This window comes from Zingiber officinale, chromosome 9A (assembly GCF_018446385.1).
Source record: "Zingiber officinale cultivar Zhangliang chromosome 9A, Zo_v1.1, whole genome shotgun sequence".
Taxonomy (NCBI): Eukaryota; Viridiplantae; Streptophyta; class Magnoliopsida; order Zingiberales; family Zingiberaceae; genus Zingiber; species Zingiber officinale.
The window spans coordinates 42,979,079-43,051,167 of NC_056002.1; the positions used below are offsets into that span (position 1 = coordinate 42,979,079).

At 38.3% G+C, this 72,089-nt stretch overlaps 2 protein-coding genes across 4 annotated transcripts; one reads left to right on the top strand and one right to left on the bottom strand.

The window, feature by feature from the left end:
- Positions 1-42,098: 42,098 nt before the first annotated feature.
- Positions 42,099-45,551, top strand: LOC122020103 (E3 ubiquitin-protein ligase WAV3-like). 3 transcript variants are annotated; one of them, XM_042577866.1, is made up of 3 exons: positions 42,099-42,640; positions 42,712-43,205; positions 43,372-45,551. In XM_042577866.1, exons 2-3 carry the CDS (start codon positions 42,867-42,869, stop codon positions 45,343-45,345), a joined length of 2,313 nt encoding a protein of 770 aa, XP_042433800.1. In that variant the 5' UTR covers positions 42,099-42,640; positions 42,712-42,866; the 3' UTR covers positions 45,346-45,551. The 3 variants fall into 3 exon arrangements, with proteins under 3 accessions (XP_042433800.1, XP_042433799.1, XP_042433798.1); XM_042577865.1 differs by having other exon boundaries at positions 42,099-42,601; XM_042577864.1 differs by having other exon boundaries at positions 42,099-43,205.
- Positions 45,552-46,640: 1,089 nt separating this feature from the next.
- LOC122021594 (60S ribosomal protein L23A-like) lies at positions 46,641-49,203 on the bottom strand. The gene is made up of 4 exons (XM_042579718.1): positions 49,073-49,203; positions 48,546-48,602; positions 47,042-47,402; positions 46,641-46,963 (listed from the first exon to the last, which is right to left on the bottom strand). Exons 2-4 carry the CDS (start codon positions 48,556-48,558, stop codon positions 46,879-46,881), a joined length of 459 nt encoding a protein of 152 aa, XP_042435652.1. The 5' UTR covers positions 48,559-48,602; positions 49,073-49,203; the 3' UTR covers positions 46,641-46,878.
- Between the last annotated feature and the right edge of the window lie 22,886 nt (positions 49,204-72,089).

Below are 72,089 nucleotides of genomic sequence, written 5' to 3' on the forward strand. Positions count from 1 at the left end.
TTCAACAACTCCTATATTCATTTTCTAGCATATTTTTGAGCATCCATCGAGTGTAAGAGGCTTCTCCACCTTCTACGAATGAGACTTTTTAGTGCTTTTATTTGTCTTGGATTAACAACCACCTAGGTTGTAACTAAGTAATTTTTCGCCTCTTTTTATTTTATTAGTTGCTCATTTAATTTATTATAATTGTACTACTAATTTGAGTTAAAAAAATTGGGAAAAGATTAATTTTATTTTTATATTTTTATAGGTAATTCAGCTCCCTCTTGCTGGCCCCCACTGCACCAATAATGACATATGATGAGCATATAAAACATGACAATACTTGCAAAAAGGAAGTACCTAAATTTTCATCTAAGTCCTAATCTTAACTAATTGTTAAGCCAAAAATAAATCAAAGTTGTCCAAATAAACCAAAATCCCAACTTACCATTTCTTTAAGTTTTATCATATTTGTGTCAATTTGATTAAGCTCAAATCTTTAAATTTTATTAGCACATTCTTACTCTTTCAAGAGTAAAAAAAACAACTTTTCATTTTCAAGGTATAACAATACCTTGAAAATATCTCAAAGTGCCAACTTCACCATGGTTGAGTTAACTACCCTTCCAATTAAAGTTGACACACTCTAAATCCATATAGGATGTAGAGAACACACTCCTAGGAATCCAAAATCTATTGGTACCCCTTGGGTGTTTTAGGTATTCACTAGGGATAACTTCTTTTGATATCTTTTTGATGACTTTTCTAGACTTATTAGAAGTCTTAGTCACCTTATGGTTAACTCTAGGGATAACATCTCTTGTAACCTTCTTAATGATTTTCCTAGGCTTCTTAGAAGCCTTAGTCACATTAGTCTTCTCAAAGTCAACTTTAGGGATAGCCTTCCTTGTAATTTGACTTGACTCCTAGACCTAATGTTGGTTCCATAACTATATGAAACTCTATGGTAAGATGACACATTCTCTTTGACCTTTGGTTTGTATCCCAAACCTCTTTTTTCATTGCATGAATCTTGTCTATCTATCCCTAGGTTTTGCTTCATTGACCCTATGACTTCATTTGTCATTTTCTTAAGAGTTTTTTTAATTTATCGAGTCTTGACCGCAAAACTTGATTTCTATTCTTAAATTCTCAAATTTGGATTTTTCTTGATTGCCTTGGATATTCTTCTTTTTAGGCACATATCTAATTTTCTTAGATTTATTGGCTAAACCATTTTCTACCTTCCTACCCTTACGTATGGTAGTCTTAGCATAAAATGACTTGTAATTGTCCTTAGATTTTTCTTGATTTATATTTTAATGATAAATAGTATTAAAATAATAAACAATTATTTCTAGAATGTTTGTTATCATTATTTAAATAAGTACCATTAACTAATGGTACCTTAACTTTGTTCTTGGAAGCTCCCCCTTAACTTAAGCTTCCTCCTTTCATCTTGGTTGGATAACTAATGGTACCTTAACTTTGTTCTTGGAAGCTCCCCCTTGACTTAAGCTTCCTCCTTTCTTCTTGAACATTGGTTCTGATAATGTCCTTTTTGATTGCATAAGAAACACACAATGTGATTCTTCCGTTTCGTATTATGGGGTTGACTTCTATTTATTTTTCTTTGACCTTGGGTGCCATTTGACCAATATTCTTGGTCAACTTTGGACACTTGATCTTGTAGTGTCCATTTTTCTTAAACTCAACGCAAATGATATAATATTTATTTTTATAAATTAAAATTTTTATACCTTTGCTTGTAGGGGTCACACATGGTCCTTCTTCATTTGACCTAGAAATAGAAGCTTCTTCTGCTCTAATTTCAATGATTGATGCTCTCCTTAAATTCTCGAGGTGGATGCCTCTTCAACTTCATTCTCGGATGTTGAGCATCTCTCAACTTCCGAATTCTCTTTCTCTTGATCCAATGAGTCCCCCTCTTTGGATTTTGCTTCACTTTGCACCGAAGTTGGATCTTCATGAAATTTTGCCAATTTGCTCCATAGCTCCTTGACATATTAATACTTTCCAATATTACACAAGATGGTGCTTGGTAATAGATTAACCAATACTTTAGTTATTTTTTCATTGGCCTCACATCTTTTGATTTGCTTCTTGGTCCATTTCTTCTTCTTGAGGAGCTTCCCTTTTCCATCTGTTGAAGTTTGAAATCCCTCCATTAGAGCAAACCATTGCTCTATATCCATCATGAAGAAAATTTTAACCTTTGATTTCCAAAGGTCGAAACTCCCAATTCTGAATGGTGGAGGTACTCAAATATCATATCTGAATCCATCTCTAAACTCTATTTTTGAACTTGAGCTCCTTGAATGATAAATCCTTGACTTGTTAAAATTAGAGCTTCAACTTCTTCTTCTTCCTCTAGTTTATTGTTCTTTCGGCGATTAGTCCAATAAAGAGCGGCCTCATTTTGATACCACTTGTTAGAACACTTTGGGAGCTAGAAGGGAGGGGGGAGGGGTGTGATGAGCTCCAATCACTTCGTTGATGATTTGTTGCTATGGAAAACTCGAAGCAATCGCTAACACTTGGATTTACTTGGTATCCACCTCCTTAAGATGACTAATCCAAGGATCTACACAGTACACACACTCCACTATGAAAAACACTCCTTATTGGAAGCAATTCGGAGGTAGAGAAATCTTGTACAAGCTTAAATACAAGAAATATAAATAAGAAATACAAACAAGGTTACAAAGAAATCGAAAATGACTTTATAACATGAATCTTACTTTGCTTACTCTTTTCTCGCTTTAGACTGCCTCTTGGTGGTAGAAAATACAACAACAGTTCTTGTCACGCCCCGGAAGAGTCCCTGTCCGAAGAAATTTCAACAGCATCTCCCATGTACGGCGGACAATCTGAAACTTCTACATAACACATATACCTCAGCCACAGACGGCTGGAATCATAACAATAAATAAAAGCAAACACCACGCAGTTAATATAATTTAATCAGCCTCTGGTTGTCACAACCATGCAGTTAATAATAGTAAACAAAAAAACAATAGTACTCTGACTCAAATCCACCCTACTCCACTACACTCGTAATGCTCAAATCCGACGAACTCACCTCTTCTGCCGTGTAAAATACCGGAAATAGGCGAATATTAATAAGGGAATTTTTCGGAATTTTGGAAATTTTTCGGAACTCGTACGGACGAGTTGACGGAGATAAAAACGGGGACCGGAAAAGCCTGTTTAGGCTACCCTATTTTAATGAGGAAAAGTTTTATTTCCTTTCCCTTTTTCTTTTCTTTTCTTTTCTTTTTCTTTTTCTCTTATTTTTTTTCTCGTGCTCGACGCCTTCTCCAAGCGCGCCCGTTTCCTCGCCGCGACCTTCTTCTCCTCTGTGCCCTAACCGGCGCCGGGCTGGCGGTTCCTTCTTCCCCCTTCTCTTCATCTCATCGCCAAGGACCATGCCCTAAACCTCCCTCGCACCGACTTCCTCTCCCGATTCCTTCCTCTCCTTCTTCTCTTCCTCGAGCCGCACCAGGCGCCGCCACAACCGGAGGCCGAACCGAGCAGCGTTGATCCACTGCCGGCGCGCATGTGTCCTAGCACTCTTTGTCTCTCACGGCGATGACACCCTTTTGCCCTAGCACCATCGCCGGCTACCCCTCCGAGGAGTGCCCTAGCACCGGCGTTGAGCTCTTCTCAAACCAGCCGAGAGTTTCAAGGGAACACGCCGATCTTCTCTCTTCTTGCGTGATTCCGCCGAGGTTTTCTTCAACACCACTCTACCCTAGATCGCTGGGAACCGAGAGATGTCGTTGTACAGAGTCGCGCCGACCATCAGATCCGACTTGGCTGCCTTCCCTGTGCCCTAGTCCTCCGACCGCTGGAGTGAACGGGATAGTAGGGCTCTGAGGATTTTTGTCTTCCACCTTTCTTGTGGCTAGGTCACGGATTGAAGGTGTTGGAGATCAGTAAGGTTAGTAGATGGATTATGGAAGTAGGTTATATTTGAATGCCTTGTTGAATTAATAATCTCCATTATTGATCTTCGTATGTGATCTGTTCAGTGAAGAATTTTCCCTATTGTGGATTAAAAATCACGGCTGTGAGGTAGAGTTTCTAGCCAAGCATTGTGCGTTGTTGGGAAAACTTTAGCAAGGAGGTCTCGGCTGAAGAATTTGGAATCTGTTGAGGTGAGTTTGGGAAGATGAATTGGATGATTTTGATGGTCTGAGTTATTGGTATTACATTTGTTATGTAAGCATAGGGTTAAATATATTAAATCCTGTGTAGACCTTATATGGTGACTTCCTTTGCAGATCTTGTTGGAGAGAGAGCACTAACCGCTGTGATCTACCTTTTGTTTGATCCAAAGGTAAGGCTTAATGAATACAATCAAATATGTTGGTTGATTTTGATTGATGGTGTAATTAGGGTTGATGAAACTAACCCTAGATGGTCGATGGATTAGGAATTTATTTAGCTATTTGTTATACTTAGCTAAATTGTAGGATTTATCACAGGACCTTGACGCGAGACGAGTTTCTCGATGTCCGGATTTGGACTGATTGGACCTTTCTTATTGGAGGCGGGTACTTTTGACTTATTGTCTTTGATATGCTTAGTAATGAAATTAACATGTTGTATTAATTGTGTTTCTTATTTGTTCGGTTAATCACTGCCCAATACATGTTACCTGTTTGATTGGTTGTTTGTTTGCATCTCGTATTGATCTCGTACCTGATTTTTCATGCTCATGGGTAGTGATATAACCATGTTTCACATGTTCAGGACCTAGGTTTGATACCTTATTGATCAGTATATTTTGATATGATTTATTCACTATGGTGCCCATTGTTATATGTCCAGAGGTTGGTTTAGTATATTACCATGCTTAGTGACATGCACCATTTGCATGATCGCATGCTGTGCGATAGATTGCTCCATTATTGTTGAGCACATTGCCAGTTTCATCACTGTTCGGTGCTCCGTTGTGACGCTCATGGGTAGCGTGACACAGCGTGGTAGCACGTCAGTTTGGCTCTTCCGGTGCTCCGTTCGTCCGCTCATGGGTAGTGTGACGCAGCGTGTAGCACGTTAGAGATCCCTCCTCGTCATAGCGTACCGGGAGATGAGAGCATTGCGCTCCCCCATTTATGATTTGGGGTAGGAGTACGTGTGTACTCCGACAGCATCCCGTCCACTCGGCCACTCATCAGGGGTAGTGATGCAGAGTGCACGGTTGTCACAGCTCTACCCACTCGGCCCCACTTTTGTTATGAGTTGGCTGACTGGCGGCAGGGGTGACCATGACATTGGCATCATATGCATGATGCATTTATTGTTTGTGATTGTGTTTGCTGCATTTATATGTTGCATGTTGTTTGGATACCTATGTTTGACATGCATACAAGTCTTCTATACCTTTCGGACTGTTTGACCTTATACCGGGTCCTGGTTAGTACAGATTCTCTCCTGTCTACTTCGGTTAGCACTTTATCTTTATTACCTGTCTGGTTGTTGTAGGCATATTACATGTGATGGGTTAGCCACTGATCTTGGTTGACCCTAATAGAAATCAAGGATTATAGTCTCTGGTGATTTTTCATATCATACCATCAGTAGTTTTAGCTTCTGTTACTACTATTAGGAGATGGAGGCACATATCAGCCTCTGCTATTGTAAGCTGGGTAATGGATGATACCTATATATTCCTGTGGACTTAGCCAGTAGAGTTTTTATACTCATATCTTTTGGATATTAGGGTATCTGATACGATGAAAATTAGTCATTGGAGAGTTATCATATTTGATCATTGTTGAGAATGATCTGAGGTTGAGGAATATTGGGAGATCTGATATTGTGATGTGTTGATTTCTAATGATTTATGAGAGTAAATGTTATGTGGTTGTTTGATGATCTATTAGTGGATAACTATTTTGATGATCTATTATTTGGGTTGTTGTTGATAGTGACATTGTGAGTGTCATGTATGATATTTACAGGTTTGATGTTTATAGTTGGTGATCAGATTATAAATCGGGTGCTAGAGAGTTTATGGTTTAGAGTGCCTAAGAGATTTTAATAAATCTGGTTAGTTGTTGTTAGTTAACAGGATGATAAAATTGGTGTTTACTTCCTCTGATATTGGACTATGTTGATAAATAATGATTTGATGCTTTGAATGTTAACTTGCTCTCATGGGGAGTAGAGACTTATTCATCTGATATTGTGTGGGCTGATATTTTTGAGGATAAAAAAATGAGAGTGTCTTGATGTTCTTGAATTCTGACTTTGTCTTTTGGGTCGTACACAATTATACATATGATTATTGTGGGTTTTTAGTAGATTATACCCGAGTGGATAGGCATACATGTCTGATTGTTTATTGGAGGTATTTGTCAATTAAAAACTATGTTGTGGAATGTGCACATATGTTTGAGTGTTTCATTGGATGTATTTTATCAATTTAATCTGAGTTGTGATATGTGCAGATGCGTTCGGTGTAATATTTGAGGTATCTTGTTTATTATATTTGATTTGTGGATGCACTTGTGTCTATTAGGCTTTGTTGGAAGTATTACATTGATTATATTCTTGGCATAGGTGTATATATGCCAGGTGAGGTTGTTTGAGGGGTATTGTCGATTATACCTATGTTGATATATACACACGGGTTCGGTAGGTATTGTTGGAAGTATCACACTGATTTATACCTGTGCTATGAGTGTGTTTGGTATGTACTAATTGGATGATTATGTCGATCATACCTATGTTGTGTGTGCACGTATGCCAGGTGTCTTGTTGGTAGTATCATGATGATTCTACTTATGTTGAATGTAGAATGCTGAGTGTCTACATTATGTTATTGGTTGTATAACCCTGTCAACTAATTCTCCTATTAGTGGGTGACCAACCCACTAGGATGATGATAGAGTTGACTATGGATTTGATTTGTTTACTAGGTTGTTTATACCTTTGGCTGCCCACAGTGATATGTGGTTGAGTGGTCTCGTGCAGCCTCTAGTTGGATAGTTAGGTGCCTTGGACACTTATGGATCGTTTGTGGTGGAGCGGAGCTCCCACATATACATATTTCGGATTGCTTATAGCGGAGCATTGCTCCCATATCTATTGCAGATACATGTTATGGATTATTTGTAATGGAGTGTTATTCCTACATATTGAGGATTTCTTGGGGTAGAGCGTTGCTCCCACATTTGTGGTATTTTCTGTGATGGAGCGTTGCTCTCACACTGGAGGATCTGTTCTTTGGTGATTTATATCGTTGGTGATTAGATCTGTTTATTGTCGAGGATCTTATGGATTGGGAATGTCGGTGATACGGACATTATGTGTCTTGGTTTTACCATTAGGGCTTGCGGAGCCTTAGATGTTTTCATGGACTAGATGATTTGGGTATCCCTAGGATATTGGATCAGAATTCGTTATCGTTATTGACGACGTGGTGTTTTATTCCTGATCTGAGGTGTATCACGCACATTATCTTTGCATAGTTCTAGAGATGTTTCGATGGAAACGTCTAGATGTGAAGATCAGTAGTGCGTATTTTGATTGTCTTCTGTGAGATGTTTGAGACACACGGTCACCAATAGGAGTATACCGTGGTTTCACAGGAGATCGAGGTTGTTACCGTTGGAAGTAGACGGAGTCTATAGAAGAGGCTCGCAACTTCCTTTGTTTGGCTCGATATTTCCGGAGATACGTTGAGAGTTTCTCTCGGATAGTTATGTCACTGACACGCTTGACCTGAAAAGGCGTGAAGTTCACTTGGACTGAAGATGACAAGACTAGTTTTTAGGAGCTGAAGCAGAGACTAGTGTCGGCTCCGATTTTGAATTTTTGCCTTCTGGAGAGGACGAATATGTCCTCTGCACCGACGCATCTATTCAGGGTTTGAGCGTTGTTCTGATGCAGCACGATATGGTAGTCTCCTATGCTTCTCGTCGATTGAAGGAACATGAGAAGAACTACCCTGTACATGATCTGGAGCAAGTCGTCATTATTTTTGCCATGAAGATTTGGCGATATTATTTATATGGCGTTACATTTGAGATTCTCACTGACCATAAGAGTCTCAAATATCTGTTTACTTGGAAGGAACTTAATCTCCGACAGAGGAGATGGATGGAGTTCCTGAAGGATTTTTGATTGTACCATTAGCTATCACCCGGGGAAAGCTAATGTGGTTGCCGATGCGCTTAGCAGGAAGTCCGGAGGGACTTTAGCTTGCCACCGAGTTGTGGTCACAGACTTGATTTAAGGTTTCTCCGGTTTGGGCCTTGAGGGGTAAGGACAGACAGAGCAGGGTACTCTGGTTACCATGGTTGCTCAGTCGTCGATCAGGACGAGGATCCGAGAGCCCTAGGCTGCTGATCAGTATTTGCAGTTTATTTGCAGCCAGATAGCTTCCGACAACAGACTGAGTTCACACGAGACGAGGAGGGTGTTATACACTTCCGAGGCAGATTATGCGTACTTCAGTCTCGTCCGGTCTTACAGGAGCTACTTCAGGAGGCTCATCGCTCTCGATTTACGATCCATCCAGGCGGGACCCGTATGTATCGAGACTTGAGGTGTTCCTACTGGTGGAACGGCATGAAGAAAGACATCGCGGATTTCGTAGCTAGATGTCTTGTCTGTCAGCAGGTGAAGGCTGAACACCAGAGACCTGCAGGGTTACTTCAGCGGATTCCTATTCCTGAGTGGAAGTGGGATCACATTACCATGGACTTGTGGTAGGGTTGCTGAGGACACGACGAGGCCATGACGCGATTTGGGTAATCGTTGATTGATTAACCAAATTCGCGCACTTCTTAGCGATCCGGAGGACTGATTTCCTGGATTGATTGGTAGATCTGTTTTGCCGGGAGATCATCAGATCACGTGATGTTCCGTTGACTATTACTTCGGATAGAGACCCCCGGTTCACGTCTCGTTTCTGGCAGAGTCTGCAACAGGCCTTGGGCATGCAGCTCCGATTTAGTACAGCCTTCCATCCACAGACGGATGGACAGTCAGAGCGGACCATTCAAACTTTAGAGGACCTGCTGAGGTCATGTGTTATGGATTACGGAGGCAGTTGGGAGGACCATCTGCCGTTAGTAGAGTTTGCTTACAACAACAGCTTTCATTCGGCTATTCAGATGACACCGTTTGAGGCGTTGTATGGTAGACCTTGTCGGACACCCGTCCTCTGGGATGAGATTGGAGAGGCCCAGTTGTTGGGACCTCATAGAGTTCAGCAGGATGCAGAGTTGGTCCGTACTATCAGACGGAGGATGTCAGAGGCGCAGGATCGCCAGAAGAGTTATGCTGATCGGAGACGCAGACCACTAGAGTTCTCAGTTGGCGACCATGTATTTCTGCGAGTTTCACCCACGAAAGGGGTGAAGAGATTTGGCCTCAGAGGTAAGCTAGCTCCGCGGTATATTGGCCCTTTCGAGATCTTGGAGAGGATCGGAGCGGTAGCTTACCGACTAGCACTACCATCGTCCCTGTCAGGCGTCCACGATGTATTCCACGTATCTATGCTGCGGAGATACGTGCTTGACCCGATGCATGTGCTGGCAGATATATCAGTTTCCGTTCAGCCTGACGTCACTTATGAGGAGGTTCCGATACGAATTTTGGACTGGAAAGAGCATCAGTTGTGGAACAAGACTGTCCGGCTGGTTAAAGTCGGATGACAACATCATTCGGATGAGGAGGCTACTTGGGAGCTCGAGGATACTATCCGAGCTCGATATCCCCATCTTTTCCCTTGAGGTATGTGATTTAATTTATCGTTCAGCATTTATACGCTTTACCTGTTGTTAGTGTTTGCTGATGGTAGATAACGAAATTTGGGGACCAAATTTTTATTAGTGGGGAAGAATGTAAAATACCGGAAATAGGCGAATATTAATAAGGGAATTTTTCGGAATTTTGGAAATTTTTCGGAACTCGTACGGACGAGTTGACGGAGATAAAAACGGGGACCGGAAAAGCCTGTTTAGGCTACCCTATTTTAATGAGGAAAAGTTTTATTTCCTTTCCCTTTTTCTTTTCTTTTCTTTTCTTTTTCTTTTTCTCTTATTTTTTTTCTCGTGCTCGACGCCTTCTCCAAGCGCGCCCGTTTCCTCGCCGCGACCTTCTTCTCCTCTGTGCCCTAACCGGCGCCGGGCCGGCGGTTCCTTCTTCCCCCTTCTCTTCATCTCATCGCCAAGGACCATGCCCTAAACCTCCCTCGCACCGACTTCCTCTCCCGATTCCTTCCTCTCCTTCTTCTCTTCCTCGAGCCGCACCAAGCGCCGCCACAACCGGAGGCCGAACCGAGCAGCGTTGATCCACTGCCGGCGCGCATGTGTCCTAGCACTCTTTGTCTCTCACGGCGATGACACCCTTTTGCCCTAGCACCATCGCCGGCTACCCCTCCGAGGAGTGCCCTAGCACCGGCGTTGAGCTCTTCTCAAACCAGCCGAGAGTTTCAAGGGAACACGCCGATCTTCTCTCTTCTTGCGTGATTCCGCCGAGGTTTTCTTCAACACCACTCTACCCTAGATCGCTGGGAACCGAGAGATGTCATTGTACAGAGTCGCGCCAACCATCAGATCCGACTTGGCTGCCTTCCCTGTGCCCTAGTCCTCCGACCGCTGGAGTGAACGGGATAGTAGGGCTCTGAGGATTTTTGTCTTCCACCTTTCTTGTGGCTAGGTCACGGATTGAAGGTGTTGGAGATCAGTAAGGTTAGTAGATGGATTATGGAAGTAGGTTATATTTGAATGCCTTGTTGAATTAATAATCTCCATTATTGATCTTCATATGTGATCTGTTCAGTGAAGAATTTTCCCTATTGTGGATTAAAAATCACGGCTGTGAGGTAGAGTTTCTAGCCAAGCATTGTGCGTTGTGGGGAAAACTTTAGCAAGGAGGTCTCGGCTGAAGAATTTGGAATCTGTTGAGGTGAGTTTGGGAAGATGAATTGGATGATTTTGATGGTCTGAGTTATTGGTATTACATTTGTTATGTAAGCATAGGGTTAAATATATTAAATCCTGTGTAGACCTTATATGGTGACTTCCTTTGCAGATCTTGTTGGAGAGAGAGCACTAACCGCTGTGATCTACCTTTTGTTTGATCCAGAGGTAAGGCTTAATGAATACAATCAAATATGTTGGTTGATTTTGATTGATGGTGTAATTAGGGTTGATGAAACTAACCCTAGATGGTCGATGGATTAGGAATTTATTTAGCTATTTGTTATACTTAGCTAAATTGTAGGATTTATCACAGGACCTTGACGCGAGACGAGTTTCTCGACGTCCGGATTTGGACTGATTGGACCTTTCTTATTGGAGGCGGGTACTTTTGACTTATTGTCTTTGATATGCTTAGTAATGAAATTAACATGTTGCATTAATTGTGTTTCTTATTTGTTCGGTTAATCACTGCCCAATAAATGTTACATGTTTGATTGGTTGTTTGTTTGCATCTCGTATTGATCTCGTACCTGATTTTTCATGCTCATGGGTAGTGATATAACCATGTTTCACATGTTCAGGACCTAGGTTTGATACCTTATTGATCAGTATATTTTGATATGATTTATTCACTATGGTGCCCATTGTTATATGTCCAGAGGTTGGTTTAGTATATTACCATGCTTAGTGACATGCACCATTTACATGATCGCATGCTGTGCGATAGATTGCTCCATTATTGTTGAGCACATTGCCAGTTTCATCACTGTTCGGTGCTCCGTTGTGACGCTCATGGGTAGCGTGACACAGCGTGGTAGCACGTCAGTTTGGCTCTTCCGGTGCTCCGTTCGTCCGCTCATGGGTAGTGTGACGCAGCGTGTAGCACGTTAGAGATCCCTCCCCATCATAGCGTACCGGGAGATGAGAGCATTGCGCTCCCCCATTTATGATTTGGGGTAGGAGTACGTGTGTACTCCGACAGCATCCCGTCCACTCGGTCACTCATCAGGGGTAGTGATGCAGTGTGCACGGTTGTCACAGCTCTACCCACTCGGCCCCACTTTTGTTATGAGTTGGCTGACTGGCGGCAGGGGTGACCATGACATTGGCATCATATGCATGATGCATTTATTGTTTGTGATTGTGTTTGCTGCATTTATATGTTGCATGTTGTTTGGATACCTATGTTTGACATGCATACAAGTCTTCTATACCTTTCGGACTGTTTGACCTTATACCGGGTCCTGGTTAGTACAGATTCTCTCCTGTCTACTTCGGTTTGCATTTATCTTTATTTTTATCAGGAGACTGTACGCATGATTTGTGCTAGGTGTTATTTCTTTACTTTGCATATCAATTGTACCTGCTGAGTGTTGGACTCACCCCGCCTCCATTATTGATATTTTCAGGTTGATGCTGTCAGGAGAGAGTTCCAGTTGCTGGTCCCTACCGACCTCGAGGATATGATTGGTTTTCTTTTGGATTCTTTTCTGTTCTAGACTGTTTTGAACTTGTTATGTTTTGGATTATTTTACTTATGGACATTGTATGGATTTTATTATGTCGATGGATTTGGATTTGGATTTATTCTACTACATGCCTGCCTGGACGGCAGAAGAGGTGGGTTCATCGGATTTAAGCTTTACGAGTGTAGTGGAGTAGGGTTGATTTCGAGTCAGGGTATTATCTTTCTGTTTACTTGTTATATAAACTGCGTGGAATGTGTGGATGTATTTTTATTGTTTTTATTATTCCAGCCGCCTGTGGCTGAGGTATGTGAGGATGTAGAAAAGTTTCAGATTGTCCACCGTACAGGGGAGATGCTGCCGAAATTTTCTCGGACAGGGATTCCTCTGGGGCGTGACATGCAGTCTAGGCAGGCATGTAGTAGAATAAAATCAAATCATACCAAAACCATCAACGATAAGAATCCATACAAAATCCATAAGTAAAACCAACACAAGACTAAGTCCAAACATAGTCAAATAAGAAACAAAACAAAACCAAAAGACAACTACAGCTGGTGGTCTGCAGGGGACTAGCAACTGGAACTCTCTCCTGACAGCATCATCCTGAAATATAACAACAATGGAGGCGGGGTGAGTCCAACACTCAGCAGGTACAACTGATATACAAAGTAGGTTAATAACACCTAGCACTAATCATTCGTACAGTCTCCTGATAAGAAAGATAAAAATGCATCTGAAGTAAACAGGAGAGAAACTGTACTAACCAGGACCTGAGTATAAGGTCAAACAGTCCGAGGGATAGGGAAATCCTGTATGCATGTCAAACATAGGTATCCAAACAATATGAAGCATATAAATGCAGCAAACACAAACACAAGTAATAAATGCATCATGCATATGATGTCAATGATGCGTCCTGGTCACCCCTGACGCCAGTCGATCATCTCACACAATAGTGAGGCCGAGTGGGTAGGGCTGTGACAACCGTGCACTCTGTCGTCACTACTCCTGATGAGTGACCGAGTGGACGGGATGCTGTCAGAGTACACCTATCCTCCTACCCCAAATCATAAATGGGAGAGCGCAATGCTCTCAACTCCCGGTACACGATGACGGGGAGGAATCCCTACCGGATAACACGTTGTGTCACACTACCCATAAGCGGGCCAACGGTGTCTAACAGAGTCCCTGCTGCAACACACTCTGCCTGAATCGACCACTAACCCATGAGTGGTGGTGTGTGAAGATCCATGTAACTGGCGATGTGCTCAACAATAATGGAGCGGACTATCGCACAACATGCAATCATGCAAATGGTGCATGGCAATAACCATAAAAACATCCTGACCTAATCCATATATATAGAAAAGTGCACCCTAGGTCAACGAATCATATCGAATCAAAGGTACACAGAAGGTATAAAAACCTAGGTCCTGAACATGGTATATCACTACCCCCTATAAGCATGTATAAACAAATAAAGTATACATGGGATGCAAATCAAGTAATCAATCAATCATGTATCAGATATTGGGTAGTGACTAACCGAAACAAATAAAGGACATAATTAATGCAACTTGTTAAATTCACTACTATGTATATCAAATGACATAAGTCAAAAGTACCCGCCTTCAATAGAAATGTCCAAATCCGACATCGAGATACTCGTCTCGCATCAAAGTCCTGTATCCAACAGAATGTCTAGTTAATTCTATCATACAACAATTAGCCAAACTAAATTCTAATCCAATTAAATAATAAGTTCATCCTTAATTCCAATATCAACCCATAAACCTATTTCATATCCATCATCATAATAATCCAATTCCAACCTAATTCAATGTATTTACCAATCTAACAATCCTCTACATCATGCATCAAATCCCTACTCCTTACCTCAATTCGTATGTATCACTGTTGATCCAAAATCAAAGATGTTGGCTGCTGAAACAAGATCAGAGCCGCTGCTGGGGATCACAAAGTTATTGCCCAAACAACACATGTTATGCTAATACATTGCATCAACATCTCAAGATTGCAAGATGAATCAAATTGAAGCCCAACATTTCATACCTAAATCCCAAGCTTCTGTTGACACTCAACTGATCAGAAAAACCAAATTTAGCCGGCGGTGGAACAACACCTTGAGTAGGTGACCAAGGCTTCGTTGACGATGGCAGCAAACTTCCTGATGACTGGCTAGGTCAAGTGACGGCAGCACTGTGCAAAAGTGCGGCGGCAGATGCAAACCCAAAACTAGGGCACGACACAGTAAGGGAATAAGAGAAGATATGGCCGACGGTGGTCGGCGCTGAAAACTTAGAGCTCGGCGTGGAGAGGCCGGCTCTTACTCCTGTGGCCGGAGTGACTCGAGAGGGAGAGGTACGCAGCCCGGCCGGTGGTGGCTTGTGCTAGGGCACAGGCGATGGCGGCCGACGATCGAAGAATAAGAAGAAAAGGGAGGAAGGACCGGGAGGATGGCGATCAACGCCGTCTCTCAGCGAAGTGGCAGAGCTCGGGAAGAAGGAGAAGAAAATGCTTAGAACCCTCGGCACGGCTTAAATTGCGAGACAAGGAACCGTCGCCCCAAGAGGAGACGGCGGTTAGGGCAAGATCGGCACGAGGAGGAGGCGTCGGGCACAGGGAAGAGAAGGAGGGAAATCGGCGAGTGAGAAAACGAGAGAAATAAAATAAAAAGGAAAAGAAAAGATATAAATAAAGGAAAAGAAAATAAATTTTTCCTCGTTTAAATAGGGTAGCCCCAACAGGCTTTCCTAGGACCTAAATTTTATCCCCGTTAACTCGTCCATACGAGCCCCGAAAAATTTCCGAAAAATATCCAAAAATTCCGGAAAATTCTCTTATTAATATTCGCCTACTTTCGGTATTTTACACTTCTTCTCCAAACACCTAAGAACAAGCGGTCAAGATGTGTGAGAGTATTTTTCAAACCTTCATGAAAATCCTCTTATGGGGTTCACTCGATGCCTCCCAATCGATTCAGCTTTTCCCTAATCAATTACGACATCATCTAACCATTCGCGCACCCGCAGAATGGCTCTTTTTCGATCCCTAATGGATTGTTGAGCCATTCCAATGATTCAGAAAGCTTTAATCGATTACTCAATCGATTCCACAACCCTCTATTCTCTCGTGAAAAGGCCTTAATCCATTAGCTCAATCGATTAAGACTTCTTAATCGATTGCCTCAATTGATTCTTCTTCCTCACGACAAAACACTATCCAATCGATTGACCAATCAATTAGAAGAGGCTAAATCGATTGGGTCAATCGATTTAGCCTTATTTTTTTGAATTTCTCTTCGTGAAACTCTTGGCCTTAATCGATTAATCCAATTGATTAGGCTCGGCCCAATCGATTAACCAATTAATTTGGGTCCTTTCTGTGTTTCGTAAGAACCTCCTAATCGATTAGTTTAGGGTCAATCGATTGCCCCAATCGATTGCCCAATCCTAATTTGCTTAATCCAAGTCTAGAGTTTCCCTTACCCAACATTCAGTCAACCATGACCTGTTGGGACTTCCTCACCAAGTATCTGGTCGACCTTTGACCCATTTGGACTTTCTCTTTGCCAACTTTCTGTTAGACTTTCGATCACTAAGCGCAGTCCTCCTTGACCCATTTATATTTTCCTTTGCCAATGTTCAGTCCTCCCAGACTCATTTGGACTTTCCTTTGCCAACGTGCGATCCTCCTTGACCTACTTAGAGCTTCTTTTATCTGACCTTCAGTTAGGACTTTACTCTTGTCTAACCCTTGAGTTAGAACTTGCCTTGCCTAACCACCCATTAGGACTTTACTTTACCAAACCTCCAGTTAGGACTTTTCCCCTATTTAACCCTCGAGTTAGGACTTTGTCTTGCCTAACCTCCAGTTGTGACTTTTCCAGTCAAGTATCCGGTCCTCCATGATCTACTTGACTTATCTTTTATATATTGTCAAGTATCCGATTAACCTTGACATACTTGACCTCTTCTTTACATATTGTTTAAAAATCGAAACTCAAGCTCGAATTTATTTGAGCTTAGTTAAACTGGCCAACCTTGATCCGAAGATGATTATACTAATAATTTCCCAACATGGTTGAAGTTAAATGATACATTGTGAATTGCTTTTTAGAGTGTTAAGGAATTAAATTTCTTCTTAAGAAATATAACAAATCCAAGATGTCGATACACTAACTATATCAATTGTAGGGTAGTCCTCAATACACAAGTTTAAAACTCGATGCATGTCCGACTCAAATCAAATGTGCAGTGTGGCATAACTTAACAAAAATCCCTCTAGGTAATTATTTTTATATCTGACAATAATTTTAAGTTAGTTGTTACAAAGATAAAATATAAGTACAATGTAACACACCCTTCACTCTCGCATTGGGCACGGTCTTTAACATCAAAGGACATTTTCCCTTAATCCAAGCATCTTATGGATCCATAGAGTCATAGAGTTCGAGAAGCTTCTGAATCGAGACATCCAGAGAATACATTTTCCCACAAGTTGAGCTAACAAGAGGTCAAGCTTTTATAATGGAAATATCTCATACATACACTCCTTTTATATCAAACGATGACTCAAGATTATCCCTCGTCTAGAATGACACTAAAACTGAATAAAATATATGGGGTTGTTCTAAATGGATCTTTAAGATGATGATTTCACCTTTTCCACCAGATGACTCAAGATTATCATGCTTTTTTTTTTAAAACAAAAATAAATAAAAATAATTAAAAGTTTGAGTTCAAAAAATAGCATCTTAAAAATTTAGGGGGTTTTATATTTCTTTTTAAAATTTCAAGTAGTTTTTAATAATTAAAACATTAATTTAAAATTTAGATAAACATATGAATTTAGATGAAATATTTATCATGTTCTATATTCCATAAACCAAATAAAAAAAATAGATATTCCTATTTATTCCTTATTGACACATTCCTTAATTAGAATATCAATTTCATTTATTTTCTATTTAGTTCAACACATCCTAAAAGGCAAATTTGATTGTTAAAAATCTCATAAATTATACTAATTTTGAAGCATTTATTTGAGCTTTTTTTTTCTATTTATTTTTCAAGAATCTAAATTTATCAATCCATTCATCAGACCAAATAGTCCATTCCTCCGACCAATAAACTGGTAATCTAAGACTCGTTCAAACACGTGTGAAGTTTAGGGTTTAGGGTTAGACTTAGGCTTAGGGTTAGACTTAAGTGAAATTACATATACCAATAATTGTCTAATTGTGATGCCCCACCTAATTAAATTGCATTTTGTCAAAAAGTAGGGTTTCTTAATTGTTACAAAGTCCAAAGCAACAAAGTGTTCATGGATCCTAACAAGGACAATAATTTAGAGAGGCTATGATTGATGGGTGTCACCTTAAGCATCTTTCAATGTACAATCAATACTTTGAATTAATCATACATTGATTAATCAAGCATGGTGGTTTAGGTACCTTTAACTTATATTGTGGTTTTTAATATAAATTTGTTTATTGTTTTTTTCCTTTATATTTATTGTATATTTTAGAATATGACACTTGTTAATTTGCTTAGAAGAAAAAATAATTTTTGGGATGCATTGGAATGGACTACTTAACTAGGAGACCAAGGAACAATCCATCATAGCTCGGGTATCCAAATTAGGGATGATAATTTGCTCTGTCTCTGTCGAGATCATTCGTATTCATATGTAAAATGAAGGATGGAAATTGAGATTTTGCTCCATCTCCTCTCATTATCATCCCTAATCTAATTAACGATATCCATCACTTTGGATAGTAAAAGTATGATTGCATATTTTTATGATTAAATGAATTAAAATAAAAAATTAAACTAGGAGAAAAAAGAAAGAATGAAAAAGATAAATAATTAGTTGTAATCTTTTTATTTAATCATGATAATAAAATAGTATAATTATTAGAATAATAATTTAATATGTATTTAATCCTTTTATTTATCTAAAATTTTCGATCAACAAGTCTCTTTTGAAGTGCTCTATTTGCCTAATCAATTTGATTTATTACATTTATTGGTGCAATCGGTTAAGGTTGACCAACCTCGAGTTGACTTAAGTTAGAGTTTTGATATTTGATCAATATGTTAGTTGGTGGAGTAAGAGAGGTCAAGTAGATCAAGGTTGATTGAATATTTGATAGGCGATCAATATCATTAGTTGGTTGAGCAAGAGTAAAAAGGTCAACCTTGCACTCCTTTTCCCATTCAATGGTCTCTGTTCAAAAGGCAAAAAAAAAAATGATCCAAGATTTACCTCTCTATAAATGAATGTGGGACCGGTAGTGTGGGGTGTTTAAGGTCAGTGTATGATCTTTTGCCACCAAGAGTCAAGAGGTCAAGATTGACCCGATACTTGACAAGATATGAAAAGTCCAAGTGAGTCATGGTCGACTGAATACTTAACGGTCAGAAGTTTAACAAAAAGTTAGCAAGAGAAAAATCATGGTTGATCGGACACTTAGTTATCAGAAGTCTAACAAAGAGTTAGCAAGAGGAAAATTAAAATGAGTCACGGTTGACCGGATACTTGTCATTTGGAATTCCAACAGGGAAATTGGCATGAGAAAAATCTAAGTGGGTCAACAATAAACCAGACAATTAGCAATGAAGAAAGTCTAAACAGGTCAAGAAAGACCGGATGTTTGGCAAATGATAAAGTCTCTAAAGGTCATGGTTAATTAGATGCTTACCAAAGGAAATCCTAATAGGTTGAGATCAACCGGATATTAGGCAAGACGAGAATACAACTTTTGTAAGGCTAATATAGGAGTATTAATCGATTAACAAGATGTATCAATCAACCAATAAACTCCAAAACTCCAAATTCATGGTTTGAGGGTGTAAAAGGTGTTTGTTGGAACTCAACAATTGATTGCTAAAATACATTAATCAACTTTCAGCAATTGTTGGAATGCAATAATCAACTACCAACAATCAATTGCTAGTACTGTAGCAGTGAACAAAACATTTTCGAATAGATTTCCCAGTTCAACTAATGGTTGCTAATCGATTGGTGATGTTAAGCAATCGATTGCTCGGGTAAAAAAAAGTTATTCTATAGTTTTAAATGGTTGGATTCAATGGCAATCAATTGGTGAAGGTAAACAAACAATTGTTAGGTAAAAATCAGCCTGAATGCAACCCTATAAAAGAGAGTTTCATGAAGATTTGAAGGTGCCTATTCTTAGATGTTTGAGTACAATGTGCTGCTGCATTTCTAGACCATCAAGAGATAATTCCAAACAACAAGAAAACATCCAACGAAAGATTCTTGTAAAGTAGTTTACTTTCATGTATTTTCTTTTGTATTTCATATTCTTGTTATATTGTTGTGAAAACTTATTGTAAGAGGTAGCTCCGCATCTGAAAGGTATCTGAGAAGGAGAAAATTTAGTAGTGGTTGATCACTGGGACTAGGCCTTATATTAGTCACCTTAAGAGGTGATACCGAGTAAAAAAAACCAAGGTGTTGTGCATGTGACGTTATGTTTGATTTAAGTATTCAGTTGCACATTCAAATGATGAGTCCACAGTTGAGACAGTGATCAATAGCTCACAAGATTCTAATAAGTGGTACCAAAGCATGACAAATCTTCATCGGATTAACCTTTGTCGAAGCACAAAAGCTAGAGGTAGAAGATAAAGTATTAGATCTTGAAGGAATCAACTAGAGTTCGAAGATGGACTTGGATACGACATTAGAGTTCCACCTCCTTTTGGATTAGGAGGTTTTGATCATTGGAAGGAAAGGATGGAAAATTTTCTTATGATAGATATAAAGCAATGGTTTGCTATAATAGAAGGATTTGAAGCTCCAAAAGATTAAAAGAAAAAGAAAACCTCTTCGAAGGAGCAAATCTAGAGATCTGAGACTCATGATAAGATAACTAAGATTTTAACTAATTTAGTGTCTAATGATATTTTGTGTAAATTAAGAAATTACATGGATGGAAATGAGCTATTGAGAAAATTGGTCAAGTTTCATGAAGATCCAACCCTATTGGCACAAGATGATGAGTTTAAGGAGAGAGACTCAATGACTTAAGAAATTGAGGATTCGGAAGTTAAAAGACGCTATACATCGGATGAGATGGAAGAAACCTCTACCTCAAGGATTGAGGGCCAGGGGAGGAGAGACCATTGACATTGAAATGAGAGAACCCCTCAACATCTAGAGCAAAATGAAGAAGAATGTACCATTTCTATCAGTGGAGATAGCTCAACTCGGGAAGGTATATCAATTTTATGCATTAAAGATAAAAATAATATTATATATTCTAAGTGTAGGGAGAATAGATACAACAAAAGTAAGTATCTATAATTAACAAAGAAGAAGGCTCAAATGACATCCAAGGAAAGGGAGAAATCAAAGGAAGCCGAATTCTTGGTGCGAAAGAGTAAAGAGTACATTGTGTGCTTCTTATGTAATTAAAATGGACATTACCAAAATCAATGTCCAAAGAAGAAACTTTCATGTAAGAATAAAGAAGAAAGGTTAAATCAAGGGAGAGTTCCTAAGAGCAAACCTAAGGTACTATTTAATAATGACATTTCCTTACATCATGATTGTAGGACCGTTAGCACGTTGGGGGGGGAGAGAATCATGTGTATTTTAAAGATGCTTTATCTTTTTTGAAACTTAAAAGAAAGTGCGCAGATGAATACAACAAATGAAAGCACAAGAAGAACAAAATACAAGGACGTAGTTGGTTACTTGGTTCGGAGCCTTCGATAATTCCTACTCCAACACTTAGGTCCCTTGGACCTATCAATGGGAAATCACTATAAGCTCAAAATATTACACAATTTTAAGAATAATGCAAGTGAATAAAAATATATCGATAATAAAAAGGAGTAGAAGCTTGATCGTTGGTTGTTGAAAGCAACCTTTTGATGTCATAGGAGTTTTCTTGGAGCAACATCCGAGTACAAAAGTTAGAGTGAATGATATCTGAAGCTTCTGGACAAAGTCCTTATCATTGGCCCTTTCTAGGTGCCCAAACCACCCCCGGGTGCCTCCAACGAGGCCTATCCGATCCTAAGACTTTGTTGACTTATCCACCTCCGGGCATCTAAACCCGATCTGAGCGCCTGGACTCGATTCAGGTGCATGAACCTGATCCCAGTTCCCGACAACTGACTTGTCTACCCCTTATCGAAGTTCTATCTCTGCAAATTTATCCATCTCTGGGCACCTGGACTAGTTCGAACACCTGGACACTGACGTATGTCAACCAGTCAGAGTGTGCTACCTCAGCTAGATGCCTGCTTGGTTCAACCCCTTACCGAGCGCCTGGACCAACTCCAAGTGCCCAGACCTCCAAACACCTAGACTTTTGTTCGGGCACTTGGAGGACCCCTTTTTTTAGCTTCTTGATCTCCTGCATCACAAGGTTAGTACGACAAGTAATAACATAGAAAGAATAGTAGTAATATTATTAATAGTTTCCGAACTGCCCAGTCTTGACTTTGAGTTTTGCTAAAATCCTAGGTTAGACCAACGTCTATTATTCTCTCAACCAGGAACGCGCCCTCACTAGATTTCTCCTCTAGTTACTTACCTTCACTTACCATTTGCACTCACTTGATTTGCCTCTTGATCCACCATGTCTTTCTGTTAGTTGTCAGGTCCATAGACTCAACTGGACTTTAGCCAGTTGTCAGATCTCGTAGACTTAGCTGGACTTCCTACCAAATATCAGGTCACACCTTAATCTATCTGGACTTTATGTCAATTAGCAGGTCATCAAACCTAACTAAGCTTCAGTCTAGTGTCAGGTTTTCTAGATCCGTCAATTCCTGCATACTCGGTAACAGTATTAGATCACACAACATCTAAATTTAAATTATTTATCATTCATCAAAATCTAAGTTATACCATTGGTACTTAATTGCACCAACAATGATAACAGGAAATCTAGAAATAAATTTTATTGTCTTAATACTAATTATCATGAAAATAAGAATTGTGATAGACCTAAGAAAAATTTAGGGTATTCCATAATAGACCTATTCCATGTAGGATGGGAAGGTAGAAAATAATTTACGCAATAACTCAAAGAAGTTTAGACACATGTCTAGGAAGTAAATTAATCAAGAAAGACATGGACAATCAAGAATTTATGTCTTGGAAAAAGAAAATCAAGTTTTGAGATCAAGACTTGATCAATTGGAGATGACCCTAAAAAATATGATAAATAAGGTTAAAGTGTCTAAGAAAAAAAATCTAGGATTAGATAGACAAGAACCATCCAAGGGTAAGAAAGGTTTGAGATACAAATTTAAGTCAAATGAAAATGTATCCTCATACCATAGACTTCCATATAATTGTGGATCAAACTCTAGGTTTAGGAGTAAAGTCAAGGTGGTAAGAAAAGTCATCCCTAGTGTCGATCGTGATGAGACTATAATGATCAAGGCTTCTAAGAAGCCTAGGAGAGTCATCAGGAAGGTATTTATTAAGGTTATCCTTGGTGAATGCGTAGTACATCCAAGGAGCTCTAAAATTTACTGAGTTCCTGAGAGTGTGGTTCCTTCACACTAAATTAGTTTAGTGTGTGCCAACTTAGATTAGTAGGGTAGTTAACCCAACTATGAAAAAGTTGATATTTTAGGATATTTTTAAGGCATTGTGATATTATGAGAATAAGATTTTATTTTTTATCCTTGAGGATTTAATAGGATGCCAATAAAAGAATTTGAGTCATTAAATTGATAAAATTGACACAAATAGGATATAATTCAAAAGTGTGCCAAATGTGGGTTCTTGGATTCGAGGTAGATAGGTTACCTATGTTAAATCGAGTATTTGGCATGATGATTATATGATGACACTTCGATGAAAAATTTAAGTATTTTCGTTGTGCTATAATTATCATGCTTGTGTGCTTTATTATATATCATGATATCATATCATACCTTCATCTTGACCTGATAATGTATTGTTAATTTTGATATATGTTGTTTAAGATTGATACATGTTATATTATACATGTATCATTTAAGTTTGATGAATTTTCTTTTGAAAAGTTGTGCATTTAATGTATGTGTAAGTACCCCAAGTTAGCTTTGATATAATCAACCGAGTTAAGTTAAACTCTGCATTTTTGATACCTTGTGTTTAAATGTGTAGGGACTTAGGAACATAAGAAGTCGAGCAGAAGGCACAACTAGCTTAAAGGTTGGCACGGGAAATGAGTTGATTGGCTCGATGCATCCGAGGAACGAGGTACTATCGAAGAGTACACTGGTGGATAAGAAGGACACGTGTGACTTGTCTAAGGGATGAGAAGATAGGGAGGAAGACTGCTTGAGGAGAAGGTCGGAGTTAGGTTTAGGTGATCTCAACTTTAGATGACCGAAACATCATCCAAGTGATCAGACAAAAGTCAACTACTGAGTTGACTATATCTAAGCACCTAGACTAGGTCTAGCCACCCAGATCCCTTTTGTCCACATCAGATAGCCATTGCGGTGAAGAGGATTTGCATGGAGCCACGTCAGTCGATTCTAGGTGCTCGGACTGCTTCTAGGTGCCCGAACCACATCCAGCCGCTCAAGAATCAATAAACACTTATCAAGAAGCCATTGCAAAGTGGATCAAGGCGACCATGTCCAAGCACCCAGACCAGGTCTAAGCACCCGGGAGCTGCCACATTAGCAAACGACTAGTTTGACCAATAGACTATAAATAAAGCCCCGATTCTCAAATTTTATGAAACATACTATATTCGAATTTTATTCTTTACTTTTGTGCTTTCAACGATTGTAAGATGTTACTCCGCTTTCGTCAAAGGAGATATGTGAGTGGAACTTTTCAATTGCATTGGATTAACCATCCTAGTTGTAACCAAGTAAAACTTCTTGTTTCTTACTCTTTCTTTTTGTTATTTGTTTTGTTTAAACTAACAGTGCGTCCTTACTAAATAAAAAGCAAGAGATTAGTTTTAAAATGTACATGTAGGCTATTCACTCCCTCTAGCTAGCATTACCTAGACCCACAATTAGTATTAGAGTCTAACCACCTCAAAAGGAACCACCTCAAAAGGACTAATCGCCAATTGAAGTAGCACGAAGATGGCCGAAGCAAGCATTCACCCGCCAAAGTTTGAAGGAGATTTCTCCACATGGAAAAAGAGAATGAAGATATTTTTTAAGACTAATTTTGAAATTTTATTAACTATCAAATATGATTTTATAGCGCCCAGAGATCACCATGGCGATGAAAGAGAAGAACATCTCTGGAACAAAAAGGAGCAAGATGACTTCGTGGCCAGCGGAAAAGTAGAATCCCATTTGGTAACCATATTACCACACAAGAAATCAATCAGATCAACGCCTATGACTCCACTGAAGAGCTTTGGAAGAAGTTCTTGGAGCTTCACAAAGGGACCTCGGAGGCTAAGCTAGCGAGATGGAACTTGCTTCAAAACCAATTCAACAACCTCTGGATGGAAAAAGAGGAAACAATAGCTCATCTACAGGCAAGAATCAAGGTGTTGATAACCAAACTCACAAATCTCAGAGAAATGGTAACAAATCGAGATTCATTAAGATATGCGTTAAATGCTTTTCCAAGAACTCCCAAATGGACATCTATAGTGGGTTCATTTTACATATCCAAGGATCTTGATATAAGTATATTAGAAAATATTTTTTCTACTTTCAAATTACATGAGTCTAGATGTTTAGATTTAATAAAAGAAAAGGAACTAAGTCAGAATCTAATGCTAAATGCCAAGAGAACGAATCAGAATCAGATTCCTCACTCGACGAAGAAGAAGAAGCATTTGTGGTAAGGAAGTTTAGTAAAATTCTTTAAGACTAATAACTTTGATAAGAAATAGGCAACAAAGTTACTTTAAAGAAAAAGGAAGGTTCGATACTACAACTTCCAAGAAGAAGAGCAGATCAAAGATGACTGTCCAAAATTAAAGAGCAAGGCAAAAGACAATAGAGCTAGCAATTCAAACACAAGAATCGAAAAATGGCATGGGATGAGTCATCATCGAAAGGGTCTGAACTCGAAGAGTATGTCAGACTAGCACTAATGGCTAACCACCAGGAAGACGACAACGAAACCACTTTGAAAGTAAGCAATGATGAAGGGGGAGTATCTACCTATAAGTCCGATATGGTAAATAAGATAAGGTTTCTACCCTTCAATCAATTATATGAAGCTATAAAAATGCAAAGTAGATCTTTATAAAAAACTAGGATGAAATACATAAATTCAAAGAAAGATTATGCTTACCTACTAGAGAATTTTAAAAAATTGAAAGTTGAAAATGTTGAACAAAAAGATAAAATAGAATTATTAGAAAAGAATTCTACAAATTCAAATTCTAATTCTTTACTAATTTCAAATTCTAAATATTACAAAGGGCTTAATTAGTATATTAGGAATCATAGGGGTTAAATTGTAAAAATTTCTAAGAATTATATTCTATGAAAATTTCTGATAAATCTAATAGATATGAACTTATATTAGATTCCTAAATCATGCTTAATTTGATTAAAATTAATTTTTATGCATGTTTAAATTTTAATTTACTTTAAATTTTAACATTGCTTACAAAAATTAATTAGTTCGTATACTCACTTTTCATATTTTCTATTGAATATTTATTTTTGTGAAGCACAGATTAATTATATGTTCATATAAAAATTTCCAAAAATTTTTGACTAATAATTAATATTTTTATGATTTTTTATCAAAAAACTAAAATTTAAAATTTAAAACATTTTGGAGATTAATTTTGAAAAACTTTATTTTCAAAAACTTACCATTGTATTTTAAATAAGTAGAAAAATTAGATAGATTTTAAGGCTCAAATACTATTTTTAAATATTTCATTTTCCAAATAACTTTATCTTTTCAAAATATATTTTATGATTAAAATAAAAATATTCTGTGTATAAAATTTTTTATCATCCTTAGATTAATTATGATTGATATGGAAAAAAATTATTTAGGATTTTTATAAAATTAAAAATAAATTTTAAATTGTTTTTATAAAAATAGATAATTAATTGATAAAAATTAATTATATGAAAATAAATTTTGATAAAAATACATATCACTGAAAAATCTATTTTGTACCTCTAAAAAAATTTACAATATTTTCCTAACTATTTTTTATAATTTTTCCTAACATTCATTTTGATGTGATCAAAGAGGGAGAAAGTTAGAAAGATTAAGTTAACGGGGAAGGTATAAGTTAAGGGAGAGGTATAAAATTTTATATTACTTTGTTGACTTTATTTCAAATTATATTTTCTGTTATAAATGCAAATTTACTTGTTTAAATTATTTCATTTTGGTTTAACCCTAACTTAACTTGGGTTGATGCACATAAAAAAAGGGAGATTATAAGTACCTCGGATTATTTTTGATGTGACCAACCGAGTTAAGTTAGGTTCTGCATTTTTTATGCCTTGTGTCGAAGTATGTAGGGACTTAGAAATATAAGAAGTCAAGCAAAAATGGTAGCTAGCGAGAAAGTTGGTAAGGTAAACGAGTTGACGAGCTTGGTACATCCATGGGATGAGGTACTGCGAAAGAGTACACCTTCAAATGAGAAGGATGCGTGCGACACTTCCAAAAGACGAGAAGTCAGGGAAGAAGACTTCTTGAGGAGAAGACCGGAGTTATGTTTGGGTGAGCTCAACTTTGGACAACCAGAACATCACCCAAGTGATTGGAACAAAGACAACTATTGAGTTGACTAGGTCTAGGCGCCTTGATCCCTTTGGGTCACATCATGCAACCGTTGCAGCGAAGAGTAGTGTGGAGCCATGTTAACTGACTCCAAGCACCTTGACTGCGTCCAGGCGCTCAGGAATTGATAAATACTTATCAAGAAGCCATTGGAGAGTGGATCGAGGTGACCACACCCAGGCGCCCAGACTGGGTCCAGGCTCCTAGACTGGGTCCAAATGCTTGGATCGAGTCTAGGCACCTGAGAGCTACCACATCAGCAAATAGCTACTTTGACCAGTGGGCTATAAATAGAGCTCTGATTCTTAAATTTTATGAAATATACTATATTCAAATTCTATTCTTTACTTCCATGCTTTCAACAATTGTAAGAGACTACTTCACTTTCGTCAATGGAGATATGTGAGTGGAACTTTTGAATTGTTTTGATTAACAACCATCTTAGTTGTAACCAAATAAAACTTCTTATCTCTTACTCTTTCTTATTCTTCCTCGCTTTCAGATTTCGATCCGGATGCTATCAGCGCGAGGTAGTTGTGATGCTTCAATTAGTCGTTGTCCAATTCTTCGAAAGATGACTCGTTCCAAGTCACTTTTTCTCATTCCTACATTTTGATGTTAAGTAATTTATTCATAGGCGAATCCTTTTCGGTTACCTTACATCATTTGTTTTTTTTGTGTAACTCGATGAGTTTATCCCAAAGTTCCTTTGTATTTTCGTATGAGCCAACGCGGTTCAGTTCCTCTTTCGTGAGTCTGCACTGGATTATGTTTAACGCTTTAAAGTCGATTTGCACCTTCTTTTTCATCTCTGGATTCTAATTTTTTAGGTCCATCAGAGTTCCGATGTTGTTGTTGATTTAAGTCTTGTATCCTTTCCGGATGTTAAACTATTGATCGAAGTTTGTCTTCAGGTACACTTCCATTCACTTCTTCCAATATGGAAAGTCATCCCCATTAAAGAAGGGGAACAAATGGTATTGTGTCCCTTATTTTGAGCCATTAATTTCTAAAAGACAAACTTGGAAATATTGTCAAGACTTGATCTTAGGGTAAGTAGTGTGGGAGAAAAGAAAAACTTGATTGGTGTTACACCAATTCAAGATATTACAGAAAGAGACGAGAAGACTTGTCCAAAGAGGAAATTGCACCAATTTGGACTATATTGAAAAACTCAAAATAAAAAAAGATTAAAAGAAAGTTTGAATGTCACTCCCTTGCTTAATTGGTGGTTGCACCAATTCAGAGTCAACTTGGCTCTGATACCACTTGTTGAATCATAAAGACGCTAAAGGGGAGGGGGTGAATAGCGTTTTTCACTTTTTTAAAAGTCAAGATTATGCAACAGATAAAAAGATAAAGAGAAAGAAGTTAGAAAGAAAAAGACAAGCATGCGCTAGCACAAGTAATTTTTTACTTGATTCGGAGCCTTCGAGGACTCCTACTCCAAGGCCCACATTCGTTGAGTACTTTCTTTAGGTAATCCACTAATAATTTGAAATGTTACAAAATTGAAGTACAAGAACTATAAGAAAAGGTTACCGACAATAGAGAACATGAAAAGAACATAATCGCTAGTTGTCAGAGGAATGTTATAGCATCTTAGGAGCTTTTTCAAAGCAATGCGCAGGAATGAAAGTCATAGCACTTGATGTTCTGAACCTGCTAGTCAAAGGCTTCTTTTATAGCCCAATCTAGGCGCTAGATCCCCTCCCAGGTGCATGGACTGTGCTGACATGGCTAGCTCTCGTCAAAACTTCATCTATGAAGTTTATCCACCTCTAGGCACCCGGACCTCCTCCAGGTGCTTGGACTGTTAACGTGGGTTCGGTCAGTTGTCATGCTCTAACTCAGCTTCTAGATGAATTTTTTTGGCCCGAGAGCCTAGACTAACTTCGGGTGCTTGGGTCACCCGGGTGCCTGGCCACCCGGCTTACGAAGCTGGTTCGAGTGCCTGGATCAACTCCGACTGCCCGGAGTCGAGGTGCCTGGATTCCTTCTGAGCACCCGAACACTCTTTTTTAACCTCTTCTTTCTTGCAAAAAAGAGTTAGTTCAGGCAACCAAAATATATTTATCCTATAAAATAAATTTAGTATAATACAATAAGATAATACTAGTAATTAGATTCTATCTCCTTAAGATCAGGATTTAGTCAAAGTCTTAGCTTAGGTTTCCCAAATAGACCTAAGCTGGATCGACGCATACTGTTTCCTCAACCAGGAACACATCCTCATGGGATCTCTCCTATAGTTGCTTTTCTTTTACTTACCAATTGTAATTACTTAACTTGCCTTTAACCCACCAAGTCTTCTCACCAGTTGTTAGGTCCGCAGATCCAACTGGATTTCGACCGATTGTTAGGCCCCGTAAATCTAACCAAACTTTTCGCCAGATATCGAGTCTCGTAGACCTATCTGGATTTCACACCAGCTATCGGGTCCTGTGAACCTAACTGGATTTCAGCCTGGTATCAAGTCCTCCAGACCTATCAGCTCCTGCACATTTGGTAAAGCAAATACATCACAAACACTCTAACTTTAATCCACTTATCATTCATTAAAATCTGAGTTAGATCATTAATGTAAATTGCACCAATAACGTCAAGTAGGTCAAGATTGACCAAATACTTGACAATCAATCAATATGTTAATTGGTCAAGTGAAAGGTCAAGTAGGTCAAGGTTGATCGAATATTTGATAATTAATCAATATCATTAGTTGGTTGATCAGATACTTGACAAGATATGAAAATTCTAAGTAGATCATGATTGACAAGATATGAATATTTGATCTAGAAGCAAATCAATTCAATTAATTTAGAAAATTAGTTGACTAATATGGTCAAATAGGTAAAAAAAGAATTGTTTTACAGGTTCAATGGTCGAATTCATCAAATTAGTTAACTGATTTATAGTCGACTGATAAGAAGAAATTAGCCTGAGCAGCAGCCTTTAAAAGATGATTTTGAAGAGGTTTGAAGCCGGTGCATTTCCGAGCAATAAGAGATCAAGAAAGCAAGATTTTGATTGTAAAGCCTTTTGAGATTGTATTTGTGTTTGTTTTCTTGTTTCTTATTGTGTTCTTTTAAGAATGAGTTTGTAGAGGCTTCTCTACTTTCGAAAACTTTTCGAGAAGAAGAGAGTTTATAATGAAAGAAGATCGCTAGTGTAGACTCTTGGATTAGTCATCTCAAGGAGGTGGATACTAAGTAAACTAAGGTGTTGTGCATGTGGAGTCAAGTTTGAAGCAAAGTTTCCACTGCACATTCAATGATGAGCACAAAACAACGACAAGAAGTGATCGAAGCTATTCACCCCACTCTATCTCACATGAGTCCTAACAAATTCAACTTGGTAAAATTAAAACAGGAGTATTAATCGATTAGTAAGACGTATCAATCAACCGATGAACTCTAAATCCCAAAATTGAAATTTTGAGATCTTTTTAGGGGTTACTACGTTAATTATGATTTTTGCTACCGTAACTAGGGTCATTACAATTCAATGGGTTTCTTTAAACCCTAAAATCAAGGGTTTGTTATAGTAATTAGGGTTTGCTATAGTACTTTGGAGTTGCTACAGTTCCGGGTTTCATTTTGTTATTGCAGTGTTTTCGTTACAATACTAATCGATTAGTGAGTCTCATTAATCGATTAGTGGCACTGTGCGAATATAATGCTTTCAAATTGATTGGTTCGATCGACTTAGAGCAATCAATCGATTGGTAAGGTAAAAAAATAGCCATTTTCCAAGTTAAATGGTCAAATATGATGGCAATCAATTGGTGAAGTCTATCAATCAATTGATAGGTGAAAATTAGCCCAAATACAACCCTATAAAAGAGGATTTTGTGGAGATTTGAAGGCGCCAGTTCTTGAGGATTTGAAGAAAAAGTGCTGCTCCATTTTCTACTACCAAGAGGTAATCCAAAGCAAGAAAAGAGTAAGCAAATCAAGATTCTTAATTGTAAAGTCATTTTTTATTTCTTTTGTAATTGTATTTGCTTTTCTTGTTCTGTTCTTGTAAAAACAAGTTTGTATGAGGCTTCTCCATCTTTGAAAAGTTTCTGAGAAGGAGGGCGTTCGTAGTGGAAGTGATTATTGGAATGGACCCTTGGATTAGTCACCTCAAGAAAGCGAATACCAAGTAAAATCTTAGTGTTGTGCATGTGGAGTCAAAGTTGATTCACGTTTCCGTTGTGTATTCAACAACGAGCACAAATCAATGACAAGAAGCAATCAGATCTACACCCCCCCCCCCTCCTCTAGCTTACACAAGTACTAACACATGTGACATGATATATACTTGATTTAGATGGTTCACTCAACGCATTCAATCGATCCAATTTGCCCAATCAATGTAAGCTAGTTGGTTCAGTAAACATTACTAACTGCACTTCTTTTCTTAGCTTAATTGGTTCAATTGGCATAGTCAATTCACTATGTTCAATTATCTAATTTGGCTCAATTAATCTATGCAACTTCTCATTCAGATTAGTTAGCTCGATTAGCTTAATCCAAATCATTTGCATAGCTTTCTTAGTTCGTTCAACCCGATTAATTTGTATGGGGCCCAACTAATGTGATTATCCCACCTAATTTGTCGAACTCAATATCCCCACTTAACCTAACCTAACTAATTCACTCTGTTTGTGCAATCAATCTTTAGGTTTTTGATGTTTGTTTGACAATATGTTTAATGGAGTCTGATCAAGATTGACCTAGTCAAGTAAGAAGTCTAGTTAGGTTAAGGTTGATCAGATGACTAGCAAAGGGATAGTACAATCAGGTGAAGGTTGACAAAATGACTAACAAAGGGAAAGTCTAAGTAGGACAAAAATAACCAGATGCTTGACAAGAGAAAAATCTTAAGGGAGTGAAACTTAGATAGTAAGAGACTTTGGAGGAGTGAACTCCAAGCAAGAGAAAAATCTTAAGGGAGTGAACTTTAGGTAGTGAGAAGCCTTGGAGGAGTGAACTCCAAGTAAAGGGAAAACTCTAGGAGAGTGAATCCTAGTTAGTGAGAAGTTTAGGAGGAGTGAATTAACCCTATGTAATGAGAAGTTCTTATTGGTACCCCATGATAGTTTTGATATGATAAACCAAGTCAGGTTAGATCATGTTAGTGTTTAACCCTTGTGTCTAAGTGTACAAGAGTTTAGGAACACAAGAAGTCGAGCGAAAGACTCAACTACCGAGAAGGATGACACGGGAAGGGAGCCGACGGGCTCGGTGCATCCGAGGGACGAGGTGCTGCGAAAGAGTACACCGGTGGATGAGAAGGACGTGCGCGATGTTCTGAGGGACGAGAAGCTGAAAAAGAAGTCTGCTTGAGAGGAAGACCAAGAAATGAGTTCGGGTGAGCCCGATCCCAGATGGCCAAAATCACCCAGGCAATCAGAGCAACAGAAGAGCAAAAAGAATGTTGGAAATACTGCAGGAGGCGCCTTCAAAGGGAGTTAAAGTCCTCCGCGCGCCTCTGCACCTTCACTGTGAAAGGCGCCTTCCATGGCTGGAGGGTGCCTTCGATCATAAGTATGAAGGTGCCTTCTAGCCTAATGGAAGACGCCTTCGACCAGGTTGAGTTTAGCCATTGCCAAAGGATAAAGCTTTATCCTTTGGCACCTTACTGGAGGCGCCTTTCAATCATGGATAACTTTTTCTAGGAGCTATAAAAAGACCCATAGACTTAGGAAATGAAAAATAACTTCTGTATTTATTTCCTAGCTACTTCTGAGCTTCCAACGAGTGTAAGAGGCTTCTCTGCCTTCAAAGAAAGAGATTTTTAGTGCATTTACTTACCTTGGATTAACAACTTTCCCAGTTATAACCAAGTAACTCTTTTGATCTCGTTTTATTTTTGTTGTTCAATTATTCTATTTTTTTTACTAGTCTGATTTAAAAGTTCGAGGAAGGTTTTTCTTAACAGCCAGTTCACCTCCCCTCCCTCCGGCCTACCTGGGCCAACAAGTGGTATAAAAATCATGTTCTTTTCAGAAAGACTAACTACTGAATGAAGAATACGATATGGCCGGATCAAACATCTACCCACCGAAGTTCGAGGGGGATTTCGCCAACTAGAAGAAGAAGATGGCGGTATTTTTCAAAACTGATTTCGATTTTCTTTTAATAATAGAATTTTATTTTGTAGTACCCGAAGGCAAAGAAAAATACCACTGGATCAAAAAGGAGCAGACCGATCTTGTGGCAAACGGCAAAGCAGAATTCTATCTGCTAAGCATCTTACCACCACAAGAAGTCTATCGGATTGGAGCTTACGAGTCTACAAAAGAGATCTAGGAGAAATTCCTGGAACTACACGAAGGAACCTCAGAGGCGAAACTCGCGAGACGAGATATGCTCAGAAACCAGATCAACAACATCAAACTAGAAGAAGGCGAAACTATTGCACACCTTCACTCAAGGATCAAGGAGTTCATCACTGGACTCACGAATCTCAGAGAAAAAGTAAGTAACCGAGATTCGCTAAGGTACGCTCTTAACACATCCCCGAAAAATACTGAATGTGTATCATTAGTAGATGCTTATTATATATCTAAGGATCTAGATTCAACTACTTAAGAAGAATTATTTTCAACTTTTGAAATCCATGAAATGAGATGTATAGGTTCGAAGAAGGAGTATAACATTGCCTTAAAGGCAAAGATGGATAAACAAGACACAGAATCTTCTCTCGATGATAGTGAAATAGAACTGATGGTACGTAAATTTAAAAATTTATTTAAAACTAAAAGATTTAATCAAGTGTAGCGTAGAAAAAGAATGATAAGATGCTACCACTGCAATGAAGAAGAGTATGTGAAAGATAACTATCATAAATTGAAAGACAAGGACAAGAGCAAGAATAAGAAGCCAACCCAAGCGAATAAGTACAAGAATATGAAGGCGACGTGGGACGAAATATTGTTCAAATAAAAAATTGAAGCCATCGCCGGACTTGCGCTAGTGGCAAGTCACTAAGAAGAAGGAGACAAAGCAAGCTCATCCGAAATGAGAATCGAAAGCATCAATGAAGGGGGAGTGACATCGGAAGAAAGAAGTACTTCAGGGGGAGCTTCGGATCACGGGATCGACAAGGTAAGTCAGGTACGATCTCTTCCTTCTGACAAGTTATTTCAATTTATTAAATTATTAATAAAAAATTATTATAAATTAGAAAAAGAAGTTAAGGAATTAAAATCAATACTAGCTAAATCTTGTCGATTAGAAGATTTTGATAAAATTAAAATTGAGAATGAAAAATTGTAAAAAAAGATAGAAACTTTAAAAAATCACACATGCTCAAATATTCAATATATTAGAAAATATAGTAGGTTGAATTGATACCTTAAATACCATAAGGGTCAAATTAAGAAAATTTCATAGAAATTCATACCTAAGAAATTTTTAATTAACCCAGTAAGAAAGACCCAATATTGGGTTCTAAAATCATATTTGGATTGAATATTTTTAAATTATAGCTTTCAGAGTAAATTAAATATAAATTTCTTTAAGAGGCTTTGTCTAGAAAGTGGTTGTTGTTCCAATATCTACGAAGATCTAGTGCCTCGCCATAACCTGGAAGACAATTATTGAAATAAATATTTAATTGACTATCTGTTAAACAATTAGATATTATAAAAATGGCTTAATTTTATGTTAAAAATTAATTAAATATTTTTTTATTCTTATCTTTTAAAATATTTAGAAATTTCTTTAGTTTTACTCTTAGACTTTTAAAGGAACCTCATTTTTAATGTGATCAAAAGGGAGAGTAGGGAAGAACAAGTCTAGAGGGTACTTGTAATTTTTTTCTTGCAAAAAAGTTAAAAAATTTTACTTGAAAATTTTTTAGTAAAAAAAAAGTTTTTATTTTATTTAGAAAAATTTTCTTACTTGCAATTTTTTTACTTGCAAAAATTAGAAATTTTTTTTAATTACCCTAACTTAACTTGGGTTTGATCACATCAAAAAGGGAGAGATTGTTGGTACCCCATGGTAGTTTTAATGTGATCAACCAAGTCAAGTTAGGTTCTGTTAGTATTTAACCCTTGTGTTTAAGTGTATAGGAGCTTAAGAACACAAGAAGTTAAGCGAAAAACGTAGCTAGCGAGAAGGATGACACAAGAAGGGAACCGATGGGCTCGGTATATCCGAGGGACAAGGTGCTACGAAAGAGTACACCGGTGGGCAAGAGGGACGTGCGCGACGTTCTGAGAGACGAGAAACCGAAGTGGAAGCCTACTCGAGGAGAAGACTGAGAAATGGATTCGGGTGAGCTCTATCCCGGATGGTCAAGATCACCCACGTGATCGGAGCAACAGAAGAGCAAAAAGAAGGCTGGAAATACTGTTGGAGGCACCTTCAAAGGGAGTTGAAGGTGCCTTCAAGACGCCTCCGTGCGCCTCTGCACCTTCACTGTGGAAGGCGCCTTCCATGGATGGAGGGGCGCCTTCGATGAACAGTATGAAAGAGCCTTCCAGCTTTATGGAAGGCACCTATGACCAGGCTGAGTTTAGCCGTTGCCAAAGGATAAAGATTTATCCTTTGGCGCCTCATTGGAGGTGCCTTCCAGCCTGTTGGAGGTGTCTTCTTGCCACGGATAACTCTTTCCAAGGGCTATAAAAAGACCCTTGGACCTAGGAAATGAAAAACAACTTCTGTATTTATTTCCTAGCTACTTTATGAGCTTTCAACGAGTGTAAGAGGTTTCTCCACCTTCAAAGAAGGAGATCTTTAGTGTGTTTACTTGCCTTGGATTAACAACCTCTCAGTTGTAACCAAGTAACTCTATTGGCCTCATTTTTTTTGTTTGTTCATTTACTCTATTTTTTTTACTAGTCCGAGTTAAAAGTTTGAGGAAGGTTTTTCTTAATAGCCAGTTCACCTCCCCTTCCTCCAGCCTACCTGGGCCAACAATTTTGGAGGAGTGAACTCCAAGAAAGTGTGACTAAAACAATATTTTTGGTCGACTGCGCATGGTTGATAGGACTAGCATATTTAGATGACTAAAGTATATGTTTCTTACACTATTTCACTTTACAATTCTATCTATTGTGTTAACTTAGTATTGTAAGAAAGTCTTAATAGATTGGGTTAATCTGACACTAAGAAAAAGAAAAAGTAAAAGTCCAAATAGGTCAGTCAGATAGGATGTTTAAGAAGTAAATAAGGTAAGTTATAGAGAGGTCTTTTAGTTATGGAAGGCCATAAGGACACGTCCCAGTTGGGACAACTTTAGGTGTTGATTTGACTAAAAAATCAAAGGAAGTTTCTAAGTCAAGATCAGACAGGCTTAACTGTTAGACTCATTTATGCATAATTATATTGTTTCTAATCTTATTTTGCATAACTACTATTATTATTGTGCTAACTATTGGAGTTGCAAGGTTGTAAACAAAATTTCACATTAAAAATACATAAAAAAGATCATGGACTTATAAGAAAAAATATCCCCCCATTGGTTTAAGTTCTTTTGGGTAAAGCTTAAAAATAAAATCATAAGGGCTTAGGACCAAAGTGGACAATATCATACCATTATGGAGATATCTAAATTCCTTCAGTTTTAATAATTGGCATCAGAACTTAGATTTCTAAAAGGTCTACCCGTCAACTATACACAAGATCTATAGTCTAATTGAGATATGTGAGTAAAATATTAACATCGTACAAAGAAAGTGGGGGCTCTTATGTCCATATTAAGAGGACTAGACACCAAATAGAAAGTCTTGATGGACAACTAAGCAAAGAAGCCCTAGTTGCGGCTATACCTAGTAAGTTAGTTAGACTGAGGGGTAAGAAAGTCTTAGTAGGTCGGGTGGATCGAGGGGCAAGAAAACCTAATAGGTCATGACCAAGGGGTAAGAAGACCTAGTAGGTTGAGGATCAGATGTTAAATGAATAGGTTTTTCTACATGAGAGGGGTCTTGTGGTCCTTTGTTTGAGGAAGGCTTGTTGGGGTTGCAAATAAAGTCTTACATTGAAAACACATTGAAAAGATTATGGGCTTATAAGGAAAAATTATCTCTATTAGTATGAGGTATTTTGGATAAAATTTAAAATTAAAACCATGAAGGGTTAAACCCAAAGTGAATAATATCATACCATTGTGGAGATATCTAAATTCATTTGGTCATAACAGTAACTCTTTTTTGTAGAAAACGGAGAACTCAGTTGGCCGAAGGGTTCGATCGACAAAACATTATGGTCTGGTCGCTCGATCCATGCAGATAAACATATGTCATATCCGAATCCAGCAAAGAAAGAAATAAAGGTCCAGTCTATTAGGACTTAAAGATTTCAGATATCTCCACAATAATATGATATTGTCCACTTTGGGCTTAAGCCCTCATATATTTATTTTTGGGCTTTATCCAAAATACCTCATACCAATAGAGATATCTTTATCTTATAAGCCCATGATATTTTCCATGTATTTTCAATATGGGACTTTGATTGTATTTCCAACAATCCTCCTCTCAAACAAAGGACCACCATTATTCTCATGATTCGGGCCTCCCCTCAAGCATCGGGTCACTCTTGACCTACTCAGGACCCCCCTCAAGCATCGAGTCACTCTTGACCTACTCAGGACCTTTCCTCAAGTATCGGGTCACTCTTAACTTACTCAGGGTCTCCTCTCCTCAAGCATTAGATCACTTTTGACTTGCTCAGGGTCTCCCCTTAAGCATCATGCCATTGGCCTACTCAGGGCCTCCCCTACTTCGTCAAGGTTCTACCCACATGGTTTGATCTAGATCATGGCTCTAGCTCGTGCTTCTTTCGAGGGTTAATCCGATGAAGAGTGACCTCGCTCTAATATCAATTGTTAGGACTAAAAGATTTCAGATATCTCCATAATAGTATGATATTATCCATTTTGGTTTTAAGCCCTCATGAATTTATTTTTGGGCTCTACCCAAAAGGCCTCATACCAATAGAGATATCTTTATCTTATAACCCCATGATCTTTTTGTTAGGATCGACGGTCGAGGCAAGAGAGGGGGGGGGTGTGAATAGCCGACCCCAAATTCGCGTTTCTTCCTACAATTTTAGTTAGCGCAGTGGAAATACAATGTAGAAATGAAACAAAGAATAGCAAACCTTAAACTCGACAATGTAACGAGGTTCGGAGATGAAACTCCTACTCCTCGGCGTGTCCGTAAGGTGGACGAAGCCTATCAATCCGTCGGTGGATGAGACCCCGGATAACCGGCTAATATGAACTCCTTCTGGGTGGAGAAACCTCGCCACAATCCCTTTTGCAACAGCAATAAAGGAGTACAAGAAATAAAACAAGAAACAATGGATAATCTGAATGTAACTACACTCTACCAAGTTTGCTTGCCTTCTTCTCGTCGACTTGATGAAGCAGAAACTTCACGATGCCAACAGCAGCTGATCAACCGGTCGAGGAAGCTCACACGAAGCTTTAGCAAAGCTCAAATCGCAGTGAGAAGGAAGAAGAAGAAGCACTGTAGCAGCCAGAGCCCTGACCTGTTATATAACCTGCGAAGAAGACACATAAACTAGCCGTTGTGTCGCAACGGCTAGGGCTCAGGCACACTCCTGATCGGTCCAAGAGTGTTCGATCGGTCATGGGACCGATCGGGACTTAGCGTCGGTCCCCCGATCAGCCATCTCCATCTCGATCGGACTCGATCGTGGACCGATCGAGCCTTAGGCTGATCGGTCCCGATCGATCAGCCAACTCTGTGAGTTGGTCTCGTCTCGATCGGTCTCGGACCGATCAATAACTCTCTCGATCGTTCGATCGGTCACCGACCGTCGATAACTCGATGTATCATGGATCGATCCATCGATCAATCCACACCTTTTGTATTTAAACCAAGTCCCAAGCCTTCCAAACCAACATCCGGTCAACCTTGACCTATTGGTACATCATGCTTAGCATCCGGTCACTCCCTTGACCTGCTAGGACTCCCCGCCAAGTGTCCGGTCAATCCCTTTGACCCACTCGGACTTTCTCCTTCGTGCCAAGTATCCTGTCACTCCCTTGACCTACTTGGACTTCCCAACACCAGATGTCCGATCATCCTTGATCCATCTGGATTTTCCCTTGCCCAGCTTCACTCACCAGGACTTTCACCTAGCTTCACTTACTAGGATTTTCACCTGGCTTCCCTCACCAGGATTTCCAATCTGCCTGGCTTCACTCACCAGGACTTCCAAACTGCCTAGCTTCACTCACTAGGGCTTTTACCTGGCTTCACTCACCAGGATTTTCCATCTGCCTGGCTTCACTCACCAGGACTTCCAAACTGCCAAGCTTCACTCACTAGGACTTTTCCGTGCCAAGTCTTCATACTTGGACTTTTTCGTTGCCAAGTCTTCATACTTGGACTTTTCCCGTGCCAAGCTCCCTGCTTGGACTTTTCCGTGCCAAGTCTCCATACTTGGACTTTTCCCGAATCAAGTTAACTCAAGTCGGGTCAACCAGGTCAACCTTGACCGAAGGTTGCACCCACAATCTCCCAAGTTTGTATTCTTGTCAAACATCAAGATACAATTTTTCTATTCTCGTCAAACATCAAAATACAACTCGAGTCAGGTCAACTCGAGTCGGGTCAACCATGTCAACTTTGACCTAAGGTTGCACCAACACTTTTTTATATATTTCCAATATAGGACTTTGATTGTATTTCCAACACAGTTGACCGATCATGAGGATCACTTAATCGAACAAATTTGGTAACCAGAGATCAGATATGATCGAATCAGTTAACAAAGGAAACTCAAAAGATCAGTCAATCGAATATTAGGTGGTCAACCGAATAAATATGGTAAGGATAAATTGGATAAGATCAGATCAAGCAATAAAGGAAATTCTAATGTTTAGTCGACCGATCAAGAGGGTCATTGACCGATAAGGTAGGCTTCGCAGAAGATATATCTGGGTAAATCATGAATTTGTACACGAACCCAAGCAGTTTCTGGAGATCGGTCGACTAAAAAGTGGTTTGGTCGACTGGATGAAAAATTTATAAAAGAAACCTCAAGGTCCGAGGCTGGATAATTAATTTTCTCCAATCCTTTTCTGTTGCTATGTTCGTGCAAGTGCTGATATGCCAAAACTCTCTGATGACCAACACCACAATTCTACATCTCGGTGTTGTTGGTTTCTTTACTTTATTGTACTTCATTTAATAGAGGTTTAGTAAACTTGTTACTATCCTCACTTCATTGTACGAGCTTTCCTCCTCTTAAAATTTTTGGAAAGGAGACACTATAGTGGATTACCTATTCGGAAACGATTCAAGGAATTGTGAGTCTTGAAATAATAGTCGCTGGACCACAAACCAAGTAAACCAACCTTGTCTTTACATATCTCTATCTTTGTTTGGTTTTATAAAGAAAAGAAAGTTGCATTTTACGGTCCTACACACTTGACTTGATAATTCCACTCGACTTGACCATCTTCACCTTTCGACCTAGCTCAATATGGTCATCTAGACTGATTGACCTACCCAATTCTACTAATTTGGCCAACTCATTGATTGACCTAACCTTCACAACTAACTGATTCATCTGACCCACTTGCCCCAATCGATCCACTCAACACACTTGGCCCAATTGATCCACCCAACTTGCCTACCTTGAGCGGTTCAATCGACTTTCCAAGGTTGCTCATCTCATCCATCTTGATTGGATTACCCTCTTCATTAGTTCACTTCATCTAGTTTGCCTCTTCAATTCGAATCCCTTGGCCTACACGGTTTCAACCCTTTCGTTTTGTCCAATAAGTGGGCCAATAACACTATCTAGGTTAAATTGGCTAAGCAAATTGAATTGACCAACCGAGAGACAAGCTAGACTACCAATCAAACAAATCGATAGAGGCCAAATAAATCAACTAGGCTAGACTAATTGTATAACTTAAGCAAGCTCAATAATTATTTCTTTTAAAGCTCTTTCTTATCTATCATTTGTAATATTCTTTATATCAAATACAAAATAATAATAATTATATAATTCCTTAACTATTTACATTAATCAAATTAATTTTTTTTTACTTACAATTAACACAACTTAATCTCTATTTTTCCCCTTCATTAGGAATCATCTCAATTTCATTGACTTCAAATTTTATATCTCCTTATACATTCATGATCTTTTCTATATATTTTCCTTATACATTCATAATCTTTTCTATATATTTTCAATATGAAACCTTATTTGTAACCGTTACAACCTAACAATTTAAACTTTAAATAAAAAATTCTAATCTCACACTAAACACGTTGCGTAGCTACTAGGTAACGTCGACCCTAAATACATTGTAGTATTTACAAAGTAATTTCTACATGTGGAAACTACCTAATAACTTCTAGAATAGCACAGGTCGAGTGTACTTGCAAAATAAAATCATAAAAAAAGCACCCATTTATTTTTTTTTTTAAAAAAAACACATTTTAATGATTTGTAAAATTTAAAGGCCCTTTTATTTTTGTCCTAGTTATTTTGCATTCCATAAAATTATTATGAACCAAAAAAATAAAATAATTTACACTTCCAAGTTAAACTTTGATTGAAAATTTAAAAAGTACTCTTTGTGTTAAGTAATTTTCTATTATAATTACTTGATAATTTTAAACATGTTAAAATAACTTTAACTAAAACTCCTACGATAGTAAGTAATGATAACTTGAAACATAAATAAAAAGGATTTTTTATAATGATAATGAAATTAAAGATGATTTCCTACCTTTAACTTATAAAAAAGTAAGTAATTTAATACTGTTATTTAATTTTATCAAAATTGCTTAAAGTAAAAAATGATCCAATAATAATATAAAATATTTTAATATTAATTAAAATGGTAATAGTGATAAACAGTCGTTTTTATTTTTTTTGCTTAATTGTATTTTACCTCCGATATTATTAGAATAAACAGAGCGGTCCAAAACGGCGAGGTATGGTATGGGTGAGTGTGGCAGCGTGTTCCCGGATAAACTCCAGTTGACTGTTGACCCCTTCCTCCTCCTCCTCTCTCCCGCCCCGGTTAACCCACGCCGGCCACTCTGCCGCCGCCCAGCTCGAACCACGCAACCACCACTAGAAGCTCCCCTCCATATCCATCCTCCAGTCGCCACTTTGACTCATCGCGGTAAATCCCAACAGTGACAAGGGCCAGCATTAATATCGGCAAATGGAGTAGTTGACTGACAATAATGACCGCTCCAGCCTTGCGGACGGATTACTGATCACTGATGGCTGATTAAGAAGAAGAAGAAAAAGACATCAGAGGAGCGTTTTTATTCTTTGTTTAATTTCGCGGGCGCAGCGTCGGAGAGAGGTTTATGGGATCCAGGAAGGAGAGCTACGAGTTAATTTTCTTTTACCGGCGAAATCTGTGTTGACGAGGACAGTTCCAAGTTCCGCCTCCGCCTACCCTCTCCAGGTCCTGACAAAGGAGAGTAATTGATGGATTTGAGCAGCGGTGAAATTTAAAGCTGTCGATAAGGTTGCTTGTTGCAGAGGAATTAATTATTTAATCTCCTGTTGCTGCAGGAAGCTGAGTTATTAGCGTCCATGGCGATGGCGATGAGGCGGTTGCAGTATATATGGGAATGGCGGATCTGGAAGAGGTGAACGGAAGAGGAAGAGAAGATTAGATAATTGAGGCGCAGCGTAGTGGAGGAGGGAAGCGCTGCAGGGAGAGAGGAATGGGAACGGGAGGGTGGCGGAGAGCTTTCTGCAAGGCGGTCCGGCGGGAAGCGCCGGAAGCGATGGCGGCGGAGGAGGCCGCCGCGACCCTCAGTCATGGCCCCAGTCCGAGGAGCTGCGCCAAGCTTGGATTTTTATCCGGCGGAAGAGGAGGCAGCAACCCGCCCACGCCGCGGATGGCGACGCCGGAGCTAGGTGACCCGCCGGCCGCTGCGCACGCGTCGGACAGCTCCACTCCTCGGAGTCGCAGTCCAGCGCTGTTTCATAGGAAGGCCTTCTCCACCCCTTCGTCTCCGAGATCGCCTTCCAAATTTGCTTTCTTCAAGAACCTATCGAAGGTACCTTTTTCTTTGAATCGATCTGATCTGATGGTCGAAGAGATTCGCAGCTTTTGTTTGGCTGGGAGATTTGATTGCAGAATCATGGAGGAGGGCGTTGCAGTTGCTTTTTGGCTTTACGGCTTTTTGTTCTCATTTCTGAAGTGCACTTCTTGTTCTTCGGCAGAGTCGATGCCGGATTTGTTCGCAGAGCCTGAAGGCGAGCCAAGAAATGCCGGTGTTTACGGCGGAGTGTTCCCACGCCTTCCACTTCCCCTGCATCGCCGCCCACGTTAGAAGCCACGGGGGCCTCGCGTGCCCTGTGTGCTCCGCCGCCTGGCGCCAGGCGCCCTTCCTTTCCGCCGTGCATCGCCGTGAGGAACGTACGGAGCCAAGAATGGCCGGCGAGGCGGAGAACCAGAATCCGAATCGGAGAAGCTCCGGCGTCGGCAGAAGTGGCACCGTCAAAGGCAGCAGAGTCGCCGTCGCGGATGCGTCTTCCGCCAAGGTCTACCACGACGACGAGCCATTGCTCCTTGCGCCGAAGACAAACCAAGCAGGCGGTGGGCGCTTTAATCCCATACCGGAAGCTGCCGACGAGGACGACAAGAACGAGGAAAGTGGCGACCAAGGCGAGCTCCATGGTCTCCTTCAGTCAACGCCGAAATCGCGGGTCGGCGGCGTCCATGTGATCGTTATGCCGCAGGCGGCCCTGCTGTCCGAAGGGCGGCGCCACCGGAACTACGTGGTGGCGATCAAGGTAAAAGCGCCGCCGTTGCGGTCTGCGCCTCTTCTCTATCAGACCCGCGGCCGCGCCCCGGTCGACTTGGTGACGGTTCTGGACGTGAGTCAGGGCATGACGGGAGAGAAGCTCCAGATGCTGAAGCGTGCGATGCTGCTGGTTGTGTCGTCGTTGGCCCCCGCCGATCGGCTGTCCATGGTGGCCTTTTCGGCATCGGTGGGCGCCAAGAGGCTTCTTCCTCTCCGGCGGATGTCGAGGCAGGGCCAGCGCGCCGCACGGCAGATCGTCGAGCGACTCGTCGTAGTGGGCGGCGAGATCGGAGCTGCCACCACTGTCGGCGACGCCCTCAGGAAGGCTACGAAGGTGCTGGAAGATCGCCGGGAGCGCAACCCGGTGGCCACCATCATGCTCCTCTCCGACGCCGGGCAGCAGCAGCACCTCTGCGAGCAAGGACAGTCCAATGAAAGCAACATCCACATTAGCGACGAAACCGGCGGCACCGGCTTCGGCGATCTCCGGCCTCATTCACTGTCGACAACCACCACAGCTGTCGCCACCACGCGCTTCGCACATCTGGAAATCCCCCTCGAAGATGCAGACGGAGCAGAGGACGCACTGCAGAGGAGCCAAGGGCCGTCGGAGGACGCTTTCATCAAGTGCGTCGGCGGCCTCGTGTCGGTGGTGATGCAGGACGTCCGCCTCCAACTAATGTTCCTGTCAGGCGAAATCTGCGCCGTGTACCCCACCAGCGGCGGTTGCGGCGACGTGGTTATTGGCTCAGGGAGCTCTGTTCTCCGCATGGGGGATCTCTACGCAGAGGAGGAGAGAGAGCTTCTGGTCGAGCTGCGAGTGCCCTTGCCAGCGATGGCGGAGACATCCAACAACCACCACCAGTTGACTGCCAAATGCAACTACTGCGATCCGACCACCCACGAGCTATCATTCGGAGACGAGCAGGTGCTTCCACTGCCGCCTCTCTGCCCGGAGCTCGGCGGAGGGTCCCTGAGGCTCCGCAACGTCTTTGTCTCAACCAGGGCGATTGCAGAGTCGCGCCGCCTCGCGGAGCTCTCGGACTACAACACTGCCCACCACTTGCTCTCCTCCGCCCGCATGTTGCTGCTTCAGTCGGCTTCCGAAGTCCAGGACCACCATCTTGTCCGCAACCTGGACGCGGAGCTCGCCGAGCTACAGCAGCGCCGGCGCTGCCTGGCGCATCACCAGATTTACCATGATCAGCCGCAAGAGGAGGCGGCGCTCTCTCTGGCCGGGAGGCAGCGACGGAGGAGCGAATCCCCTGCGGAGCCGCTGACCCCGACATCGGCTTGGCGCGCCGCCGAGCAGCTGGCCAAGGTGGCCATCATGCGCAAGTCCATGAACCGGGTCAGCGATCTGCATGGGTTCGAGAACGCCCGGTTTTAGAAAAAAGACCGAACCAAATCCTTACATTTATAAATCATAATTTCTTTTTTCCTTTTTCTTTTTGTAAACATTATTAGCAGAGAAGAAAATTGGAAAACTTCATGGAATATCATTGTCAAAATTGTGACTTTGTAAGTTACAAACAATGGAAGAGAAGTGAAAACTTGTTCTTCTTTGCATAATAAATATTTATAAGTTTTGAATTTTGAGTATTGTATCTTTACTAATTTATAAATACTCTTTCGTTTAGATGTGATGTTGGACTAAGTAACATTCTCCACTTACATAATCTAAATATTAACATATAATATAAATGCTTTTGTTTAATTTAACTGATTTCTTTATTTAGTTTAATAAATTATGTTTTCTTAATTTATAATTTAAAGATGATGTTGATGAGGATAAATTGACTGAGATATTTTTTTGAGCTTTTTTTTAAAAAATAATATGAATATGAATCAATATATAATTTAATTATATGAAGTGATATCAGATTTAGTATATTAATTGAAGAAAATGAGAGAGAGAGAGAGAGAGAGAGAGAGAGAGAGAGAGAGAGAGAGAGAGAGAGAGAGTTAGATGGCCACATTAATTGAGATGGATGAGCATGCTTTAATGGTGAACAAGGAGAGGGCAGGTGATTCCCTCAAATCTCTTTCAAACATAATTTTAGGGTGTTTGCCAACTAAGAGATTGGCCAGCCAAACAATTGACAAAAGAGATTGCTGTGCAGAAGTTTGAAGAATTTATAAACATGGTTAATGATAAATGAAGCATCAACATCACTGAGTGGGAAAGAATAGCTATGTGCATCATCTAATTTTTCACCAAAAAAATAATATAAGAAAAAACTATTGCACAATTGAATACATAAACAAGTCCAATTTAAATCGGAAATAGACCCAACTCAGTTGTGACTCATCCTAGACTTTTTTTTTCATCCTAGACTTAAATACATGATATCCAGTCAGATTCCAGGGATGCATTTACATCATTCACACCCTAAATAATACACAAAGAAGTATTGAGTCAACTAGCCATGCAACTATTCCACACATTCAAATAGATTCTGCAAGTGATTGATGCTCCTTATGATTTAGTATAAACATAGGTAAACTCATATCGAGCCCCAATCATATAGTAATTGCTCTAAGATGTAAGGCACGAACTTCTTCAATATTGGAAGACATCATATACCCTACTCAAGCAAGCAACAATGCAAGTTTATAAGCCACTACTCTAATCCACTCAACCATGATACATAGGATGAAGATTGCCCCATGCTCGATGTTATCTAAGTTAATTAATCATTTTTTTTAATCACATGACTTGATTTTGAGATACATACACACTGAAACCTCGCTGGAGTTTCAGTAGAGAATATTAAGGCTTGTTTTGCAAGACTATCAAAAGGTTTTTACAAAACACAACACATTAAAAAGAAACTTGAGGTGATATTTCAAAAGTTCTTAGAATAAACTCTAAATTCAACTGCCAAATCTGATGTAATCAAGCAAATCACCATCGTCACATTCAGATGATACCAATCTTATTCGCAACATCAAGGGCATCGTAGTCAGGCGTCAATCTCACATATGCCTTCTTAGTTCCATCAGGCCTGGTCAAAGTGCAAAATCATTACACATTAGCCAAAAGCGTTGTCTGGAGCAACACTTGCAAAAGAAAGACTACTAACCTGATCAGAGTATTCACTTTCTTTGCCTGAATATCATACATTTTCTTTACCGCGGCCTTGATCTTCTTCTTATCAGCTCTAAGGTCGACGATGAAGACGAGCGTGTTGTTGTCTTCGATTTTCTTCATTGCAGATTCAGTGGTCAAGGGATACTTGAGAATTTGATAGTGATCCAACTTGTTTCTTGGTGGAGCACTGATTCTGGGGTATTTAGGATTTCTGGGCTTTGTAAGTGTCTTCGGCCGATGGAAAGTAACAGAGGTCCTAATCTTCTTGCCCTTCTTCTTAAGAGTTGATCCCAACTTCACAGCCTTGGCAACTTTCTCAGCCTGCACTTTGTCATCAGGTTTCTTCGAGGTAGCTACTAGCACATTAGACAGAAAATTAATAAAAAGGCAACAGTTAGATAATATGAAAAGTGAGTAACAGAGAACCAATGATGATCCAATTCTTTTCTTCCCAACCAATTATGCAACCAAGATTGCTCATTTCAGCAATGGACATTCTGATATATGTGCATAAGATGCTTCAGGAAGGAACTACTCCCATTCAAATTTCAAACTGTTTGATTTCTAAAATTTAGATAACTGGGTTTACTTGGGTGGAAATCTAGTAGGGGAAATAAGAGGGAGAAACAGCTAGCTGATTAGATTTAACACCAATTCCCCTAGACTGAAGGTCAGAATGTGGTCAGATTGAACCAGAACAACAGTGCATTAGTAAGTACCTTGGCATGAATGGCATTGCACCATTCACTTTTTATAGAAAGCTTCATCTCACCCTCTTCCAATTTTACAACTTTTAGATTCTACCCACTTGTTAGAAACTTATAATTGCCAGGATATGAAAAAAAAAAAAAAGTGGTAGAACTTGTTGTATTAATTTTTCAAAAACAAGTTCCATCAACTAAACTACACAGCCTTTTTCTTACAATATAGACAACTGAAAGGTATGTATTTTAAGAAAAGAGAAAAAGAAAAATAGCATATCATGGTGAAAATATCACACTAATAGCTACTCTCAGCCATATTAAGTTGCTTTAGGGAACCAAATTGTCTTATTACTCAGGGGGCTTTCAAATTACCAACTCAACAATTTGATCACATAACAAGACTATAAACATTTTAAATCATTAAAAACATTCTAGTACTCCAATGCACATATGGAGGGAGATATAAATTACTCATACTTCACAGAATAGAGGTTCCAGTTTAATATACTTTGATATAGGAAAAACTGAGTCACGATTATAAAAAAAAATTCACTTGACTATAATCCATAATATCAGTATTAACAAAGAACGTCAGTTAAAAAAATGTATCAATGAAATCAATTTTAGTAACTTTCAGGTGATCAACACTTGCACAAACATGAAGGTGCATTATTTAACTCATAGAAGATAAAGTGAAATATTAAAATGTCTAAATTTTGGTATTAAATGAAATTTTCCATGGTGGTTAAAATATAGTCTACAGCACATTAATGCAAAATAGAAGAAACGTACCTTTTGGAGCCATCTAATCTTGTTCAAAAAGTTATCTGATCTAATGAACGGCAGCCACTAGACAAAAATCCAAATTACAATGCATAAAACTTCAGAATACATGGTAATTGACAGTGTTATAAAGATGAAGTCAAGAAATTCAATAAATCTAAGCAACAACAAACATAATTTTTTTCAACTTGATTACTGGTTGGCGGTAGCCCGCTTGTTTCCAGATCAATAGTGAATAAAATTCCAACACTTAAGGAAAAAAAAAAGACCAACAAGTTTGTTTTATACAGAGTTGATTCATATGATCAACACTGGAATTGCCACTAAAACTCAAGAAGGGCACTGAAATTGAATTCCTAAGGGGAAAAAAACTATTGCTTCCACGAGTTACGAAATGCAATCGATTTCAAGGCTGAAAAGGCAGAATGGGAAACACAAACTCAAACAGCATAAACGCAAAGGACAATAAATCGAATGCACGACCGACGAAAGGATCAGATTTAGAAATATGGAGACGAGAAGGAAGAGGAAGATACCTAGCTTCGAATCGATCCGCCGCCGGGGAAGTGTTCGAGCAAAACCCTAGCCATGGAAGAGCAAGTTATGTAGAGCGAGAATCATGTCCGTTAAATTTTTGCCGCACATGACCGGTCGCATAGGACTCTCTGGGATTGTTTTGGACATTATTTACCATTATTTTAAAGGTGCGGTTGTAAATTGGCCTCATTATTAGGATGTACGCCACATTAAAAATGACCCAAGTTGATGACAGTTTGTCGTCAATATAGTTCTTTCGGGACAGTATAATGATGTCAAGTTGATGACGGGTTGAAACCCGGTATATTTAAGTATGTTTTTTTACATCTTAAACTATTTCTACTAATAGTTAGTAATTATTTATGATTTTTTTTATTGGTCTAGAGATGAATTGATGGAGGTATTGAGATAAGCAAATCACTTTTTACTACATATATCATCAAAATATAACTCCTGGGGCTATGATGTAGCGGCGAGATATCCAGGTTATCAACCAGATACCGATGGCTCGATCTCTAGTTATGGTAAATTTGTAGAAATTTTTTCTCCAAATAGGGTGCAACCAAAAGATGCTGGACTTCTAGACCACTTGCCGCAAGCGCTTCTCTATTTACCCTAATGGTCGATAGAAAAATTTCATGGGACCAAAACGGTCACCGCCAAGGCTAGCTGAGTTTATCATTTTTTATATCATCAAAATATAGTCCCTAAGACATGTCTCAGTGATTAATGCATGAGAGTTTGCACAATAGAGTCGGGAGTCCATCCTCGGCAAAATGCTGAGGATTAAAATAGACTCTCCTATGTATTCACTATCTGTAGGCTCCTGATTTGCTTCCTCTGTATTAGCCGTGAGATCGGTTGGCCAATGTGCTAGGAGTGAGTGTTTCAACATTTGCACAATATATCATCAAAATATATAGCCCCTGAGGCTATGGTGCAGTGGTAAGGGCACTAACTTATCTCCTATATATCCACAATTCGATTCTCAGCTATGATACATTTATAGGAATTTTTCGTCCAAATGAGACTTGCACCTAAGGGATGCTGGCCTTCTAGGCTTTTGGGCTGCAGTCATAAGTGCTTCCCGATTTACCCTGGTAGCCAGTTGGAAACTTTCTTGAGATCAGGCCAGTCATCCAGACTCGACGTTACCCAGTCTGGTTAATCATTTTTTTTGTATCATCAAAATATATATCCCCCGGGGCTATGGTTATGACCCAGACACTCATGGTTCAATTCCTAGCTACAGTGCATTTGTAAGGATTTTTCCTTCAAATGGGACTCACAATCAAGCGATGTTGGGCTTCTGGGCCGCCTACCGTGAGTGCTTTCCGATTTACCCTAGTGGTCAGTGAAGAAATTTCATAGGGTCAAGCTAGTCGCTCCAGGTTCGATGTTATCTGACCTGATTAAGAAAAAATATATATCTCATCAAAATATATACTCTCTTTGCCCCCCTATGGACTATGGTACAACCTTAGGGCATCCATACAGTCTCTTAAATGCTCACGGATCTATTCTTAGCTATAATGGATATTTTTTCAGTTGGATGATAAATCTTAGATGTTGAGTTGTTCGGTCACCTGTTACGAGTACTTTCGAATTTATTCTGATGGTTAGTGGAAAACTTCTATGGGGTCAGGTTGATCATCCACAAGATTAGTCGGATTAAAGGGTTGGATACTTAATGCTAGTTAAAAGAAAAATACTTTCTTTCTTCCCCAGGGTATAACCCAAATGGAAAGGCAATACTTATACCAACAGAAAAATCTAGGTCAATTCCTAGTAAAGGCATTTCCTCAGCATGATTAATTCCAGAAAGTTTGTGGGGTCGAGCCGGTCACCTCTAGGATTAGTCGATTTGAAAAGTGAATTACCTGGATAAAAAAAATATCCTTTTATCAAACCGTATAGGTAAGTTTGTCTATTACCCAAATCAAGTACGTGACTTTGATAATTACCAAATCACGTATATCGTTTCCATTTTGCCCCTTGTCCTCATTGCGTACGTGTCTAAACCAAATTTTTTCCAAACCACTCTTACCTTTTTCCCGTGAATTAAAACTACCTATCCTTTCCTCTCTTTTGTGATTGCTCTCTGCCTCCTCCCTCGCCTTTTCACCTATGATTTTGTCGCTTTGGTCAGCTTCCTCAATCCTTTAACGAGCTTCGATTTGGGATTTACAGAATTAGTAGAGGGTCACCGAGCTTAGGGCTTTCAAGACTAGCAATTGAATCGAATTAACAAGATTAAGGGGCAATTGATGTTGGTGCAATCATGCCCTGGAAGTTTCAATGTGTTGACAATTATTTAAGTTTAGGTTAATACGTTGGATCTAACATACAGTGTGAGTTTGCAGGAGAAGTTCTTGCAGGTCGGAAGACCGGATGCAAGGTAAGAGAAGTCCAAGAAGGTCGAGGACCGGATTCTTGGCAAAAGAATCCTTGCAGGTCAGAAGACCGGATGCAAGACAAGAGAAGTCCAAGAAAGTCGAGGACCGGATTCTTGGCAAGAGAAGTTCCTGCAGGTCATAAAGCTGTATGCATGATCCCTCACGTATCAGAAATCAATTGGAAAATCAATTTAGACACGGCCGTGAGGCAGAATGCCTCTGGATCGATTAGTTGATCGATTGGAAGGAAGCCAATCGATCGGCCGATCGATTGGGAAGGTTCTTCGCGAAGCACAGAGTGCTTCTGGATCGATCAGCCGATCGATTGGGGAAAACCAATCGATTGAGCGATCGATCCAAGAAGCTTGTGTGCGAAGCATAGAATGCTTCTGGATCGATTAGCCGATCGATTGGGGCAATCCAATTGATCGAGCGATCGATCCAGGAAGTTTCTGTACGAAGCACAGAATGCTTCTAGATCGATCAGCCAATCGATTGGGGCAATCCAATCGATCGAGTGATCGATCCAGGAAGCCTCTGTGCGAAGCACAGATTTCCCCTGGATCGATCAGCCGATCGATTGAGGTTACTCAATCGATCGATTGAGTCACAGAGCTGCGATTTCACGAGCAGAGGTCTGAATCGATTCATGAACTGCACCGATCGATTCAAACTCAAGTGAAGCAATCTAAGCCATTGATCGTGACGCGATGGTTTCCAACGGATACTTATGAATCAATCCAAATATGACTCCGATCGATTCACGGCGACGGCTACGTGAGAAACGACTAGTTTTCTCAACGTTTAAAGGCGTGGAAGAAAAAGAAAAGATATAAGAAACGAAATAAATACTATTCCATTGCTCTCCAAGGTCTCAACTCTCTCAAGTGCTCAAGATCTTCAAAAGGTGCTCAAGTTCAGAATCTCCCTCTCGCTACTTTCTCAAATCTCACTCAGCGAAGAAGAAGCCTTTTTTAAAGCCTGTAATCTTTCTTTTCTTCTTCATTGTGGTGAGTGTGATCCTTTACTTTGGAGAGGGAGAGTTGTAACCGTGTAAGGTTTCTCCACCTTCGGTGTGATTCCGAGAAGGAGGGTTTTGATAGTGGAAGAGTGTGAGTGGTGTGGATCCTTGGACTAGTCACCTCATTGGGGAGGTGGATACCAAGTAAATATCCAAGTTAGCATTGTCTTCGAGTTTCCGCTGCGCAAAATCAAGTTGATCAAGAAAAAGAAGTGAGCCATTCACCCCCCCCCCCCTCTAGCTCAACCGATCATAACAAGTGGTATCAGAGCATTGGTTTGCTTTTGAGGATTCATCGCCAAGAAAGCACAAGTTAAAGAGCTACAAGATGTCTTTGAAGGAGGGACATAATACTTCACGACCACCATTCTATGAAGGCAGCAATTTCGCGTATTGGAAGAGCCGCATGGAACACTATCTTATGACCGAGATTGACATGTAGTTCTCAATCACGGAGGGATTCACGGCGCCAACCGAAAATGGAAGAATGCTTGAATCATCAAGGTGGACTGTTGAACATAAAATGAAGGCTCAAGCAAATGCAAAGGCGATTGTGACTCTTCAATGTGGATTAAGCTCGGAACAACTTAACAAGGTTGGACCTTTCAAGAGTGCCAAGGATTTATGGGACAAGCTCATTGAGTTAAATGAAGACACCAAGGATTCAAGAATTGCAAAGAGAGATCTTTTGATAAACCAACTCCAAAATTTCACAATGAAGGAGGGAGAAACGGTAAGTTCACTACATGGGAGCTACAAGGAACTCCTAAACGGTCTTCATTCAGTTGGAGAGAGTGTAGAGAACCGAGACATCATAAGGTATGCGTTAGAATCCTTCCCAAGAAACTCATTATGGTCATCTATGCTGGATGCCTATAAGGTATCTGTTGGATCGTGAAACGTCGATAGAGGGGGGGTGAATATCGATTCGAAAAAATCGCGTTAATAAGAGTTAAGCGCAGCGGAATAATAAAAAACTTAGGCAAACTGAACAAAGTGTTTTTTACTTCGTTCGAAGCCTGTGACGACTCCTACTCGAAGGCCCGTACTCCTTGAGTACTTTCGTTGGGCAATTCACTAGCAATTCGAAATACTATTACAAATTAAGGTACAGAAATGCTAATGGAAATAAAGTGATACCGACAAGAAAATTAACCAAAGAAGAAGGAGCACTTTGTCGGGGCTTTGTTAGCGCCGCAGGAGCGTAGAGCAGCAGAGCAAGCAGTCGAAGAGTTCTCAGTTCATTGTTCTTTTGAAGCTCCCCTCTGACCCTCCTTTTATATGAGGCTCGGGGCGCCCCGGATCCCCTCCGAGCGCCCTGGTGAGACGTGGCAGGTCCAACCGGCGAGCTCCACGTGGCGACGCGTAATCGGGATAAACATCGCCTCCCGGGCGCTCGGATCCCTTCCGGGCGCTCGGACCTCCGGGCGCCCGGACCACCTTTCTCCAGAAACCAGTTTTCCTGCAAGACAAGGTTAGTCCGAGGCAAATAAATAATGTATATCCTGCAAAATAGAGTGTTAGCACAGTTTATAAATTTGACATAAGAAGTATGACTTAGATTCCGTCTTTCCGAGACCGGAATCTAGTCACGATCTCGACTTAGATATCCGAAATGCATCTAAGCCGGATCGACGCCTAATGTTCCCTTACCGGGAACGCGTCCTCGCAGTCACTCCCCTCCAGTGACTTACCTTACTTACCTGTCAGACGTCCGGTCAGCCCTTTGACCCGTCTGGACTTTTCGCCAGCTATCCGGTCAGCCCGTCGACCTAGCTGGACTTCTCGCCAAGCGTCCGGTCAGCTCGTCGACCCGCTTGGACTTCTCGCCAGCTATCCGGTCAGCCCATCGACCTAGCTGGACTTCTCGCCAAGCCTCCGGTCAGCCCGTCGACCTGCTTGGACTTCGTGTCAAACATCCGGTCAGCCCGCCGACCTGTCTGGACTTCTTTTGCACACTCGATCAGAGTGTTAGACAACAACAGACTAACTTAACCTGATTTGTCATTCATCAAAACCTGGGTTAAATCGTTAGTGCTAACCGCACCAACAATCTCCCCCTTTTTGATGGAATGACAACCTGGTTAAGTTAGTGAAAACATATGCAAGAAAAAAACAAGCATTTAAAGGGTTTTTAAGTTAGTTTGTATTTTCAATTCTGGTTTAGCTAACTTAACCACCTAACCCTCCCCCTTTGGCATTCATCAAAAATAAGCATGGATTAAGTAAGCATAGACTTCAGACAAAGAAAAAATGTCAAGATAATCTGGGGGAGTTTAAACTTTTTGAAAACTTGTTTGAAGCATTAGCTTTTAGCTTTTAGAAAAACAACTTTCAAACATAAGTGTATAAGTTCTAAATTTCAAGATCAAGTTTTAAATTTCCAAGACACGTTTCAACTTTGAAACGCTTTTCAAACATAAGTTTTCAAAATCAAAACTAAGTTTGAAAAATCCAGTTTTCAAAACTGATTGAAATTAATTTTTCAACACTAAGTTTGTAAAAGATTCAATTTTCAAAATTAAGGAAAATGATTTTGAGAAGCTTAGTTTGTAAACTTAAGTTTGAAAAATCTAATTTCCACAATTTTCAATAACAAAGCAATTTTTAAAACTAATTTTTGTAAATTTTAACTTTCAAATCAAATTGTCAAAATTAAGTAAAATCAAATTTTAAGAACTAGATTTTTAAATTCAATTTTCAAAACTAAGTTAAATCTAATTTTCAAAATCAATTTTCAATAAAAGGTAAAACCCAATTTTTTAAAAACAACTTAGTTTTATAAGAGTTAGTTTTCAAAAATAGGTTTAAAAAATTTTTAAGAAAACATTTTTTAAAACGAAGGGAAAATTTTAATTAATTCCTCCCCCTGAACTTAACATAAAATGTTGAAAATATTTGCTAAAAATATTCAAACTAGAATTTTTTTTTTTTTTAAATGAGGTAGAATTTTCTAGAGAGATTTTAAAGAGAAGATTAAAAAATAACACTTAAGGAGATAATTAAAAAATAAACCTCCCCCTGAATTTGATACTCCTTTAATTTATTAATCATTCTTATTTATTACTCCCCCTTAATATAAAATTTTACAACCGTAACATATTTTCGTACCTAAGTGTTTTAGGCGATTGTATAATTATCTTTATAAAATTGTTTATTTAAATTTGACTAAACGTAATTAATGTTAGATTCAGTTGAAATGAGTTAACCTTTAGTGTAATGTTAAGTAAGATAAGTTGTTATTAATTTAATAATTAATCAATATTAATAATTTATTGATTAAATTTTGCTTGATTCAATAATTTAATATAATCTAAATTTTGTATTAATTGATGAAGGTGTTAGTTATAATTTAACTTTTCATTTACTTCCTTTTAAGTTGGATTAAAGTTGGTAGTAATTTGAAGTTAAACTCGTTATTAAACAAGGTTAAGTAAGGTTCAATTTAAGTCAAACTTTAATTATGTTTTAATAAAAATAATATTTTAAAGGTTGATAAAAAAATGACTTAGAGTAATTTTAATATTTTTACTAAGGTTAAACCTAGGTTCTAATCAAATCAAGCTTAGTTCTCAAATAAAGTTAAACTTAAATAGTTAAGTTCTACTTATTAATTACATAATGTTTAAAGTTAAAGTTAACGGAATTTAAGTTTTTAAGTTAGGTGTCTAAGTTTTAAATGAATTTAAAAGAATTATAATTATTATTATTTTTAAGGGATTTCTAACTGGATTTTAAAATGATTTTTATAATTATTTAATGACAATTAATATACGTTCAATTCAGTTTTGATTTTAGATTTAAATTAATATCAGTGATTAATTTAGGTTTAAGTTTTAAGTTTAAGTTAAATTTTTAAGTTTTAATTTAAGTTTTAATTTTCAGTTAGGTTAAATTAAGTTGAAAAGTAATGTTTAAATTAAGTTTTAATGAGTTTTAATTTAAGATTAAAATAATGTTTAAGAAAAAAATTAAAATCTAAATAATAATTTTTAAAGTTTAAATAATCAATAAAAATAATTTTTTGTAAGTTAACAACATTTTATCAAAGTGAACAATAATCTTAAGAAGAATTTTTCAAAATGATTTATTAAAGATTTAATTTTTAAAAGACTTTTTTTTTTACTGATTTTTGAAAGAGTTTAAAAGTAATTTTTAAATAATTTTTAAAATAATTTAAAATAATTTTTAAAAGAGTTTTTAAAATAATTTTTAAAATGTTTTAAAATAATTTTAAAAAGAAATTTTAAAAATTTTAAAATAATTTTTAAAAGAGTTTTTAAAATGATTTTTAAAAGGTTTTAAAAGAATTTTTAAAATTTTTAAAATGATTTTTAAAAGAGTTTTTAAAATAATTTTTAAAATGTTTTAAAATACTTTTTTAAAATAATTTTTTTTAAAAGATTTTTAAAACAATTTTTAAATGAGTTTTTAAGTAATTTTTTAAATGGATTTTTTTTGTTTTAAAAGAATTTTAAAATAGTTTTTAAAGAATTTAAAAGAACTTTTAAAGAATTTTTAAAATAATTTTTATAGAATTTTTAAAATAGTTTTTAAAGAATTTTTAAAATAGTTTTTAAAGAATTTTTAAAATAGTTTTTTAAAGAATTTTTAAAATAGTTTTTAAAGAATTTTTAAAATATTTTTTAAAGAATTTTTAAAAGATTTTTTAAAGAATTTTTAAAATAGTTTTAAAAGAATTTTTAAAATAGTTTTTAAAGAATTTTTAAATAGTTTTTAAAGAATTTTTTAAAATAGTTTTTAAAGAATTTTTTAAAATAGTTTTTGAAGAATTTTTAAAGAATTTTTAAAATAGTTTTTAAAGAATTTTTTAAAATAGTTTTTTTTAAAGAATTTTTAAAATAGTTTTTAAATAATTTTTTAAAATAATTTTTAAAGAATTTTTAAAAGAGTTTTTAAAGAATTTTAAAAATAGTTTTTAAAGAATTTTTAAAAGAGTTTTTAAAGAATTTTTAAAATAGTTTTTAAAGAATTTTTAAAATAATTTTTAAAGAATTTTTTAAAATAGTTTTTAAAGAATTTTTTAAAATAGTTTTTAAAGATTTTTTAGTGAATTTTTAAAATAGTTTTTAAAGATTTTTTTAAAATTGTTTTTTTTAAAGAATTTTTAAAATAGTTTTTAAAGAATTTTTTATAATAGTTTTTAAAGAATTTTTAAAATAGTTTTGAAAGAATTTTTAAAATAGTTTTGAAAGAATTTTTAAAATAGTTTTTAAAGAATTTTTAAAGAATTTTTAAAATAGTTTTTAAAGAATTTTTTAAAATAGTTTTTTAAAATAAATTTTTTTTTAAAGAATTGTTAAAATTGTTTTTTTTTTAAAATTTAATTTTAAAAAATAATTTAGTTTTAATTTGAAATTTAATTTTAATTTGAAATTTGAAATTTAATTTTAATTTGAAATTTGAAATTTAATTTTAATTTGAAATTCAAAATTTAATTTTGATCCTTAGTCATCTCACCCGATCCAAGTTTTCAGTCAGGGAATCCTATAATTTTGTGAGATGAATTAGATTTAATTATAGAGTTTGGTTTAACTTGTGTTAGATTCAGGTTTAGCTTTGGTCTCAACAAATAGGCATTCTTCGGATAAACTTCTAAGCTTGGTGAGTCACTTGGACGTCATTAGAAGTAACCAACCTTTCGAGGTTTTCCGAATAGTCCTATCCACGGAGCTTAGTACTAAACCTTGGTCTAACTAGTTGGGATCCATTTAAAGGTTGCTTCGGTCGGTTCCACTTGGCCAAATGCACCAGATTGAAGTCATATCTTTCTAGACATGCGATGCCCAAGCTTCCCCAACGTACTATCATCAAAAAACTTCACCAGTACCATGATTCAAGTTAAACTGGGTCCCTTTTTAACTAATCCTAATTACCCTACCGGGTTAGTTTATTTGGGTTACCCTGTCGGGTAAGGTAGTTTTGGAGGTGCCAGCTATTCTGGAGCCTCCCCCTGAATTATTGGCTTTTAATTTAAATTTTTGTTTTAGGTTTGTGTCTAATTAGAGTTGGTTTTAGTTAAGTTTTAATGTTTAATTTGTAATTTAAGTTTAAGTTTTTAATTTTGAATTAATTAAATTGGTCAAATTATCTTTCTTTAAGAGAGTGTATTTAATATTTGAATTTTCTTTCAATTTTAATTTTATTGGGTTAATTGAATTATCTTTTTTTAATAGCTTATTTTTAAAGTTTAAGTTTTTATTTATTTTTAAATTTGAATTAACTAAACTGTTTGAATTATATCTTCTTAACGGTTTATCTTTTAGCTTTTTATTAATTGTTAGTTTTGAAATTTCTAGATTATTTTTGTTTAATATGTTATCTTTAACATTTAATTTTAAGTTTGTTAAATTCAGTTTTGATTTTATCAAAGTGTTTGATTTTATCCTTATATTTTCTTTGCCTTTTAACTTGATATGGTTAATTGAATTTATTAGATTAGTTTTATCTTTAAAGTTTAATTTTTTATTAATTAAATTATCTTGATTTTGGATAACATTTTCTAGACTGATTTTATCTTGATTATTAAATATTTTATCAAGGTATTTATTAATTTTATCCATTTTCTCATTTTTAGCATTTAAATTCAAATTTATTTTATTTATGTCTAAATGCTCACCTAATTTTAAATTTTCTGAATTAATTAAATTATTTGAGTTGATTTGGTCATTGTTTTGTTTGACCAAGTCAAGGTTGATGCCAAATTGATCAGAGTCTTGATTGACTTGATCAGAGTCTAGATTATTTTGTGATTTTGAATTTAAATCATTTAAATCTAGATTGTCATGCACCATACTTGGACTAATTTCATAGTTATCATCATGCTGATTATTTAAACCACTATTAGCAGGGGTATTTTGGTAAATATTACTAACCTTGAGCGCAACCCCTAATTCAGTAGGCTTCTCCGTTGGATTTGACTCGAGTCCACATTTGACTTTAACTTGATCTTCTAGCTCCATCGGCGTCTCGTGAAGCTTGATCAACTGGATCCACAGCTCATATGCATTCTTGTACTTTTCTAATCTGCATAAAATATTGTTAGGTAAAACATTACAAATAATGTTACTTACCTTTTTTGTTCAGTTCCGAGTTTTGAGTAGGTTTCCTCAAAATTAGCATATAATCGATGTCTACGCTTCCTAAGAAGCATTCCATTAACCGCTTCCAGTAGTTGAAGTCTTCATGATCGTATGGTGGTGGTTCGCAGGGGTTCCGTCCTTCTAGAAGAGTCATAATTTCCCGACAAGATAAACAAAAATAAAAAAAATAAAAAATCTCAAGACTTGGTCTTGGATTAGCAGTGCTAGAGAAAGAATATAATATTGCACTAATTTCGAAAAATAATAAAATATTAATAAAAAATATTATTCCAAAATTTTGAAAATGTAATATTTTATCAATATTAAGCAACGGTGAAAAGATGATGATGTGTTTTTCAAAAACGGTTTTGGAGGAAAAAAAAACGAAATGTGTAAGGTTTTATTTTAAAGACAAACGATATCTAATTTTTTCTTTAAAACGACCCCCTTTTGCTTGATTGGTGGTTGCACCAAATCAGAGCGGTACCTGCTCTGATACCACTTGTTGGATCGTGAAACGTCGATAGAGGGGGGGTGAATATCGATTCGAAAAAATCGCGTTAATAAGAGTTAAGCGCAGCGGAATAATAAAAAACTTAGGCAAACTGAACAAAGTGTTTTTTACTTCGTTCGGAGCCTGTGACGACTCCTACTCGAAGGCCCGTACTCCTTGAGTACTTTCGTTGGGCAATTCACTAGCAATTCGAAATACTATTACAAATTAAGGTACAGAAATGCTAATGGAAATAAAGTGATACCGACAAGAAAATTAACCAAAGAAGAAGGAGCACTTTGTCGGGGCTTTGTTAGCGTCGCAGGAGCGTAGAGCAGCAGAGCAAGCAGTCGAAGAGTTCTCAGTTCATTGTTCTTTTGAAGCTCCCCTCTGACCCTCCTTTTATATGAGGCTCGGGGCGCCCCGGATCCCCTCCGGGCGCCCTGGTGAGACGTGGCAGGTCCAACCGGCGAGCTCCACGTGGCGACGCGTAATCGGGATAAACATCGCCTCCCGGGCGCCCGGACCACCTTTCTCCAGAAACCAGCTTTCCTGCAAGACAAGGTTAGTCCGAGGCAAATAAATAATGTATATCCTGCAAAATAGAGTGTTAGCACAGTTTATAAATTTGACATAAGAAGTATGACTTAGATTCCGCTTTCCGAGACCGGAATCTAGTCACGATCTCGACTTAGATATCCGAAATGGATCTAAGCCGGATCGACGCCTAATGTTCCCTTACCGGGAACGCGTCCTCGCAGTCACTCCCCTCCAGTGACTTACCTTACTTACCTGCCAGACGTCCGGTCAGCCCTTCGACCCGTCTGGACTTCTCGCCAGCTATCCGGTCAGACCGTCGACCTAGCTGGACTTCTCGCCAAGCGTCCGGTCAGCCCGTCGACCCGCTTGGACTTCTCGCCAGCTATCCGGTCAGCCCATCGACCTAGCTGGACTTCTCGCCAAGCGTCTGGTCAGCCCGTCGACCTGCTTGGACTTCGTGCCAGACATCCGGTCAGCCCGTCGACCTATCTGGACTTCTTCTGCACACTTGATCAGAGTGTTAGACAACAACAGACTAACTTAACCTGATTTGTCATTCATCAAAACCTGGGTTAAATCGTTAGTGCTAACCGCACCAACAGTATCAAGGGATTTGTCAATAGTAAAGTTGGATGAATTATTTTGTGAACTGGAATTACATGAGCAAGCTAACACAAGCCACAAAGAGAAAGGTATAGCTTTGGTTGCAGGTGAAAAGAGCAAAAAGAAGCACAAGGAAAAGAAAAAGGAGAAGGAGTCATCTTCGGAATCTGAACAAAATAGTGATAGTGATAGTGATGAAGAGCTATCATCTAGTGAAATGACAAACTTTGTTCGAAGAATGATGAGACATTCAAGGAAGTTTGACAAAAAGGATGTCAAGAAGATTTTCAATGATGAAAAGAGAAAAGGTAAATCTCTTGTGGATTCTAAGACTAAGACTGATGTTATTTGCTATGAATGCAAGAAAAAGGGGCACTACAAAACGGAGTGTCCAAAGTTGAAGAAGCAAGAGGAAAAGATCAAGAAAAAGAAGAAGACTTTGAAAGCCACATGGGATGACTCATCGTCAAGCTCATCGGAAGAAGATGAAAGGAAGAGCTCAAAGCACATGGTTCTCATGGCCTTAAGCCATGTTGAAGATAGTGAAGATGAAGATAGTCGTGTAGAGGATGTGGAGTCTTCAAGTGAGTCATCATCTAGTGATGACGAGGTAATTTCTCCCAAGCTTGATAAGATGTATGCCACCATTGCATGCTTAACCAACGCACTAGCTAAATCAAAAGGGAAGGTTAAGAAATTACAAAATGACTTGAAATCACTTAAAAATGAAATTATGTTATGTGAAACTTTCATGCTTCATGAAAATGACAAAAATAATTTTGATGATCTTAAAAAGGAAAATGTATCGTTGAAATTACAAGTTGATGATCTTAGATGTGCTCTAGAAAAATTTACTTCAAGCTCAAAGTATTTAGACATGATTCTAGGAGCTCAAAGGGGTGTGTACAACAAAGTGGGACTAGGTTTTAAATCACAAGATAAGTTAAATTCATGTCTCTAATTAGTAGAAATCATGCTTCAAGAGTTAAGTTTGTTCAAGCTTGGGTACCCAAGTAATTTGTTATTGATGCTACCAGACCCAAGGTTTGGGTACCAAAACATTTGGTTTATCGTGTTTAAACAGGCATGCGCCAAGGGGGAGCATCGAACAACATGGTTCGTAGATAGTGGATGTTCTAAGCATATGACGAGGGACTCATCAAAATTTTCATCATTTAGACACAAAAGTAAAGATACCGTTTCTTTTGGTAATAGTGGCGAATTAAAAGTTATAGGAATAGGAGATATTAGAATTTCGGAAAAATTTGTAATAAAAAATGTGCTATTAGTGAAAGGCATGGTCTTTAATCTTTTAAGTGTTAGTCAACTATGTGATTCGGGTTATGGAGTTGAGTTCAACTCATCTCAATGCCTAATCAAGTATAGTGAACTAAACACCAATATTCTCATAGGCCATAGAAGAGAGAGTATTTATTAAGTTGAACTATTTGGTGCTACTAATGTGTTTGCTAAGTGTCTCATGTCCAAAGAAGAGGAGACGTGGCTTTGGCACTGGAGACTCGCTCACACCAACATGAAGAATATCAAAAATCTTTCAAAGAAGGAGTTGGTGCAAGGATTGCCAAAGTTGAAGTTTCAAAAAGACAAAATATGTGATGTATGTCAAATGGGTAAGCAAACCAAAGCTACTCATAAAGGTAAAAATGTTGTAAGTACCTCAAATGCTTTGGAGCTCATTCACATGGATTTATTTGATAGTAGTAAATATATTTCTTTAAATGGTAGTAGATATTGTTTTGTGATTGTGGATGATTACACTAGATATACACGGGTATTTTTCTTGAAACATAAGGATCAAACTCTAGATACCTTAATTACTTTTTGTAATAGAGTAGAAAATGAAAAGGCTCATAAGATAAACAAGATAAGAAGTGATCATGGAGGTGAGTTTGAAAATGATAGATTCACAAATTTTTGTATAGAAAAAGGATATAAACATGAATTTTCCACCCCTAGGACTCCTCAACAAAACGGAGTTGTTGAGAGGAAAAATAGGATTTTGCAAGAGGCCGCTCGGAGCATGTTAAATGAATATTCATTTCATAGTTTCCTATGGGCCGAAGCAATTAATACGACATGTTATGTGCAAAATCGAACATTAATACATAGGTTTCTAAGAAAAACACCTCATGAGTTGTGGTTTAGTAAACCACCTACAATTAAGCATCTTAGAGTGTTTGGGTGTAAGGTCTATATTCTAAACACCAAAGATCACTTGGGAAAGTTTTCCGCTAAGGCGGATGAGGGGATCTTTGTAGGTTACTCAAGTCATAGCAAGGCATATCAAATTTACAACAAAAGATCAAAATTAGTTGAAGAATCACTAAATGTTGTCTTTGAAGAAAATCCTTCTTTGAACTCTATAAGAACAAACAATGAAGAAATACGTTTTGAGTTAGAGAAATTAACATTGGATGGAGTAGATTATCAAGGAGAAGAAAATCAAGAAAGTGATGGTGAGAAAAATGAATCTTTGCCACTTGAACCCGAAATTATAATAAATCAAGAATCAAGACCTACTAGGATTCATGTAAATCATCCCTTAGATCAAGTAGTAGGAGACATCACTCAAGGAGTGAGAACTCGATCTTACTTTAGAAATGAAGGAAGCCAAGTCGCCTTGATATCTCAAATAGAACCAAAAACCATTGATGATGCCTTGTTTGATCCCGATTGGATTTTAGCAATGCAAGATGAACTATCTCAATTTGAGAGAAGTCAAGTTTGGGATTTAGTTCCTAGGCCTACAAACAAATCGATTATTGATACAAAATGGATTTTTAGAAACAAACTTGATGATAAGGGGATAGTTGTGAGAAACAAAGCTAGATTGGTTGTTAGGGGTTTCAATCAAGTAGAAGGGTTAGACTATGATGAAACTTATGCACCCGTAGCAAGATTGGAGTCAATTAGGATGATGTTAGCATTTGCCGCCCACAAGGGGTTCAAATTGTACCAAATGGAGGTAAAATCAACATTTTGAATGGTGTTATAAAAGAAGAGGTATATGTTGAGCAACCACCGGGGTTTGAAAATTTGGAGTGTCCAAATCATGTATATAAACTTAAAAAGACCTTATATGGGCTAAAACAAGCTCCCTGGGCTTGGTATGAACGATTGTCAACATTTCTAGTATCAAAAGGGTTTCATAGAGGAAAAATTGATCCCACTTTATTCTTGAAAAATAGTAGTAATGATATGTTTGTGGCCCAAGTATATGTAGATGACATTATTTGTGGTTCTACAAATAAAGATTATTTAAATGAATTCATTAATCACATGGAGAGTGAATTTGAAATGAGTTTGGTTGGTGAATTGACATTTTTCCTAGGGTTACAAATTAAGCAAACAAAAGAAGACATTTACATTCATCAATCTAAATACGTAAAAGAGCTACTTAAGAAATTTGAAATGGAAAATGCAAAGGAAATATCTACTCTCATGGCCACTAGTACTAAATTGGATAAAGATGTTGAGGGGAAAGAAGTTGACTCCAAGGTGTATCGTAGTGCTATAGGGAGTCTTCTCTATCTTACGGCTAGTAGACCCGACATACTTTTTGCCGTAGGTATATGTGCACGGTATCAATCTTGTGCCAAGGAGTCACATTTGAGTGTCGTTAAGCGAATTCTTCGTTATCTCAAGGGGACTCAAAATGTTGGTCTTTGGTATCCTAGAACCGAAACTTTTGACCTAGTGGGCTATACCGATTCCGATTATGTTGGATGCAAATTGGATCACAAAAGTACTAGTGGTAGTTGTCAATTTCTAGGGTCCTCTTTGGTAAGTTGGTCAAGTAGAAAACAACATTGTGTAGCTCTCTCCACAACCGAAGTGGAATATATTGCCATGGGAGAGTGTGTATTACAATTATTGTGGATGACTCATACTCTAGATGACTATAAACTTACTTATAACAATGTTCAAGTTCTTTGTGATAATGTGAGTACAATCAACTTGACCAAAAACCCCGTTCATCATTCAAGAATGAAACACATAGAGGTTAAACATCATTTTATTCGTGATCATGCCACTCGAGGTGATATCATTTTAATTATGTTGGATCAAAATCAAACTTAGCCGATATCTTCACTAAACCTCTTCCCGAAGTTGAATTCAGCTTTCTTAGAAGGGAATTGGGAATGTGTTGTATTGATTAAATCACATCCTCCATGATCACTTCATAGGTAGAGCTCTTTAAGTTTTATTCACCTTAACATTGCCTCTCACAAGAACATAGGATTGTCCTCTTAATATGATTTAGATGGGGTGAGAGGTTAGGGACATTTATCTTGGTCATGATGCTTGTTATGATGCATTATTTTGGTCAAGAAAAGTGATTTTCATATGAAACATTCATTTGTCCAATCATAGGGAAAGCACGTGTACAAATCATGTGCACGTTGCCCTACGATTATGATTGGAAATTTTTAAACTCACCATATGCACCATACTTATTTTTGAAACCTTGATAAGACTCACTCGACTCATTGATGTTTTCGATAATTTTTAATTTTGTGTAAATCTTGTCTAGGGAGTGTCGTTTTTTGTCGACTTTTATTTTTCCTTGATAATATGAGACATAACTAGTGTTTACACAAAATTTCATGATTTTTAGATGAATATACAATTATTTGTGCATTTCCAAAACTTGGATCTGAAAGGTTTTCAGAAATGCAGAAATATCAGACTTCCCACTCGATCGGTCGATAGATTGGGAGGTTCACATTTCACTCTAGAGAGCATCTGAATCGATCAATGGATCAATTCAGATCGTTTAGATCGATCAATGGATCGATTACGACGCACTTTCGTTTAACCACAGAACGCATTTTTGCAGAAGGCATCTGAATCGATCAATGGATCAATTCAGATCGTTTGGATCGATCAATGGATCGATTACGACGCACTTTCGTTTAACCACAGAACGCATACTCAAGTTTTTGCAGAAGCCGTCTGAATCGATCAATGGATCGATTCAGTGTGTTTGAATCGATCGATGGATCGATTCAGACGTATGTTCGATTCTCACAGAAGCCTCATGAATCGATCGACCAATCGATTCACATGCTCTCAATCGATCGGTCGATTGATTGAGAATTTAAAACCCATCTTAAACCCCTAAATCCAATGGTTCTCGAATCGATCCACTTATTCTCATCTCTTCCTTTTCTCTCTCTCGACCCTGTCTTGCCCTAGGCGATTTTCCAGGCGACTCTTCCGTCTGCCTCGCTCGTTCACTTCGACGTGTTTCTCCGGCGAAGGGGAGCTCTTCCACCTCTCTTCCAGTTCTGCTCCTTCTCTCTCGACGCACTGGGCAGCTTTTCTTCCTCGTCTCCGCGTCCTCACACACCATGCAGTCTCAAAACCCTAACCCTAAGTAAATCTCTTTGCTCTCTTCTTTTTATTTGGTTTTTGCTCCTATATTTGACCTAATCCACTTATGTATTGTGTGCTTTTGTGTATTGTTTTGCATTATCCCTCATGCATTGCATTACCTGCATTGTTCTTGCATTTTTGCATATCCTTCGCTGTATCTTTCTGTTGCAATGCAAAATCGTGTGCCTCCTCTTGTTCTTTTTCATTTCCTATCCCACAGAAAGAAACAAAAGGTTCATGAATCGGGTGAAGGATCATCCGTACCCCCATCACATCCTCAACCTCCTACTGATCCGAGATTCCCTAACGCTGCTATGCAGCAAGCTTTTAGCAAACACACTTTCAAACTCATAACTCCTCGATCAGTTGATTTCCAATACTATAGGACGTCTTGTTTTGATACCTATAACCGGTTCAAGCACTATAAACTTGATTCATTGTTAACCTGTGAGAGGGATGTCAATGTAGGTCTTGTCTCCGAATTCTATAATAATTTGCACACTTCTGATGGTGTAAATTATCGCACTTGTGTTGCGAAACGGAGCTTGGACTTCTCCTATGAGATTCTTCGATCTTTTCTTGACTGTCTACCATCCAACAATGATTTTGTCTTTTATCCCACTCTTCCCGATGAGCTGCCTCCACCTTTTGAGCATATCAGCATTGCATCCATGCATCAGTTCCTCTTTGGTCGTCCTCGTCCGGATGGGCCAAATGCTCAAATCACTAAGTTTTCTTCACTTGAGTTATCGGCTGAGAACGCCGCTTTGTTTAAAGTGATCATTAACTGCCTTTTCCCCATTTTTTCTCGTGCCTTAGCCGCTCTGCGACCTCCTCACATGTTTGCCCTCTATGCCATTCGTCATTCTCTTGACATCAACATCGCTCTGAACATTTTTCATTGCATCATTCATTTTACCCAGCCAGTATAGCAGATGGTCCACATGCCTTTCGGGCATCTTATCACAGACTGGCTGGAGTCCCAGAAGATAGATGTCTCCCGGGGACGGCTGGAGCACATGACTGTGGCTTATTCTCAGATTTCTTCCCGCTCCTTCACGAAGACGGGCTTAGTTGGTGGTCCAGCGGGAGTTCGATGGCGCGATGGACGTGCTTTTGGTGAGGGACCCAGGGCTCGCCGCAGGGGGGATGCACAGGCATTGATTCCTGCGGCGGATGCTGCTAAGGAGGATATCCCCGAGCCAGCTTCTCCGACATTCGAGGAGACTGTCGACACTCGCCTGGAGGAGCTAACCATGGAGGTAGCCGACCTGCGTTCCACGATGGAGACCATGGTCAATCGACAGACTTCGATGCAGGTGACTATGGATACGTTAGTGGATTTAGTGAGCTCCTGGGTGACGGGTCATCCATCTCAGTCTGTTCCATCCACAACCCCCGTTCCCCATGCTAAGGATGCTGCTGGTGCTGACTTTGCGGCGGTTCCTGCTCCAGCTACTACGTCTGCTCCTCCTACTGCTGCTGATCCCACTCCTTCGGGAGACGATCTCATCGAGTTTTATGTCTCTTTGTGATATATTATTGTACCACTTATGGATGGTTGTTATGGAGTCCTTATGTGAACTCTATTTTATTTTTGGATATATGATATGCTACTTGTTCTCCCTTTTCTTTTGTTTCTACAATTCACGTGGTTATATTTTGTTGATATCTGTGTGGTTTAGGGGGAGTAATCCTTGGATTTATTGTGTTTGCTTAGTACACATCATGAGGGGGAGTTCTGTTTTTTTTTATATTTGACAAAGGGGGAGATATATGATGAAATTCATGCTAAATAATATATGTTGAAGTTCATGTTAAATAAAATTTAAATTGAAACTTAAGCTTACTGTGTAAATGCTGAAATTCATGCTAAATAAAATTTAAATTGAAACTTAAGCTTACTGTGTATGCTCATACTTACTGCTTATGTTTAACTTAGATGATTTTCAGCGTTGTTGCAATCATTATTTATCATTGTACTATTATGGTATAGTGGAAATTGGCCTAAACTTAAATAGATTGTCAAACATCAAAAAGGGAGAGATTGTTGGTGCAATCATGCCCTGGAAGTTTCAATATATTGACAATTATTTAAGTTTAGGTTAATACGTTAAATCTAACATATAGTGTGAGTTTGCAGGAGAAGTTCTTGCAGGTCGGAAGACCGGATGCAAGGCAAGAGAAGTCCAAGAAGGTCGAGGACCGGATTCTTGGTAAAAGAATCCTTGCAGGTCAGAAGACCGGATGCAAGGCAAGAGAAGTCCAAGAAGGTCGAGGACCAGATTCTTGGCAAGAGAAGTTCCTGCAGGTCATAAAGCTGGATGCATGATCCCTCACGTATCAGAAATCGATTGGAAAATCGATTTAGACACGGCTGTGAGGCAGAATGCCTCTGGATCGACCAGTCGATCGATTGGGAAGGTTCTGCGCGAAGCACAGAGTGCTTCTGGATCGATCAGCCGATCAATTGGGGAAAACCAATCGATCGAGCGATCGATCCAGGAAGCTTCTGTGTGAAGCACAGAATGCTTCTGGATCGATCAGCCGATCGATTGGGGCAATCCAATCGATCGAGCGATCGATTGGGGCAATCCAATCGATCGAGCGATCGATCCAGGAAGTTTCTGTGCGAAGCACAGAATGTTTCTGGATCGATTAGCCGATCGATTAGGGCAATCCAATCGATCGAGTGATCGATCCAGGAAGCCTCTGTGGGAAGCACAGATTTCTCCTGGATCGATCAGGCGATCGATTGAGGTTACTCAATCGATCAGGCGATCGATTCATAGAGCTGCGATTTCACGAGCAGAGGTCTGAATCGATTCATGAACTGCACCGATCGATTCAAACACAAGTGAAGCAATCTAAGTCGTTGATCGTGACGTGATGGTTTCCAACGGATACTTATGAATCGATCCAAATATGACTCCGATCGATTCACGGCGACGACTACGTGAGAAACGGCTAGTTTTCTCAACGTTTAAAGGCGTGGAAGAAAAAGAAAAGATACAAGAAACGAAACAAATACTGTTCCATTGCTCTCTAAGGTCTCAACTCTCTCAAGTGCTCAAGATCTTCAAAAGGTGCTCAAGTTCAGAATCTCCCTCTCGCTACTTTCTCAAATCTCACTCAGCGAAGAAGAAGCCTTTTTTAAAGCCTGTAATCTTTCTTTTCTTCTTCATTGTGGTGAGTGTGATCCTTTACTTTGGAGAGGGAGAGTTGTAACCATGTAAGGTTTCTCCACCTTCGGTGTGATTCCGAGAAGGAGGGTTTTGATAGTGGAAGAGTGTGAGTGGTGTGGATCCTTGGACTAGTCACCTCCTTGGGGAGGTGGATACCAAGTAAATATCCGAGTTAGCACTGCCTTCGAGTTTCCGCTGCGTAAAATCAAGTTGATCAAGAAAACAAAGTGAGCCATTCACCCCCCGCCCCTCTAGCTCAACTGATCCTAACAATTGAAACCCTAGTGCATCTTTCTGCCCTTAACATAAGTTGCCAGGTAGATGGTGGCGATGTGGGGAGGGTGATGGCGGCAAAGCTTGGGTTGCAAACTGTGGAGTTCTCCACACTCGTGTAGAGAGCCACAAATGCCTCCTATCTTACGCTCAAGAAGTTGGTGAACATGTACTAGCAGGCGGAGGACTAGTGATCTAATTCCAAGAAGAAGATAGACATTCTTAAGTTCATTGAGAGGACGCAAAAGTGGCTTCAGTGGTGCTACTCCTTTCTTTACACCCCATGTTCTACTTTCTTTTTTCCCTTGTTCAGCTTCTTTACTGATTGCTAAAATTTATCTTTTGGCTTAGGGTTTAGGATGAAATCTTTTGAGGTTTAAAGCAGTTTCATTTCTCAATTACTTGTATCTTGCATCTATTGTAATTTTATGGCTCTTAGGCTCAAGATTTGATGTCCAAGGGTTATATGTTAACATTATTAAAACATGATAAATGGAACCCTAACTAATTTGTTGGTTGTCATAAAATTTTGGTGGTATTAGAATACACTATGTTTAAGTAGAAGAATGATACATCATTTTGTAGAGTCTTTTCTCTATGTGAACATATTTTAGTCCATACTTGAAGCTTTATAATGTAATTTAATCCACTACACTCCCAACCCATTTTCAAGGGCACTTTAAGAAAAAAAAAAGGCTAAATCTTTTTTTGTGCTAATTAGGAGCCACGCTTGAAGCAATTGAATTTTGATGCCATAAATTGTGTGTGTTGGTATATGCAATCACAATGTTTTGGATGCAATTATCATTGTAGCCCTTATAATGAGTATGTGATAACAAGGATCATCCTATCTTATCCAAAAAATATGGTAGTTCTTAGTTTATTTGCTCTAATTTAGAAGACAATTTCTTTCAGAAAGGAAAATTTTTAGCAAGTCACGACCTATGTCATATCTGAAAACTAAATTTATCGCAATTTGGGTTGTACATGTTCAGATTTTTTGTCATAAAGTTGATAATTTGATAGCGATAGGAATAATACTTTTTGATTGTTCTAATGGTTTTATTTGTTCTATATTATATTGAATGGATTATTATTATGATGATAGTAAAGAGAATGGTGGCTGTTGTTTGTTGATGTAATATTTAATATATTAACATTTGAAAGTTTGTAGCTTCTATGCTACCTTTTTAGCTTCTAATTTTTAACTAAATATTTTTTTTTAACTTATGCCTTATATGCATATGGATCTCATCATGTTGTTTTGATTAATTTATCAACTTAGTTTAACTTAGTTTTACAAAATATATGTTATGTAATTGAATTTTACAAAGCTTGATTGTTATATTGTTATACTGAATTTTTTTATTTATCCAATGCTCATAGGTCTCTAGATTGAAAATGTTTTCCAACGACAAACTAAAAGAATTGCACGATGGATTACAAGAATATCATCCTTTATATGATTGGGCTTCTACTAAAGTAGATCGTCCTCAACAAATATTATCATAAGTAAATTATTACATTATTAATAAATTTCAATGGTATATTGTCATTATAATTTTGTTATTATTTTAGTTTTGTGATATTACAGAAATGATTGCGACTTCTTCATTATGCAATATATCAGACATTTTTTTATACAATATTAATATAGAATTCATGTAAAAATATATTCATAAATTTAGAGTGAAGGTTGCAGTATCGATCATTAAGAATAAATTTTGTAAATTCAAAATAGAATGAATCATCAATTTTGTTGGCATGTCGTAGTTTGTTTGTATTTCTTGTATATGAACTGATGTATTACATTTGTTTGTTGTAAATTGATACTTCATCTATTTATTTGGAATGAAAATATTTTAGTCTAGATTCTTGTTATTGTTGAGTGTAATTATTCTAAATTATTATGTTGTGTTGTTCTTAAATTGGATTGTTATTTGATTGTTTAAAATTATTATATTGTGTTGTTCTTATATTGGATTATTATTGGATTGTTAAA

Excerpts from the sequence above, each read along its gene's own strand:
- LOC122020103 (XM_042577864.1), top strand. The coding sequence starts at position 42,867 with ATGGGAACGGGAGGGTGGCGGAGAGCTTTCTGCAAGGCGGTCCGGCGG. Across the intron at positions 43,206-43,371 it reads TCTTCAAGAACCTATCGAAG|AGTCGATGCCGGATTTGTTC; the intron begins GTACCTTTTTCT and ends GTTCTTCGGCAG.
- LOC122021594 (XM_042579718.1), bottom strand. Across the intron at positions 46,964-47,041 it reads AAAGTGAATACTCTGATCAG|GCCTGATGGAACTAAGAAGG; the intron begins GTTAGTAGTCTT and ends CACTTTGACCAG.